The sequence below is a fragment of the Poecilia latipinna genome, unplaced genomic scaffold, assembly GCF_001443285.1.
Source record: "Poecilia latipinna isolate Pla-1442-1.1 unplaced genomic scaffold, P_latipinna-1.0 Scaffold3208, whole genome shotgun sequence".
Lineage (NCBI taxonomy): Eukaryota > Metazoa > Chordata > Actinopteri > Cyprinodontiformes > Poeciliidae > Poecilia > Poecilia latipinna.
In genome coordinates this window covers 1-55767 of record NW_015115824.1, presented here as the reverse complement: position 1 = coordinate 55767, position 55767 = coordinate 1, and the positions used below count along the sequence as shown (strand labels likewise).

At 36.7% G+C, this 55767-nt stretch overlaps 3 protein-coding genes and 1 long non-coding RNA gene across 6 annotated transcripts; 2 read left to right on the top strand and 2 right to left on the bottom strand.

The window, feature by feature from the left end:
- Nucleotides 1-3564: 3564 nt before the first annotated feature.
- On the bottom strand, nucleotides 3565-18327 carry elapor2b (endosome-lysosome associated apoptosis and autophagy regulator family member 2b). Its single transcript, XM_015023123.1, has 22 exons — nucleotides 18046-18327; nucleotides 15096-15216; nucleotides 14836-15025; nucleotides 13985-14132; nucleotides 13814-13903; nucleotides 12896-13001; nucleotides 12665-12814; nucleotides 11954-12042; nucleotides 11671-11851; nucleotides 10925-11053; nucleotides 10317-10407; nucleotides 9136-9238; nucleotides 8645-8782; nucleotides 8295-8567; nucleotides 7941-8114; nucleotides 6964-7153; nucleotides 6803-6899; nucleotides 6635-6736; nucleotides 6071-6197; nucleotides 5824-6002; nucleotides 4548-4710; nucleotides 3565-3975 (listed from the first exon to the last, which is right to left on the bottom strand). Exons 1-22 carry the CDS (start codon nucleotides 18178-18180, stop codon nucleotides 3904-3906), a joined length of 3048 nt encoding a protein of 1015 aa, XP_014878609.1. The 5' UTR covers nucleotides 18181-18327; the 3' UTR covers nucleotides 3565-3903.
- Nucleotides 18328-19716: 1389 nt separating this feature from the next.
- On the top strand, nucleotides 19717-23560 carry klhl42 (kelch-like family, member 42). Of its 3 annotated transcripts, XM_015023128.1 has the most exons (4): nucleotides 19722-20259; nucleotides 20467-20972; nucleotides 21077-21270; nucleotides 22035-23560. In XM_015023128.1, the coding sequence occupies exons 1-4, from the start codon at nucleotides 20209-20211 to the stop codon at nucleotides 22487-22489; spliced, it is 1206 nt and encodes a 401-aa protein (XP_014878614.1). In that variant the 5' UTR covers nucleotides 19722-20208; the 3' UTR covers nucleotides 22490-23560. The 3 variants fall into 3 exon arrangements, with proteins under 3 accessions (XP_014878613.1, XP_014878614.1, XP_014878612.1); XM_015023127.1 differs by having other exon boundaries at nucleotides 19717-20972; nucleotides 22010-23560; XM_015023126.1 differs by having other exon boundaries at nucleotides 19722-20972.
- Nucleotides 23561-23627: 67 nt separating this feature from the next.
- Nucleotides 23628-55268, bottom strand: LOC106940391 (uncharacterized). Its single transcript, XR_001423080.1, has 3 exons — nucleotides 55184-55268; nucleotides 29111-29163; nucleotides 23628-23677 (listed from the first exon to the last, which is right to left on the bottom strand). It is a non-coding gene; the product is annotated as an uncharacterized LOC106940391 (long non-coding RNA).
- LOC106940390 (nuclear receptor-interacting protein 2-like) lies at nucleotides 24409-55761 on the top strand. Its single transcript, XM_015023124.1, has 6 exons — nucleotides 24409-25326; nucleotides 45471-45785; nucleotides 50808-50890; nucleotides 52107-52213; nucleotides 53472-53524; nucleotides 55203-55761. Exons 1-6 carry the CDS (start codon nucleotides 25171-25173, stop codon nucleotides 55317-55319), a joined length of 831 nt encoding a protein of 276 aa, XP_014878610.1. The 5' UTR covers nucleotides 24409-25170; the 3' UTR covers nucleotides 55320-55761.
- Nucleotides 55762-55767: the final 6 nt, after the last annotated feature.

Genomic DNA, 55767 nt, shown 5'->3' with positions numbered 1-55767 from the left:
TACTAAACTATGATGTCAAAAAATGACACATACTAAACTATGATGTCAAAAAACGACTAAAATGAGACATAATAAACTATGATGTCAAATATGAGATAAAATCACACATACTAACCTATGATGTCAAAAAACAACCAAAATGACACATACTAATCTATGATGTAAAAATGAAATAAAATGACATTTTAATTTCAAAAACGACCATCATAGGTCGTTTTCTGACCTATGATGTCAAAAAACAACCAAAATGACACATACTAAACTATAATGTCAAAAAACGACCAAAATGACACATACTAACCTATGATGTCAAAAAATGACACATACTAAACTATGATGTCAAAAAACGACCAAAATGACACATACTAACCTATGATGTCAAAAAATGACACATACTAAACTATGATGTCAAAAAACAACCAAAATGACACATACTAAACTATGTCAAAAAACGACGAAAATGACATAGTATAGTAGAGTATAGAATAAAATCTCACATTGATGACTAGAATAAAATATAAAATAATAATAAAAACAGCTGGATGCAGCGGTACTCACACTCAGCAGCAGACACTTGTTCTCCTTGATCGCCCCCAGGCAGCCCAGGAAACCTGTCACCATGACAACGGTGCCCAGTGTGATGATGAGGTTGGAGGCGGAGAGCGTGGGGAAGGAAGGAGACAGGGTGGCCAAGCTGCCCTGGGAAACCGAAAGCCAAACTCCGACTCCCAACAACCCGCATCCGCCCAGCTGGAACGAACAAAAAATACCAGAAAATAAAAATCCTAATCAAAAATATTTTGATTGCTTTGATTGTATCACTGTTAACAGTTGTCAGAACTTACCCAGAAGAAGAGGTTGAAGAGGAAGAGCATGTATTTCACACAACAAATGCAACCCCGAGCCATGACTGAAGACAAAGGGATCTGCTAAAATTAAACACACAGAACAAAACAACATAAAAAACATAAATGCTACAATTTATCATTCAAATCTAATTTTAATCCTTCCAAGTTCCAGAACTGCTGGAAAACTTCTCATGTTTGATGACTCACGTTTTTTTTTTTTTTAACTTTAGACCACACAATAAGTTCACATAGCACTTTGATTCACTTTATTTTGGCACCGAAACCACATTAAAGGAAAGAAGCTATAAACTCACCACTTTAAGAAGGAAGACAACTTTGCAGCTTGAAGGTTTCTGTAAAACACAAATATATAATTATAGTATGGAAATTATATGACAAATGGAAAATAAGAGTAAAAACATTTGGATATAAATGATTTTGTGACACAAATATTGTTGAGAAGGAGGTAAGAAAAAGCAAATTGTCTGAAAATTTGATTCAAAATGTCTCAATTGATTTAGATTAACACATTGTTTCATATTTTTTTATCAACTATTATTATTGTCCTCACACCAACATTTATTCACTTTGGTGAATTCAATTTATGTCGCAAGAAAATTCGTATTTTCTCATGATCAGAAACATACTTTTTGTGGACTGGTTTAGATAATTATTATACATTACAGCTTAGGAAAGCAAATTATGCACTATTTTTTTATTGTCCTTTTCATTGGTCCTACAACAAATACCACAAACTATTGTGGCATTTTAAGATCATATCGTCCAGCCCTAATATTTATATTTCATAGAGTTAATTTATTTATCATTTTAGCAAACATTACTAATTGTTATTGTAAATGTAAAAAACACGCTTAAACCTAACCTTGAAAACGAAAGTGTCAAAAAACAGAATTAAAAAAGAGTAAGATAATCCAATTTAAACGTTTTTTTCCCTGACTTTTGTATTATCAAAGAAAAAAATAATTAAATTACGTTAACTTTCGAAACTCGTTAAAGCTAACAATTTTATCAAAAGAAAAACACGTGTTTTTATAAAATAAAATGAATTTTTAAAAAGAAGAGAAAAAAAGAGAAAATACCAAGAAAATGTTTCTAATAGTTTTAGAGTTGAGATTTTTGGACTTTAATAAAGTAAATTAGTCGAAACATCAACTATCCATTTCTTATTTTATGCTAAAATATGTCGACTAATTAAAAACAGTCGACATATTTTAGGGATTCTACGCGTTGACGTAAACGATACGTCACGGCGTCCCCCTCAGATTTCGCCGTTCTTAAAAGTTTAGGCATTAAAAACTGGACGAAAACGGACAAAAGCAGTTTTAAGACACTTCTACTTGTTTATATTCAGATATAGATACATGTAATGCTTTGTGATAAGCAAATGAACCGCTTATCTTCGCCTCGTGCCGTGTTTGCTTTCATGTCCATGCAGCCAAAAAAAAGTGACGAAGAGGAGGAAAAACGGGGATAAAATCTCACCGTTAGCTACGAACTGGCGTCCATCTTCTCACAAAAAGTCTGGCGTCTTTTGCCGCAGAAACCTTCGCATTCTGCTTCCGCGAACAGCTGGAGTGGGTTTTAAAACACAAATCCAGTAGCTGGAAACCGCGACAGCAGCTTTGGAAATCCGTCGACGGGTGGAAGTGAAGAGGATGTTTCCCCTGCGGATGGAGGGCGGAGCTGGACAGGAGGCCAGGAACGGGTCCGCTCCTCATTGACCAGCCGGCGCTCGACCCGGCTACCACCGCGTTATTCCAACGGGTGGAGCTTCTCTCTTAAATCAGGGACACGCTGTAAGAGGGGTTTAAATGAACTCTACTACGCAAAATTTAGAACATTTAGTAATTTAGAATAATTAGCAATTAACAACTTCCCTTCTTGTGTTACTTCTTCACTTAATCAATAGGTTCTTCTTTTTGGTTTAAATAAGGGAAATTATCACACAATATGACTTTAAATTTTAATTCTTCTGGTCCAGATGCTAATAAAATATGTCTAACATTAATCACTGAGTAAAAATGTTCGTATTTCAAAAATCTTAGTTTTGTTGGGGGTTTTTTACTATCCAGAACTTGGTTTTACTTTCTGGAGATTACAGGCTACTAAACAAGATTAATCTTTTAAACTTTTTTAGTTAGTCCTCTGCAATAGTCAAAGTACAACATATGTAATGTTTAAAAGTGCAAACATTGAGTCTATAAGTTTTCTAGACTTGAGGATTTTTACTTCTCTGAAATTAGCTTCTATAAAACAAAAGGCTTTTTCCAAAACTTATACTTTAATACTATAATTTTTCTGGAACTAGATTCAAGTTCATTAGAGCTCTAATAGTTTTTACAAACAGCTATGATACTGGAAGGGACCTGGAAAACAAAACAATACCAAAGTAAAAACAATGATTATTTATCTTTTCCCAGGACAAAATGTGTCCTAATTTATGAGTGTGTACCAAAAGAATTTGAAAAGCAGATTCTTTGGTTATTCATCTACAATCATTTTGTCTTATTTTAAACATTGGAAGAGTGAAAACAGGGATTTTAAAGTCCCAGTACAGTCAAATCCAGCATCATTAATAAACACACATGAAAAGCAGGTTTTTGCTCTGGTTAAAGGGGCAGCTAAATTAATAAATATTTTCTGAACCCATTTCAAAAACTAATCTGAGATGTTACAGAAAAGAGAACAAACAAAATGCATTAAAATTAAGTTTTATAAACAGTTTTTGTACAAAGTTCGCCTCCATTCATTGGATATTAACTTGAGAGACCTTCTAATAAAGTCAAGCAGGACTTTAATAAACATTCTTTATCATAACAATATAAATACATAAACCTGAACAGAAAATAAATAAAATACAAAACGTACAAAAAACATTAAAAGGAACGTTTTTGTTTTTTGGTGCAGTTTTTGCATCCATGGAGTTAAACTGTGGGGGAAAATTACAATGTATTATCCAGGCTGTCTGCAGGTCAGTAGAAAAAAAGACACACAGGACTCTGGACAGCGAACGCATCACCGTCCATCAGGAAACTTATCCCAGGACCCATCGATCGGCGTGGGAGGAGTTCAGCTGCACCGACTCGCTGCTCTCTCCGCCTTCATGCTGACAAACAAAAAAAATCAGATGAATAAAAACCTTCCAACTGGTGTCATTTTCCCCACTTAAAACATTCACAGCAGCAACACAAATTATTTTTAGTGCAAATATATTACTAGACTTGAAATAAGTCGAAACTAGCTTATAAGTAACATTTCAGTAAGATATAAGAGCTTGTTTAAGTAAATTATTGCTTAATATTAATGAAAAGTAAAATAATCTGCCAGTTAGACAAGACGGGGAAAATATCTTGTTCCACTAACAGATTATTTCACTAATAACTGCAACTTTTTCATCAATATTAAGGAATTATTGACTTAAAGCAAGCTTCTATATATTAGAATAGCACAGCATCGCATCGCATAGCATAAAGTAAAGTAAAGTTTGTCCAAAGAACAAACATCATAAGACATGAGTTGACAGGTGCCTGAGTCAGAGAGGTGCTGCTCTTTCATTAAATGAGAAAAATTATAATTTTCTTGCTGAAAAGTTACTTTTAAGTTACTTTTGTCTCATTGCATGTTAGCAGTGGAAGCTAGGCCAAAAAGCTTGCTGAGATTTTATGTTTTTCTGCCCACCTTGCTGGCGATGGCCCTGAGTTTCCCCAGCAGGGAGGGTTTCTGGGTGTAAACCACGTCGTCCTCGGCCTCCTCTCCTTCCGCCAGCGCACAGCTGTCTGCAGCTGGAAGCTCACACTCCTTGTTGGCCGACATCACCAGGCGAGAGTATTTATACTCCAACCTGGACGCAAACATCACTGGGACTTTCAGCACTGGACGAATTTAAAAAAACATGAATTTATCTGATAAAATAATTTAAAAAAACTAATATTTTTACATCCACATTGTTTCTAGAAATTGAATATGTTTCCAGTCCTTTTAAAATATTTATGTCATAAATATTTATTTTAAAATAATTTTTTTCTCTATAGATTTGCAATTATAAATGTAACATTTTATCGCAATATTTTTAGGTACTATCATGATAAAGATATAAATGTCCATGATAAATGATTGATTATTGATTTTGAAAAGCATTCCCATTTGAAATCGGCTTCTTAAAGAATTCTGATTTAAAAAGTTTAACTGCAAACATTAATTGCATTTAACCCTGTTTTCAAACTTATATATAAGTTTGAATTTATAAGTTTGAAATCTCCACTGTTTGTTCTACAAACAGTGGAGAAAATAGTAAAAATGACATTTCTGATGTCAGTTTTTAAAAATAATTTAAATATCGTTAATTCAAATTTATTGAGATGATTAATCAAATTTTTATGTGCAATTTTAATAATAAAATTAATACATAAAAGTGTAATAATTAAAATAAATAATTATTAAATAAAATACATTAACAGTAAATGACTAAAACTACATGCAATAAATGTATAAAATTTAAACATAGTTTAGAATAAAACAATATTTTTTTTATTTGTCTCAATTTAAAATAAAAAAAAATGTGTTTTTTGTCCCTGATCAACACATCAGCGAAGTTTATTTATTTGTTTTTATTTATGTTTTTATGTATTTCTGGGTTAACCCTAACCCTTTCTGCAGCAGCTCTCCTCTGTTCTGTCTGGAATAAAACACCTTCTACTGAAGAAACAGGGAAAAATTAAAGTAAATAAATAAATGTTTCATCTTATTTATTGTCCCAGTATGCAGTTTATCTGAACGGCTTCAACTCTGTTTAGTCTAAATAAAAAGTTTCCGTTGTTTTTGTTTTCAGCTCAGAGTGTTTCAGGTAAAATCAGACAGTCAGAGTGAATCAGCTGCAGTTCGTCTCCACTCTGTCATCACATCAAGTTCCCCTCTAAATAACGTCTGACTCAGTTAATGGGCCTGCTGCTCCCACCTCTTGTTTTTCTTCCAGAAATAGAAGGTGAGGGAGACGAGCAGCACGGCGACGAAGGCTCCGACGCCGAGCCCGACCTTCAGCCACAGAGCGATGACCTCGCAGGGGGCGGAGCTTCGGGAAGGCAGCGCCGCGCCTTTGGTGCACAGCTTCGGTTCGTTCCACACGTACAGCGTTTCCTGAAAGAAAGTTGGGATTAACTCCTGGGAGACGTTAATCTGCCAGACTGAAGTGTTTCCTCTGCTACCTGGATTCCCCCCCTGCAGGCTCCCTCTATCAGGTGGTAGTCGGCCTCGGTGCAGCGCGGGCAGGCGCTGGCGCTCTGCCACAGGAAGTGAAACGTGCATCCGTCACACGTCCCTGCAGGACAGGAGCTGCACAAACCCACAGTCAGGTGAAACGGTGCCTTTCCCTTTTTTGACATAAATCTCTAATGTTCAACTGTTTAGTTTGGGAAATTCAACCAAATGTTGGTGGTGTTTCTGTAGAACGTAGCTAAGTCAATGCTGAAAATCAGATGAAAAGTATTTAACAGTTTGAGACAAATTCCCTAATATTATTGTAATTATTTATTCTTATTTGGGATTTTCTTGAAGCTGTTAAGCTTTTTAAGTCCAACTGAAAACTTTTGTTTTAACATGATTTAACATTATTTTCAACTGTTGATCCTTAAAGTTTCCAGTTTTTATTGCTAATAAATAAAAATATTTTATGAGAAGAAATGTCAAAGAATCTATGGAAGCTATTCTGCAGTGGATGGATGGATGGACAGATGGATGGACAGCACGGGTCAGGACTGGGTCAGCTGTACCTGGGCACAGAAAGTTCTCCTCTGTCTGACGCTTCCGGGTCGCAGCGGACCGTGATGACCGAACTCCGACCCTGATCACAGGAAGCCGTCGCCTGCGTTGACCTGGAGGAAAAGCTCGTTAAACCCAGAACCAACCAGGACCGATAAAAATCGCCTTTCTGTCTCCACCTGTAGAAGAAGTTGATGTCCGGAACGTCGTTTGGATTTTCTGGGAACAGGTCCGGTTTGGCGTTCACTCCGCTGAGAACCGTGTCCACTGTTGCTCCTGAAGAGAAGGATGGGTCAGATCGGCTTTTACCAGCAGGGGGCGACACACAGCAGACTTCTACCTATGAAGGTGTCGGCCAGGCTGATGGACTGGGAGGAGATGGCCATCCTGTAGCCCCGCCCATCTCCTGGGATGATGGTCGACTGGCACAGGAAGCTGTCCACCGTGTTGACGAACTGAGACAGGTCACTCTGGTCGTCTTTGCTGGACACGTCGGTGACGTTATCGGTGCAGACGGCAGCTCGTTTCCCCTGAGAAGGAAACGGAAACAACACCGTTTCTCTATTTTTCGCTTTTTATTGGTGCTCCCAGAAAATGTTCATAGATGAGGCCAGTAAAAATTCAAGGGGGAATAAATAAATAAAAAATAGTAATAATTGTTAAAAAAAAAATAAAAAAATCACTTAATTACAATTTTTGTATTGTGTTTATTTATTTATAAGGTTTTTACATGTTTGTCTTCATTGAAGAAGATGACTTTAGGGCTGGGCACCACTTTTTAAGAACTAGGGAAAAAGATTAGGGGCACTGAAAAAAGGGATCCTGACTTTAAAGTCCGAATTCTAAAGAAAAAAAAAAGAATTCTGAAGGGAAAAAAAAGAATTCTGGGAAAAAATCCAAATTCTGGGGGGAAAAAGTCAGAATGTTGAGAATAAAAGACATAAAAAAAGTCAGATTTTTTTTATGGTCCTAATCCTCTTCCTTACTAATATCCCCAATGAGGGCGCCACTGTTTTAAAATGCTTGAAATAGTGAAGTGTTTTTATTTTTTTAAGTTTGTTTGAAATAATTCATAGAAAATGTGGATTTGAACAGCCTTTATGTTTCAAGTGTTCCAGACGTTATTTTAATAGTTTTTAAATGTTTTTTCCTAAGCCTCTTTATTTCTGTAACCACACAGTCAAAAGATCACAGGAAGTTTTACTGTTTTTTTGGTAAACTATAATGTTTGTAAAATCGTAAATAAAAACTGTGTTTCTAAATGCTTCGTATTTTAGGAATGAAATAACTTCGGGCTGGTCTCCAGAGGCCAGTTACCTCGTGGCCACAGAGGCTGACGTTGAACAGGTGCAGGTACTTTGTGCCTTTAGAGGTGAAACTTGGCCCCAATATCAGCGAAGCCACATTACTCATGGGGCTGAGGTCAAAGGTCAGCGTTCTGTTGTTCTCAGTGTGGGTGAAAAAGCAGTCGCTGAAGCAGCGGGAATGTTCCTGAAAGAATCAACAGTTTTGATAAGAATCCAGCTGATCGTTTTGTAAGTGTATCTGTTGGTTTCACTGTAAAAGTCAAATTTACATATGAAATCACATATTTATGATGCGAACACTGTAAAACACAAGCAAGAACAACCAGGTCCAGTAGTCCAGACTGGGACTACTGGACCTCTGTACCTTGTTGCTGATGCTTCCAGGTCCACATGCGATGCAGGCGTCCTGGCCGTAGGTGTGCCGCCCAGCCAGGTGCGTGTTGGCCGGACACTCCTGGCACCTGTTGGTCTCCCGGTCGATGAAGAACCCGGCGGGGCAGGGGACGCAGGAGGAGCCGGCCCGCTGCGAGTTCTGCGGGACGAGAGCGCAGGCCCGGCACGCCGACGCCACCCCGTCCAGGACGTTGGTCACCTTGATGGAGTAGATCTTCACCGTGTCGCAGACGTAACGGCGCACCTGCAGTTTTAACCCGTCGGTTTTAAAGAAGCGGTGGAACGGGTCGGAGAGGTTTTGCTGCTGGAGGTTTTACTCACGTCCAGAGCGTGGCTCGTCCTCTGGAAGGCCCAGGTGTACGTCACAGAGGCGTTTCTGGTCATGCTGTGGGAAAACGCCTGCTTCCCCTTGCTGCCCTCCCAGGACTCCACCACTGTGGTGCTCTTCCTGTTCACATCCTGCAGGGGGCGCCCAAGACAAAACAGAGAAAAACTCAAAGTGCTCACTTCTTCTTCTGGGTAACATGTTTTTTCTTTTGTGATTCCTCTCAGTAATGCACTTGTGAGTTCTTGTGGCATCTTGAATACTGAACGTCTTCCTGCTACAATTAAAGGTTTTTGTAAAGTTTTTCCATTTATGCTAATATTTTGCTAGCAAAGGTACCCAAATATTTTACTACAGTGAGAGTAGATTAACTTCACATATTTTAACTCAAGAAAGAGAAAGCAGTATTTGGTAACTAGCCTACTGAAGTACTGAGTAACTTTCTGTACTTTAAGTACTTTCTGCCGACACACACTGAGACACACACCATCATGAAGTAGAGCTCACAGTCAGCAGAACAGATCGTCTCAAACACAAACGTGATTTTTCCGATCTCTCCGCCGGTCATCCCTGACAGCGACGCCGGCATCCTGAAACCAAAAACAAGCAAAACTCTAAACATTTTTGCAATTAAGATTAAAAAAAAAACTTTTGTTGGTAAATATGTTTTACCCAAAACTCCTCAAGTGGCAGTTTTAGCTTCAACCAGTTCAAATTCTGTTACAAACAATCTATCCAATTATTAATTAATAATAATAATAAAACAGATCAACTATAAACTTTATTGATGTTAATTAAAGCAGAAAGATGTTGGAAATATTGTTTTAGCTGCAAACGATCGAGTGTTCCCTAAAGGAAAGCTTTGTTACTGCATTTTAGGCAAAAAAAAGTTTATTTTTTTATTTAAAAAAGGAACTGAATGTTTAATATATCTCTAATACTGTGTAAAAAAGGTTTAAGTGGTTGAATTAAATATCTGCAAATTTATTTTCTCCGATTAATCATCAATTAACAACTGTTAGTTGTAGCCATAAAACCGTTAATGTGTCGCCACACAGCCAGTTAAATATATAAAATAAAGCAAAAGTCTTAAGTTGCCTTTAATTTATTTTTCTTTCAGGAACTCAAATAGACGACTTAAAGTAGATTTTATCAAAAAAATTTTCACGTTTCTAAGTAAAAGTAGAAAATAGCCGCCTATGAAATTATTCTATTCTATTAAATTAAATTATTAAATTATTTTAAATACTAAAAAAGTATTTGGTAAAAAGTCTGATCAAAATATCAATCATTTAATATTTAAAAATGTCAAAATTAAAATAATTAATATAAATAAAATCAGGCAAAAGAAACTTTTTTGTTGTTAAAACTTATGAAGCTTTAAAGAAAACTGAAGGTGTGTGTCTTTTTTGAATTTTTGGTTAAAACAAATTTCTTCATTCAGTGAAGAACAAGTGGAGTGAGGATTCAGAAAGTAAGCGAAGCAACACTTTATGTTAAAAGAAACTTTTTTTTCCAAAATGTTACTCAAGTGTAACTAGTTACTTCCCAACTGCGTACCAAACTGAAGTAGAAAGGGGAAAAGTGACGATGTTGGACTATGAAATGGGGCAAGAACTGGAAAAGAGGTGAATTAACCCAAAGTTATAAAATAAAACGATAACTTACTTAAATCCAGGAACAGTGAGGCTGAGGATGAGGTAATCATTGTCCGAACTTCCTGCCCCGCTGCGGATGTGATCTCCAGCGACCTCCCATCCTGACAAACAACATGCTTACCTTTACTGAACGTAGTGTAATAAAAGAATGAATAAATAATGCTTAAGACTGACATTGTTGAGTAAAAGCCCAGAGTTTCTTCCAGTGTATTTTAAGCCTGGCGGGCCTCCAGGCTTTACTTGTGCCCCCACCAGGCAGAGCATTGCTTATTTATTTAAGTCTTTTTAAAATGTTTGCATTTTTTAAAGACTTTATAGTTGGTGTTCAGGTATTAATGTTCCAATCTGTTAATATCATAATTATCAAGTGATATTTTTCAACTTAAAACATTTTTTAACTCAGTGAATGACTGCCCTAGCGCCCTTGAAGTCACAAGATGTCCTGTTTTAAGTTTGTCAGAAACCAGAACAGAAATAAAGATAAATGTTGGAAGAAAACCTAGTGGAGGCTGTAAGAGCTTGGAAACTGAGAAGAAGGACAACAACCCTGAGTTTGAACCATTTTGCAAAGAAATGGAAAAAATGTTGGTAGAGAAAACCGGGTGTTGACTTTCTCACCGTTCATATCGTCACATTTGGAGTTCCCCACGTTGAAGCAAGACGTCTTCATGTTGGACGGCAGCACGTTCCACCATTTGTACTCGTAACCCAACACGGGTTCGGTGCCTGCAGGACACTCGACGCACGCTGAAAGCCAAATATGACATCCAGAAATCAATTCAGGCACACAATGATAACAAGCTGCAGAGCTGTTTGAACAGAAACGCTGTTCAGAGGAGGATTAACCAGCTGTGTCAAAATCAAGGGATGGACAGAGAGGCTTTTAGTTACGCATACTGAGGTCGGTGCAGAACCCGAAACTGTACTGAAGTAAGAGCAGAACTACTTCAATATGCAGCTCTGGAAAAAATAAGAGCCCACTGCACTGAAAACCTCCTGGTTTTTCCACCAAATATTGATTTGAGTTGAAACATTAATATTGTTGTTTCTAAATGAATATTAACTTTTCTTTGCTTTATTTGAGGTCTGAACATTTTAAAAACTTATAAAAGTTTAATAAAAACTGCAGCTGTGTCTGGTGAATTTTTTTGGTTAGAAAATTCAGAAATTTTACTGAAGAGTAGAAATACTTCATAAAAAATGTAAAAGTAAAGTAAAAGTAAAAAGTACAGCGAAGTAAAAATACTCCTAAAGGTACATTTTTTCAAAAAAGCTACTTGAGTAAATGTAACTAGTTATTTTCCAGCTCTGATTACACGTCAGTGCAGAGATAATAATTGTGCCCGACATGTTTTTATTTGTACCGTAGATGCCGTCAGAGTGTGTTCCAGGTGGGCAGGGCAGGCAGGTGGAGTCGTTGCTGTTGTAGTAGCCGGGGTTACAGGGGGGGCACGGCTCTCTCTGTCCGGTCGCAGGCAGCTTCACGGCCCCCGTCACGTTCTCCACGCAGATCTTTGGCTCCACCCACCGATGCAGCACCTGCGTCTGGAGCAGGAACAGACGGAGGGCACGAATGATAAAACCCAGAACCTGTTTGTTGGGTCTTTGCTCCTGTTTGGTGTGTGGATGAAATGTGAAACCTCTGACCTTTCCCTCGCTGTCGCAGGCTGTGTGAATCTGGAAGTAATCCTTCTCTGAGCACGGCGGTCTCACCTTACATTCAGCCCAGCCCTCATCTGAACAAAACACACTCACAAATGAATCACTGCTAGAGACGAAACACAAAAACTAAACAAAAAAACAGCAGCTTGAACAAACTTTAGTTGTTTCTTTTTTTATAACATACAATCTTTCCCACCTCTACCTGTTAAAATTACACTACAATAAATAATTTACACCTTTAATGTGAGATCTATTCCCTGAAAAGTAAATGATTCGTATTGAAATGCAATCAAGTCTTAATAACCTGGTTGAAAAAGTAGGCACACACCAAAAGTGAAATTACCATGAAACACATTTTGGTGTTTGTAAATAGGTTTTAGCCACAGAAAGAAAAAACTATTTAAAGACAAATGTATTTTCATCTTTATTTATATATATATATATATATATATATATATATATATATATATATATATATATATATATATTAATTGACTACTAAAACAGTTAACGGATATTTCTATAATTGATTAATCACAATTAATCAGGATTATTCGCGATTAACCCGATTAATCGTTCCAGCCGTAGATCAAAGTGGACTCCCAACTCTAATCAGAATGTGAATATTCTTAAATTGGATGGATTAGATGTGGATCCGTCTATGTTTTTGTGCTCTTTCGTTCACGGTGTGCGTACGTGAGTAGTAGTGTTCAGGGCAGGACGAACAGGCGGACGCTCCCTTTCCAGAGTAAGTGTTGCTAGGACACGCTTGGCAGGACGAGGAACCGGGCATCGGGCTGAACCAGCCGGGCCGACATGGAAAACACTCAGACGTGTAGGCGACACCTGCAGCAGCACATTCGACTGAGCTCCTCGAGATTCTGGTATTTTAATTTAATTTGTCACAAGAGCACAACTTAGCTTTACCCTCTATCTGGATGTTCTTCAGCAGAACCGGTTTCACCATCTTCCCTCCCACCAGTATCCCCGTTGTTCTCCAGTACAGGATGTTTGTGCCCGACTTCAGGCTCACCTGGACAAGAGACGCTCAGTGAGGAAACAGAATCCTACCAAGTTCAGTTTAGTTCACTTGAAATAAGACAAAACTAACTTACAAGTGACTTTTCAACAAAATATGGGAGCTTGTCTTAAGTTAATAATTCCTTAATACTGATGAAAAAATACTAGTTAAACAGGCAGATTATTTTACTTATAACAGGACGTTACGAGTGATCAACATGCTACCTATAGCCCTAATGCTAATGTTAGCGTCTTAGCTAATTTTGATGTAAAACTGAAACTTAAACTGAAATAGAGTAAATTAACATGCGAGTGATAATCCATATTTTTAGGTTTAGTTAACAGTTAAGTAATTTGCCAGTGGAACTAGTATTTTTTAATCAACGTAAAGGAATTCTTTACTTAAATTAAGCTTGTATATCTCGCTGAAAAGCTATCTGTACCTTAGCTTTGTCTTATTTCAAATATACTAGAAGCTAGACCATAAATTATTGACTTAAAACAAGCTCCTATTTCTTGGAATAGAATATGTTTGTTAGTATCCCAGGGGGTAAATTTCAGTCCAGCCCATCCAAAGAACAAAAACCAAATGTGAGACATGGGTAGACAGGTGCCTGAGGCTGCAGCTGTGGGAGATGCTGCCCTTTCATTAGTTGAGAAAAATAATAATTTTCTTGCTAAAAAGTTACTTGTCACTAAGTTTTCTTATTTCAAATATACTAAGATGTTTGCACGAGAAACTAGATCAACTATACTTGTTAAGATTTTGTGTTTTTACAGTGTAAAGCATTCCACTGACACAAACCATCAGAACCACGGACTTACTGTATGTGTTCCCCATTCTCCACTGCTGGTGACTTTAATCCACTTCTGGTCGTCAGTCTGGGACATTTCCTGGCATTGCTCGTTCTGGACCTGGACACACATTCAGAATCTGAGCCCTGCATGCTTAGAATCAGAGAACATCGCCTTCTAGATGTTGGTAGCATTGCTTACGTAAAACTCAAAGAAAATGTTGTTGTCTGGATACTGATAGGTGAACGAGACGGATCCCTGTTTTTCCAGGCGGACGGCGTAAACGAGGGACACTGTGCACTCGTCACGGTTGGACTCCAGGTACACACCCTGCGGCGTCCATGATGAGCTGCAACAACAACACAGTAATCATCAACTTCATTTTTCTATGTTTAAATCAGACCCATTGTGCTTTCTTGAGCAGGTTAGGTCTATGAGCGTTATAAAACATGCTTATTGCATTTTTGCATAATATCATTCTTGAATAATGAGATGGTCTTTGGAGCTATTTTAGGGCGTCTTGTCACTTTAAATCCAAATAATCCGCAGCTGACCACCAACTCAACATTTACACTCGCACGTAAAAATGGCTGCAAATGGATGCGCAATTATACAACTGTCCATCTTTGAAAAGCAAAAGCGGAGCCTCATGCAAAACCAACAATAATGCAGCAAGTCGATCTGAATAAATTAGTAACAAAACACCTGTCTTTTCCAGCAGCCATTGTACACCGGTAAAACCAGCTGACCAAACATGACAGAGCTCAGTTGCTAGGTAACAGGGCTGGGCTAAATGGGGGTTGCAAGGTAACAGTGTCATTTCCATCAGATATGCCTCAACAATCAGGAGGTTTTTGAAGTGGCTCATTTTTTCACACACCAAAAAAATTCATATTTTTGCCAAAAAAATTTTTTTTTAAATTAGGTGGGATATTTTAAGTGCTTAGGATGTTTTTAAAAGCAGTTGAGACCCAAATGGATGTACAAAAATGTGTAAAAAGTGAATTTTGCATAATAGGTCACATTGAAAACACCTTTTAATGTTTGGTTACCTGTTACAGGCCTGAATGTCCTCTCCATTTGGTCCAGGATCCAAAAAGCTGACCAGGCTCGTGAAGCCTGCAGGAATGGCGTCCCATTGGTCGAACCTCAGTCCGCTGCCCAGAGAGTAAGAACCGGCTGCACACGGCGTGCACAACTGGGACGACATCTCCAGAAACTTCCCAGCCGGACAGGAGAAGGCTGAAGAGAAGACAAAGGTTATCTTTATGTGAATACAAAACAAGTTTGAAGAGTAAAAACTGAAGCTCACAGCAGTCTGTTCCTCTGGTTGGAGAGGGGAGGTCCGAACAGGAGCCTGGACTGAGCGGGATGGCGACCCGCCATCTTGACCCAGTGCTGTCACACTCTGTGTACTGGTAGTAGTAATCTCCCTGTGGAAACCACACATAAAAACACAAAACGATCAATAATCCGTCTAATTTCAGCCGAGTTAGCAGAGCAGGTGGATATAAATCATCACAACTGGCTCCCAAAAACAAATCTGATCTGAAAGGGGAAGCTTAGCTGCTGTTGGTTTTGTTACGCTTTCCAAGCAATATGGGTTTATTACAGTAATTTCACTCCCGCCATTCATGTTTTACGTCAAAAATATCCAGGCAGAGACTTGAAATTTAGGTTTAAAGGGCACCAACTTCAGAAAGAAGAAGAAAAGATCATGCTAATCTAAGACTTTATAGTCCCAGTTTCTAGAAAATCTTTGTTTGCACTTCAAATTAAAACTCTGCTTTAATTCTAGAGAGAAATGTAACCTTTATTTATTTATTTCTTTTAGAAAAGCATTAATTATGAACCCTACCTTTTGGTTGTTTACATATTCAGTAACAGACTGAAAGAGATTTGGAGAACAACGCTGGAAACATGTAGGAAGATAATAGTATGCATGACCAAATGTTTAGAAAAGCTGATCATACAAAAAAAATAAAATAAATCATGAATGGCCTTTGGTGACTGACCCTGATCGCCATGGCGACCAGCAGTTGCAGCTCTAATGGGTCCATCAAGAGCATGACTGCAGGTCAATCGGGTTCTTGTCAAGGACAGCTATTTGTCGCTCGACATGCAAACTCAATGAACATTTACTGAAATACTCTCTGACCCAACTCTAATTGGTTGTAGCACAACAAGTTTTCAAAACTGGTTCCCCAGAGTATTGTGCTTTTTATAGTTTTGGTCTCATTTGTCCCAAAAAAACAAAAACAAAAACAACTTGTTCCCGAAGTTTTGTATCTGCAAACCTTAGTGCTACTGTCATTTTATTTTTGGAGAAAAGAGCATTTCTACAAGCAACTCTTTCAAAACATTGCATTTTTTCAGTTTTTTACCAATTCTACAGTCATCTAACATTTAACATGCTAACATTTAACATGCTAACATTTAACATGCTAACATTTAACATGCTAACGGAGGTCTGCAGTATTTATTTATGTAAGAGCCATAATTTTAAGAAAATAATTTCAAAGACTGATATGTTTTTATGCTCTCTTGTATTTTACTCCTGTTGTGAGAAGTTTTCACTGAAATGTCCTGTAGATTTTCTTTAGTTATTAATCCATCTGACGAGACAAGTGATTAACAATATGTCATATTTTTCACTTTGATTCAACAAATATTAATCCTGAACATATTGAAGAAATCTCTTTCATCTGAACTCTAATAGACTTTAAAATATTTTATATCCGCTCCCTACAGAAAGCTCAGAATCTGAACTACCATTTTAGGTAGAACAAATGTATTCTGATTGCAGGATCTGTGGAAACTTTGCAACAAATCTTTGAAAATATTGAACTACATTCCAAACAAATCAAGGAAATAAAAATAATAGTAATAAAAAAAACACAGCTGATTTAGAGTCGTCCAATGAAACCCAAACAAACGCTTGGTTTTCTATGTGTCCGACTTCCCAGACTGCAGCAGAGCAGTGCTGGATATTTACTTTTCTGCTAATTAATCTGAACGAATAAATGGCAAAACGTCTGCAGGGAAATTAATCAGCAACATGGAGGCTGTTCAGAAGCAGGTCAGGTGTGAAAGCGTTGCCAAACGACTAAAGATCCTCGTTATTCATGGTGAACATCTGTTTCTCATCTCCAAACACAAATAATAAGAACGTCGGTTTGCTTTGAGTGTGGAAGAAGTCGAGTAAACATGTAGAGAAGGCAACCTGCGCTGCCTTTATGTTTATAGAGGACTGAGAAAAAGGACACAGACTAATCTGTTTCACTGGTCTCCAGGGTGATTCGCTCTGGCTGTCATGGAGACTGGAGGCAGGAAGCAAAAGGGTAAAATTTAGCTCTTCAACACACCAGTCAGGAGGTTTCAGGATTTAACAAAAATATAAAAATTCAGCTGAGGATTTATTTCCTCCTGTTGGGTTCAGTCAACAGCTGCAATGTTTACACACACATAACATTAGAAGGTTTTTTTTTTTAGAGCTGGATAATAAATCAATAATATTTTCAGCATTCTGCTGGGGTCTGCTTTGACTAGAAACCATGAGCTCTCAGCCAGTAGTCCCACCAGTTGCCACTTTTACCTCTCTATGGGTAGAAAGTCACGTAAAATTGCTGGTTTATGGTTAAGGATGCCATAAAATATGGATAAAATATAATCAAGATGACGCTTTTTGCACTGCTGTAAGACTACCTTCTGAACTGCTTAAATCTGGACACTAATAAGCTGATAGTGTTTCGTGAGGCAACAAGAACAGATGCTGTAATTTTTTTTGCAACATTATTACACCATATTAGATTATGTTTTCTAAAATTATGCAAGGCTCTGCCCATACTTTTCTTATTTTAGTGTGCAGACCACACTAATTCATCACAAATCAGCTGTGTTGAAAAGATTTTTTTTTTTGGCCGATTTTATATATTCTGCAGAAAAGTGATTTATGGCAATTTTGGTCTTCCATATCCTGACGCCAGCAGACCGCGTCTTCTCAGAGTGCGGCGAGTTTATGGTGAATTAAACGCCTTTTATTCCTATCACTGAAAAGACATGAGATTTAATGAAAGGGAAACTTAATTAAGCTAATTAATTAAGCTGAATTCAACTTAAGCAAATTAAAATGCAGTTGTTCTTGTTACATAAGCGCATACAGGTGAATTTTAAAATAAAATGTTAATTATAGGAACATGAGCTTCCCAGTCGTGCTTGTTAAAGTCAAATCAACGTTAGCAGATGATACTAGACAGACCCACCTTGTCGCACGGCTGCAAGTCTCCATCGGCTGACGCTGCTGATCTGTGAGCGCTGATGATGAGGAGAAGGAGGAGGAGGAGGTGGATGGAAAGGAGGCAGCGGGAGAAGCAGGAGGTGCGGACCGGTCCCGGCATCCTCAGCTCGGATCACAAACAGCTGGCAGCTCGATGCCTGGAGCCGCGGACGTGAAACAGGCCGAGGGGTGAAGATTTGACTGCTGTCCCCGTCATTGATGCGCCTGCCGTCCTCCTCCTGTAGCAAAACCAGCAGAACATGAGGACAACAGCAGCACTTCCGGCTTGGGGTTTCAAAATAAAAGCACAGATTTAAACTAAAATATTTAATATCTACATATTTTCTGAATATGTAATAATAATAATAATAACTATAATTATATAATATATAATTATATAATACAAGTATACTACAATAATTATATTATATAATATATTATTGTATTATACTTGTATTTTTATTATACACTTATAATAATTATATAATAATTACCATTATTATATAATAAAAATATATAACATACTATTACTATACTGTTATTATTACTTATAATAATGTATTATAATTATTATGTATTATTTTTATTATGTACTTAATTTATTTTATTTTCAATTAGAGCACATGTTTTGATTATTTTCCCCTTTTATTTTTTTAAATCTGTGCATTAATACAATTCTTAAATTATTATTACTATTATTACTATTTCTATTATGTAAATGTTTTATTATTAATTTAAGGCATTTAGTTTCTTTCAATCTGAGTGTAAATTATGAGAATTTTTTTAATTATTAAGAATTTGTTTTATTTTCCTCAGATTTATTCTTATATTTGTTTTTCTGTTCTATTTTAATCTTATTTTGGTTGAAAGTAGTGTATTTATGTAATTATTTACCTCCTTTATTATTTATATTAATAAATATAATAATTTGTTAAATTAGCAGAATAATTATTACAATTTAATGTTTAAAATCTGAAAACTTTATTTTCTGCTTCGGGGTAGGAGTAGGAAGGAAAATATTTGTACTTTTCTTTCCTAAAATCGTAATAAATAAAGTAGTGGCAACACTCCAAAACCTACTGTGGTGGCAACAGTGCATTTTATTTTAAGTTGTATTTAAAACTCATACAAAGATGAATGAGAATCACCACCATGGTGAATAACTTAGGGTTTTACTTTGAAGCACAACTTCCTGTCACAAGCTGGTTAATTTGTTGGAGCTTTTCCTCATCACGTTGTTAAACCTTTTAAATCCTCAGGCTGACGCCACCATTGTGATAACAAGCATTATCTTGACTGACAGCAGGAGGAGCACAACAGAGCAGCTGAGTTGATTTTAACCCTGAAGGAACTGGGATGGACACACTGAAATATGTCAATTTTCTTCCCAGCTAACAACGCAGCATAGTATGCCACTCAATTAAATCCCATTGTTGTTGTGGAAAATTGAAAAGAAAAGAAATTAAGTAAGATTTATGACGTAATCATGTAAAATGTAGTTCTCTTTTGTCAATTTCAGGTATTCCTTTAAAACAATATTAGCATTATATTTTAGTAACACAAATCGTCTCACGTAGAAGCAAACAAAACTTAAATAATTTGAAAAGTATTGTGTTGCTTTGCCAATTTCCCCCCCTCTATTCCATTATTTTTAGGGTTTATGAAGCAACAAAGCACTTTTTAAATCTCTGCGCGTCAATTTGCAAATGAACTGATATTCAAAAACATATCGGTAGGTGGCAGCAGCGCACATGCACAGCCAGAAATAGCAGTCGATTCACTAACGAGGAAGTTAAGAATCAAAACAGTTAGGGTCTTTGACAGTTTTTCTCCGAGATGGAACTCATGGATTTTAGAAGAAAAATAAATTTAAATGTCTGAAATACTGTATAATACACCGCGAATATTTTACGGTCTGGATACACTTTTTGAGGAATACCGGCGAATGCTAAACTGAGGAAAAGGCAGTTGTTGCTGTTTTACTTCTTAGCCGGTTAGCTTTCCCGTTAGCTGGTTAGCTTTCCAGGCTCGGGAGCAGCTCCATGGGGAACTATGGGATGAACATGACCATATATAGACAGGACACGGAGCTGCCCCACCGGTGAACTGTAATCTCATCCTGGAGGCTGACAAACAGCAGGGGGTAAACATGTCAGCGGACCAGGTTATAGCCATCGTGGTGGACGACAGGACCTACGAGGTGAATAAAAAGAAGCTGATCGAGAAAAGCGACTACTTCCGAGCGCTCTACAGCTCCGGGATGAGGGAGTCCACAGAGGACTCGGTCCAGCTGCAAGGGCTCAGCGTGCCGGGCCTGGAGCTGGTCCTGGAGTTCATCAACACCTCCAAAGTTCAGGTGGTCAATGAGACCCTGGAGGATCTGATCGAGACTGCCTCCTTCCTGCAGGTCACCTCCATCCTGAAGCTGCTCAGCTCAGAGATCCGGCCGGAAAACTGTGTGGAGCTGTACAGCCTCTCTGAAGTGTACGGAATCCACGATCTGAGGACCGCCTGCCTCAAGTACATGAGCTGCCACTACCACCCCATGCTGCGGCGCCCGGAGTTCGGCAGCCTGCCCCCGGCTGTGAGGGACCAGCTCCGGGAGATGCGCATGAAGGGCACCGCCACGCTGGTGGTCATCGGAGACTTCACCTGTCTGTCCCTGGATGTGCCGGATCAGGACGAGCCCTGGTCCATGCTCAGGTACGGGGAGGTGGAGCAGCGCTGGAAGCCGCTGGCCAACAACCTGCCGCAAGACATGATCAACGTCAGAGGCTACGGCTCCGCAGTCCTGGATAACTACCTGTTCATAGCGGGCGGCTACCGGATGACGAGCCAGGAGATTTCTGCAGTGCATTGCTACAACCCCTGCAGGAACGAATGGAACCAGGTGGCTCCTCTCAACCAGAAGAGGTAGGCCTGTCACAGTTAAATGAGCAATAAATCAATTAATCGCATGATAAATAAAAATTAGCTCAATGTTCTCCATTTCCATTGTTTCATGACTTCTGATCCAGGTCTAACTTCAAGCTGCTGGCTGTCCAGGGGAAGCTGTACGCTGTGGGAGGTCAGTGTCTGGGTACAGTGGAGTGTTACGGCCCTGAGCAGGACTGGTGGACCTGTGTGTCCTCCATGCCTGACCCTCTGGCTGAGTTCTCAGCCTGCGAGTGTCAGGGAATGATCTACGTCATGGGTGGATACACCGCAAGAGGTTGGTACCCAAAGAAATACTTAATAATTTGATGCTGATGTGTTAAAATATCTGGTCATGTCATGGACCATGTCAGCTTTTTTCTCATTAAAACTTTTTTCTTTGAGTCTTAAGATGTTTTTCCTGGTTAAATTTGATCTTGTTTTCTGCTAATATTATGACTAAACAAGAAGTCGTGTAATGTTTTGTCATACAATTCAGAGAAGAGATTAAATATTTACTGTCATTTTGTCTTTGCACTGCAAAAACAAAATTTTACTAAGTACTTTTTTGTCTAGTTTCTAGTGCAGATAAATTCGTACACTTGAAATATGACTAAGCTAACTTATAAGTAACTTTTCAGCAAAATATAAGATATAAAATCTTATTTTAAGTCAATAATTCCTTTATATTGATGAAAAAGTGCTAGTTGCACAGGCAGATTATTTAACTTGTAAAAATAAATTTTTCCCACGTTCTAAGTGAAATAATCTGCCAGTGGAACTAGTAATTTTTCATCAGCATTTAAGAATTATTGACTTATATGTTGCTGAAAAGTTACTTCTCATTTAGTTGTGTCATTTCAAGTGAACTAAGACAGTTGCTCTAGAAAATAGACCAGAATTACTTGGTAAAATTTTGTGGTTTTGCAGTGTAGAAAAGAAAGCAAGCAGAAAAAAATAAAAATCAGATCTGGTATGAAAATAATCACTGGTTTTATTTGTAAGTCGTATCTCCCAGCCCTACCTGCTTGCTTCAGATGCGACGTTTTTCCCTCCTGACAGACAGAAACACCAACGTGCTTCGCTACTGCCCCACCTCCGACTCCTGGTCGGTGTTCCAGACGTGTCCGGTCCACATCCGGAAGCAGCAGATGCTCTCGGTGGAGGACACCATCTACCTGGTGGGCGGCTACACCCACCAACTGGAGGCGGGGCGGCGGCAGCGGCGGCCCAGCCAGACGGAGGACGTCCTGTCGGTTCAGTCGTACAACGTGTCGACGGGGGAGTGGATCCAGCTGAAGGAGAACACGTCCAAGTCGGGTTTGAACCTCACCTGCACGCTGCACAACGACGGCGTCTACATCATGAGCCGCGACATCGGGCTCCCCACCAGCCTGGACCACCGCGTCTTCCTCAAATACAACATATTCTCTGACGCCTGGGAGGCCTTCAGGCGCTTCCCAGCTCTGGGTCAGAACATGCTGCTGTGTTCGCTTTACCTCCCCAACTCGCTATGACCAGCGGCCCGCTGGGACCAGAGGAACCTCCAAACGAAGCTCACTGCAGTGGAGAGAACATTTAAGAGAAATCGGACCAAACTCAGAAATCCGAATGCTTCTCCAGTCAGTGAACGCACCATAAGATGTCACTTTCATCAGCCAAACATTCGATTATTCATTTCAGTCCTTTGCTGCTTGGCATCTCTGCAGTTTTGTGAAAAAAAATTTCACCCAAAGTAACATTTTTCCCTCAGTAAATTACCGCAACCTTATAGCGCTTATCCTGATGCCTTTAGGGACTGAAGAAGAGCAGATCTTTGAGTTTCTGACCAGCCTGAAATCCCCTAACCTCTGCAGGTACAAACTTATTATCTCCATAATTCAACAAACCACTAAAACTGAAAATGAGCGTAAATAAAGCTTGTTTACAGATACAAAACAAGGATCTGAATTGAACTGAGGTTTACAGTTATTAACACTAACCACCAGTAAATGTTTAAAATGTAACGGTCTTAAAATATTAAAGTCTGGTTTCACATCAGAGACTCTTAACACACACAGTGTGACGTCACCTCTGACCTTAATGTAAATAATTAGTGAGCACTTGAGGCTAAAAGGAGATATTTTGAATAAAATCCTGATGTTTACACTCCAAATATGGCATTTTGCTACATGTTTTTATTTCCTCCCCCAAACTTTAAAGCTGCATTTCTTATGTTTCTGTTCACACCTAATCAGGGACAGAGCTGCGGTTTATGCCGACACTTTAACAAGAACGGGGGGTCCTTGAACGCGTCGGGAAACAAAGCGCCTTGTTCAGTCTTATTTCTCCTGAGATAAACTAAATAAACGTCCCAGATGTGCCTTCTGCAACCGCAGTGAAACCATTAAGGAAAAAAAACACAAAATGCAAGACTCTGTTACAGCGCCAGCATCTGACCAAAAACTGCTGTTTTTATTTTCTGTTTTTGTTACAGTGGATGTTTGCTGAGCAGTGACATGAACCTCTGATCGTCCTGTGTAATAAGTGCAGTATTTATGGAGATTGGATTTTTGTTTTTTGTTGCAGAATAAAGCTTCTGGGTTTGATCTCTGTTTTCTTCACTTGTTTATAAAACAAAAGCTGCAGATTTTGTAATACTCTTTAGTTTTTCTTACCATTTGGAGAGGATGTTTAAGATTTCCTCTGCAACTGCAGGTTGGTTCCTGTTACCAAAAGAAAAACATGTTAATATTTAATTTGAATTATCCTTAGAAAAGGTTAAGTAAACCAAACAGCTGTTAAGCCTGATTTACAGATATTTCAATTAACTTTAAATAATCCATATGTAAAAATCCCACTTTAATAATTAGTTTCCTAGATTAAATTTTGGGCTTTTATAATTGATTTGCTTCTTTTTTTGAATGCAGTACAAAAACACAAAGTCTTACCAACTATTTTTTTACTAATTTCCAGTGAAAATATCTTAGTACACTTGAAATAAGACAAAACTAACTTAAAACTAACTTTTCAGCAAGAGATAGGAGCTCGTTCAAAGCCAATAATTCCCTAACATTGATGAAAAAGTTCTAGTTTCATTGGCAGATTATTTCACTTATTATAATGTCTTGTTATAAGTTTAATAATCTGCCAATTTAACTGGTATTTTTTAAGTAATCAGTTAAAACAAGCCCCTACTTCTAAATGAAAAGTTACTTCTTAGTTTTGTCTTTTTAAGTGGAGTAAGATATTTGCACGAGAAACTAGATGAAAAATACTTGGTAAGATTTTATGTTTTTGCAGTGTTTGCTCATATTTCCTCACTCATCAAACACTTCAAACCTTGTGAACTTATTTACTGCTCATTTAATTTTGATTCAAACTAAAATTTAAATCTACATTATTCTAAATATGAGGGTTTATGTAATTTAGTAGGAAAAATCAGACTTACACATGCAACCAGCAGGGGGCAGCACTTGCTTTTAAATATCTCCCCACCTTTAAATGCGCGCTGTATTTTCACCTTCACAAGGACTCCGTAAAAAAACAAAAACAAAAAAAACATCTGTATCCTAAAGATGAAACGTTTCACATGCGTGTTTGTGCTGAACAGAGTTATGTTGTTGTTTTTCATTAAATCCGCAGCATCTTCAGCGTGTCATCGTCTAGAGGTCACGGACAAAGATTGGATGGGATATTTATAGAGTGAATGGACGGGAGAAATTGGATTCTGGTTTTAGCTGTGGCACTCAGAGGGAGGGACAGAGGAAATCAATATCTGCCAGATTGATCCTCAATGTGAGGTCAGATCCAGCTGCAAAAGCACCGCAGGAGGCATGATTTTATTTTATTTTTTAATGCATGAAAAGCTGTCTTTTTTTTCAGTAAAGTCAGGGAAGATGTGCTCCGAATGGTGAGCAAACGGAGAAATCCAAGGACGGCAGCGATGAGGGGAGGGTAGAAAAGACGCGCACAGACTTATTAGTCCCACCTTCTTCTTCTTCTCCTTCTCAGTCAGAGGGAGCAGATCTCAGAGGAAGATGCAGCTCTACATCCGAGGAGCGCTCAGGAAAAGTACATGAGAGGAGACAGGAGCAGGATTTGACCAGACAGAGGAATATCTGGTTATTTATTCTACAAAACCAGGGGACGATAAAGCAGACCGGAAACCGTGACATCCAGCCCGTCTGCTGCACAGACAGCTGCCTAGTTTGAGAGCATGAGTGAGGCGAAGAAAGGAGAGCTGGCCATCCGGGACAAAGCCATCCTGCATCAGCAGAGGCGCCTAAAACAGGCCACCCAGTTCACACACAAGGACTCGGCTGACCTGCTGCCCCTGGACGGACTCAAGAGACTCGGAACCTCCAAAGACCTGGTGAGTCCAGCGCCCAGCAGCAGAGAGGATGGAGAGGCGGAGAAGGTTTTCTCCTCAAGTTCACACCACTGGTGCTGATTAAATGCACTTTCGTTCAAATACCACCTCTAGCAGGAGTTTACGACTACGTATTAGGGCCATTATAAATAAAAAAGTAACTAGTGTGTACAATTCTGCCAAAAAAACCCTCAGATTTTCTGAGTTTGAGAAGTCAAATTTGTAAAAAATAAAGAAAAAGTAAAATAAAAAAAATAAATAAATTAAACTCAACAAGGAACTATATATATATATATATATATATATATATATATATATATATATATATATATATATATATATATTACTTTTGAAGCTCAGAAAATTCCCACGTTTTTTTTCTAGAAAATTTTGAGATTAATCTCAAAATTTCTGAGTTTGGAGTACATAGGGAAAAGGAGAAATACATTTATTTCTTCAAAAAAAAAACAAAAAAAAACCCTCAAATTTTGAGCTTGAACATTTCCAAGTTTGCTTAGAAAAAAAAGCTGAAATTTTAGGTTAAATTCAGAGCTTTCTGAAAGAAACTTGGAATTTTTCTGAGCTTCAAAATTTAAAAATAATTCTGGCAAATTTTAGGATTTTTCAAATTCAAATTTCCTGTTTTTTCTATAATATTTCAGAGATTAATCTCAAAATTTCTGAGTTTGTAGAAAACAGGAGGGAAATTCCAGCAAAATAGCCCCATCAGAAATATTCTAGAAAAAAAAAATCTGATTTCGAAAAGTCTAAAACTTAAATTTTGAGATCAATCTCAGAAATCTTTGAGTTTCATAAGACTAAAATATAATAGAAAAAAGGCTTTGAAATTTTTTTTGATTAATCTCAGAAACCCTACCATTTCAAAATTTCTGACTTTTGTTTCCTTGTGTTTTCTAGAAAATCTCAAAATTAGATTAAAGGAAAAAAAAAAAAAGGGAAATTTCTGGCAAAGTACTCTGAAATTTTTAACTTTACCTCAAATTCTCTAGAAAAAATGTTTTTTTGTTGCAGCCCTACTATAATCAGATTTATTGCTATTTTAAACAGAGTAGTGTGAACGTGTATACAGAATCTCCTTGGCGCTGATTGGCCAAGAACGGAGATACGGACGACCATGAATGTTAGCTTGTGCGGCATTGCTAACATAGGTGTTTTTTTGTTTTGTTTTTTGTTTGTTTTTTGCTAACATAGTTCCCACTCTGTGTATCAATGACTATTCACGTATATTTGTTGCTTGAACTACTAATGCAGGCACCTATGACTGCTTTTAGAGGGCTCTCAAGTATTTGCGTGTTCTTTTCTAACACTTGTATCGGTAACTAACTGTCGTGACAGTTGCTAGGGAGTTGTTATGACAACAACAAACAAGCCACATTCTCTGTATCTAAGGGCCGATCCCAAAAGCGGTGATTTTGTTGATATGTATGTCTCTGGCACTTCAGTCAGAAGTGTCATTATACTTTATTTTTGTTGGCCGAGGTTCATTTCTGCTTTCCGCTGCGCTTGCTCACCAAGATGGCGCCGGTCACTTCTGGTTCAGACTTGCAGGCCAGTACAACCTTAAGATGTTCAGAAATCATCAGTAATCTGACGCAATACAGGGGAAAGAGCAAAACAAAACTACTGTGAGGTTTTGATGCTAAATTTGGAGCCGTTTTATTGCATCTCTGCTTTGTTTGTTCATGCTTGTATGCTTATTTTGAGGGTAAGGGGGGTTTGGCAGCATTTCATTAGAAAAGTTGGTAAACTTCATGTTTTGGACGGTTTCCTGTGGTCGTTGGAAGTGAAAATATTTATTTATCTTTTTCTAACGTGAAGGAGTCACTTATTCATTAGCTTTTCTATGCCCGCTGTTTTGCATTTGTGTTTTATTTTAAAATGTAACATTTTCTGAGCAATCTCCGAGTTACCCATCATTTCTTTATCCACCAACGCTTTGAACACTTTAAGAAAAAGATGAAGAATGTTTGCAGAATTGGGATTGTCAGCGCTGGTCACAGTTCACTGCGCGTCTCACACATTTTATAGAATGAAACCCGGCCCTGCATATGAAGTCCTGACTTCCTCTTCCTAAGCCTCTGAAGTCAAGCGGTTCTTAAACTCTGGAGGAAACTTTCTGTAATAATCCCCACAATTTATTGCTCCTCTAACAGAGTTCTGGTTTAATGGCTGCGGCCCAGATTCCCCTGAGCTTTTTCAACAAGTTCCAATATGTTGCTCTGGTGTGGGGAAACTGGAAATGTCGCTCTCATGTCTGCCACATTTCAACAGACATTAACTGCAAAAAAAAAAAAAGCTCAACCGTCATTCTCATCTTCTGTAATCGGGTTTCGTTTCTCAATCAGTCTAATTATAAATATATTTACATTTCTTCCTCTTAATTTGCAGTGTTTTGGTTATAGACTTAGTTCCTGAGCCAGTCTGTGTTTAGCTAATAATATTTTTAGTTAATTCACTCTAATTACTGAATAAAATGACTCAAAAACAACAAATTTAGTGACTCCAAACTATCAAAAGACCCAGACATGACACAACAAAATTACCAAAACTGCACAGCAACAAGACAAAGAGACAACTTAGAATGAGTTTAAAGAAGAAAAAATAAATAGCAAAACGAGATAGAGAAAGAAAGGATCACGTGTAATTCCAACAAGACACAAAATGACTCAGAATTGACTAATCTCGTCAAAAAATAACTACAGACATGCCTGCAAGGACACAAGAACTTGTCAAGGTACAGAAAACACAAAATTATTTAAAAAATGACTTCCTCAAAGCTCCATTTGAGCAGGAACTGATAACAGAGCAAAATGTCTCAAGACTGAAGGCTCCTATTAGTACCAGAACAACAAGAACCCATGAAAAACACTTTAAAATAACCCAAACTAAACAATAAATTAAGCTATCATATAAATATATGTGCATAATATAAAATTTTTCTACATTGCAAAACACAAAAAAGAAAATATTGAACCAGAAACTTAGAGTTTAAGAATATTTTTCTTTTTCTCACTAAGTTGTGAAATTCCAAACTTAACCTTTAGTAACTTTTACAGCACTGTTTGTTTATACATTGATGTTAAAAATGAATTAGTGTGATTTTTGTCAAATGTTTCAGATCAAACTAATTTTAAGTATCAGAAAATAAAACCTGAGTAAATACAAAAATATATATTCTTAAAAGATGATCTAATTTATTTATGAGGAATAAATGAACAAAAACATCTTTGAAGACTTTTAGGAAAATATTCTGTGGACAAATGAGAACTTTTTGTGATTTTACATCTGAAATAAAGCTAACAGCATTTCAGAAAAGCATGGTGATGGCAGTATGATGCTCTGGGCTTACTCTTCTGCTTCAACATGTTGGATTATGCAGCAGTAGAAGTATTTTCACTTCTGAGTGGCACCAAACAGCAAAAGTTTTTTTTTTCTAGAAAATATCTGAGATTAATTTCAAATTTTCAGATTTTTTTCCTTTTTTTTTGCAAAATTTGGACTTTTGGAGCTCAGAAATTTCCATGTTCTAGAAATTTCTTAGATTTTTTTTCTCTCAAACAGAAATGTATTGTTTTTTCTAGAATTTCTGAGATTAATCTTACAATATGAGTTTTTTGGCAGGAATGTACTCCTGTTTCTTTTCTGTCTAAAATGCGCCGTCATAGATTGCTGTCAGAATAAAATGTGAGAAACGTGTTTCTCGGATCCCAGGTGATGGTAAACATTTGAAACTTCCTCCACAGCCTGATAAACTCTCTCCTCTCACCTGCAGATGATCATAATCAGTCGTTCTTGTTTCCACACCTGATCCAGGTGTTGCTGCAGAAAGGGGCGCAGAAGATTCATATCGGGACAAATGGCATGCAGCTGTCTCTGTGTTCACAAACAAATGAATAAGAGCGTTTTCAAAAATGTTTTTTTTTTTTCATTTTCACAGAACCTCCAGCTGCAAATAAAAGCCGTTTACTTTGCTCTGCACTGGGAGATAAAAAAAACAAAAAAACAAAGACTGCAAAATGCAAATCCAGGAGCTCATTATCGTTTTATGAAGCTAAGACAATTTACCTTTTTGCTTTCTTATCTCTCTATGCTCACAAAGTGCCATCTAGTACAGCTGCAGGCTCATTTAAATACAAGGCAAAAACGGCAATCAGATTTAGTCTAAACTCTGTTAAATCCAAAGAGTTTACTGTAAAAGTCGTCATTGTGGAGGAAACATAAAATTTTATTATTATAAAAACTCAAAACAAATTTCTCAGTGGATTAGGGCCAACAATCCCTGAATGATGCAAATGGAGTCGACGCAGATGGACACTTCCTGTAATTTTTTTAACAACAAAATTTCCACGGCAAGCTTAAATGTAAAATGTACAACAATTTCTTTCCTTTTTGCTTTTATTTTTATTTCATAGAAAGTCACGCCACAAACATCCAGCAACATTTTAAGCAGGGAAAGTTTGAAAATGTTTTATTTTTGTTGCTGGAAATGAACTAAAACATTTTATAGAACCAACAAAGTAGATAATAATTGGCCAAACATTAAGACAAATGTTGGTTTCATTCAAATTTAACTTACTTAATGTATAGTTGTGAAGCCAAAGGAGAAAGAATGAATTCACAATAATCACTTTTTCTCTTTGCAAAAATAATAATTTTGGCCCCTGAGAACTTTCAACTTTGGGTTTTTGACCCCCAAAAATTTACTCCACAGCAATATAGAAAATAAAATCCTGCAGATATTTCAAAATAGTGGAAGAAATGTGTTTCCAGAGGATGATGGATCAGATTATTCAGGTTTTGCTTCTTTGCCTGGTTTTCTAGATGGATCAGCAAAAGCAAATGAGGTGGATCAGCTTAACAACTGATCATCCAGAACATGTTAGTGTAGAACATTGTCTTTATTGAGGGAAAATCAAGCCATTAGCACGTCCAGACAGTCAAACAGTAGCTGTCTTAAGTTAGAGGCCTCCTCAGCCTTGCTGCAATACTGACTGCTACCAGAGATCAGCAGATTTTTGAATGACATGAAGTATTGAGCCTTGGCTTTGTGGTGAAACATGATCTAAAACGTATTCTTAGTTCACAGTAAAGAGAAATGAGAGGAAGAGTTAAATGATAAATAAATCCCATTTTTCTCTCGACTGTAATTCTGCCTGTAAAAATCACTGAAAAGCATCGCTTCCATCTGCGCTGGAGCGGCTTTCGTTCGTCTCATCTGTACAGCATAAAACATGGAGGTTACACAATAATCTGGGTCGTTCTGGGCTCAGGTGTTGAACAGATTTTTCAACCCAGCAGACAAACTCATACCCTCAGAAATCCTTGCAGCGTGTTGCATGAACAAGGCCGAATACTCTGCTCCTCCTCCCTGAATCCTTTTCTTTTCTTCCCCTCCACTGCGCTCGGGTTACAGAATTGGGTTTTGCCCTTTCAGAGCTGCTGCTGCCCCGACTTTGCAGCAGAGCATGGCTGTGGTGATGCTGAGAATGAGAGCACCTCAGGCGAAAGAGCAGCAAAACAAACCCAGCCTTACATAAGAGCTGAGCTGCAAGCAGGAACAAAATCCAGGCGACAGTAAAAATATCTAATGTATGAATTAAAGCAGTAGACATTTTCAAAGTCTAATATTGTCTTTCCTTTGAGTTAATGTTTATTTTTTTATTGTCTCATATTGCAGAAATTGTTTTAATTCAAACAGTAAGTAACAGTAAGTAACAGTTGAATTACATATTTGATGAAACCATCGCCAACCAATCAGAGCCAGGAGGCGGGACTTACTGCTGTCAATCAATCTCATGTGGCACCTCTTGCTCTCTGCTACACTACAGCTAGCATAGCCTGTTGTGACGCTAAGGCTAGTTAGCATAGCCACTGTAGATGGCAGATAAACAGTATAGATGAGTTCACCATTATCACATCGAGCAAAAATTCAGAAATTTCTGAGATTAATCTCAGAAATTTTCTTAACCCCCCCCAAAATTTCTGAGTTTCAAAAATTGAATTTTTTTTCTTTTGAATCTCAGCTTTTTTTTTTTTTTTTTTTTCAACAAATGGTCAACTTTTCAAACTTAGAATTTTCCAAGTTTTTTCTATAAAATTTCTAAGATTAATCCCTTATTTTTATTTATTTTATTATTTTATTTTTTACATCACAAAAATCACTAAATGTCAATTAAAAGAGCTATCTACAGTGGCCCTAATACGCTGCTGTTCAGACCTACAAAAAATAAAAATAACATTCTCACAATTATATTAAATACATATAAGAAGTACACAAAACACCACAACCCAGCAAACAAATGATGTCAAAATATTTTCTTGCAGACCTACACAAATATCAGCTCTAATAAAACTAGGTTTCACACTTAAAATGTGTCTAAAAAGCAGCAGATCATCAAACCTGCATGGAATAAATCAAATTATTAGTCAGAAGGAACATCCTTAAATTAAAGATTTAAAAATGTGTGAAAATTTTGTCTGTGTATTAAAAACAGACATCAGGCGACATCAAACAGCAGCTGCTTTCCATTTCAGTAAAACAGCCAAGAAATAACTAAAATAATACCAACACGCTTCACTCACTGTAGCCAAGAGTTCATATATCAGGTCATTGTCATTTCGAGGAAGAGCATCAGAAAAAAGCAAAAACAAAACCAAAAGTAATAAAATCTGCACTGATGTAAAGACATTAAGCGTCTTGCTGCTGCTGCTGTATCCATGGTTTTGCCCTACTTACTAGCTGTCCGTTTCTTCGAGTGTAACTCGGACAGATGAGTGAAACTGAAAAGTGTGTGTGTCTGCAGGTACCTGAGGCTAATTAAAAGCTACAGGTCTGGATAGATGGGAACTGGCAGCGTTTACAAACAGGAAACCACAGTGGAGACGAGTCGTTCTGCATAGAACATATACAACTAAACCAGGGATGCTACAAACGATTATTTTAGTAATCGATTAATTGATTATTCTGGCGATTAATCATATAAACAAAGGTTCACTCTACAGATTTTTCATTTTGCCACAATATTAGAAATGCATTAAAATAAACGAATAAATATTTTTAAGTAAGAAAATTTAATTTTATTGCCTAAAATGGAGTAACAACATTCCTTTGATAAGTCTGAACCAGGTGACTTAATTATAATCTGATTTACAAATCTAGACCTTTGCATGTTATTGTTTACCTAAGGAAATTTCGCGCATGCGTACAATGCTGGAGGGCAAAAAGACTATTCTTTAACATGTGATGCTTAGCCGCGCCGCATAATAATCCCGTTATCTCAATCAAACTTAGACATGTAGATATTTTTAATTTTGTGCTGTGCTTAACAGCAAAGGGAGAAACCGTTAAAGTACAACTCAAAACCACGTCTTTCTCGTTCTCTGTATCAGCGCAGCTACTGTATAGCTAGCTCGTTGTTACCGTCTCTTACTCTGCAGTTGTGGAGTCACAATGTCTGGGTTCATGAGCGCCCCCAGCGATGAGGCAAGAGAACTGCCTGCCTCACTTTGAATCTGTTCTCTGCCGTTTCTGATCCTCAGCACATGAAACACGTTACACACAGTTGGTGACAATAAAAACACAGTACATTAAATACATAAGCTAAATTATTGAAAATCAGTTAATACATTAAATGTTTTTAACCATTTTATTGGCGGCGTACAGACAGGACGAACTTGCTCTCATAGAGTGGCAGCCAGTGCAGTTAGCTAGAGGCTGCGCAATCCCAGGTGAGGCTCAGCTCACTGCTGCCTCACCGGCTTCGCTTCTGAGCATTTGAATGGGAAAATGCGAAAATTCAGCGATTTTGAAGGAAAAAAACATCAGATTTGGTTAAATTAAATGAAAAAATAGGTACATTATAGTACAAACCACAGGGTGAAAATATCTTTATAAATGATTTTACTATTATATATTATTTTTCCATATTTTCCCCTGACTGCATGTCACTGATATATATATTTATATAGTTTTTAACTTTTCTGAATGAGATTTTTTTTCCAGAAAATTGCCTTTTTTGTGTCTGTATATTCCAGTTAACAAATAACTAAATTAATTGAAAACATCAATAATCGAATAATCATGATTAATCTAAAATACAAAATGTATAATATTTGTACAGATTTGGTATAATTGCTGGTCTGAATATGTTGAGTTTTTCCAGCAAATGGCTTCCAGTCAACGATGATTAATCGTTGACTGGATCGTGATTAATCCCTTCAGCCCTAAACCAAACTAGTAAAATTTCCTCTTTGGTGCATAAATAATGAATCCAGGTAATTTGGAGATCAGAAATGAGAGCCACCACAGCAGAATTTTGCGAACTGCTTCTTTTAAAAGTAAATGTGCCCTCCAGAAGGAAACTCTGCTAACCTCCAGTGGTTCGCCTGTTCCTGCACCTAAACATGCTGCGTGAAATCGGTTCAGATGCGAGTTTTATTATTAGCTCCAGGACAATTAGGAGGCTTGGACCTGTTTCACTCCCTGTCATCTGGAGCGGTGGATGGGCGGTGACACTCCCTCAGCTGCTCCCCTCGGTACGCAGCAGGAAGACAGGAGGCTAAAAATACTCAGCAAAACAAAAACAACGCGCAAACAAACAGACGACGGCCATGTTTGTTCCCTAAGGCATACATTAACACAGCTCTGATGCAAGTTTTAATTATATTTGGTAGGAACTAAATATATTTCTCATTAAGAAGCATTTATTTGGGTTTTTGAAATATTTAACTTCAATTTCATGGATTTCTTGCAGTATCTCGAGATCTGTATAATAAAAGGTTTTTATTTCAAAATGTTAGGTAATTTAAGCATAAATGTTATTTTTACCCCCAAACTCATTTCCATGAAACTTCATATGGTACTCATTTGAGAATAATGGTGCACACACAAACTCGCTCACAAAGAGAAATCATAGAAAAGAAATAAATATTTTAAAAGAACAGAAGCTGAATTCAGGCGTCACTTTGAAAGAAAAAGAAACCCACTTGGTTTGTTGCAGTTTTGTTTCTGCGTTGTTGCTGTATAGTGGCTTTTGTTGCTGCATTGCGGCTTTTGTTGCATTTTTGTTGTTGCATTGTGGTTTTTGTTGATGTATGTTGTTGTGTTGTGGCTTTTTTATGTTTCTGTTGCTGCATTGTTGGTTTCTGTTGCGTTTTTGATTATACATTGTGGCTTTTGTTGCTGCCTTTTTGTTGGGGCATTTTCATGTGTTTTTGTTGCTGCATTGTTGGTTTTTGTTGCTGCGTTGTGGGTTATGCATTTTCTTGACAAAATGCTGCCATCACAACCGCAGCAGAAGCTTAAAATGACAATACGGGACATTCAGTGCGTCCAGCAAAGCAATTAGCATGAAGTAACCCTGCTTGTGCTCACAATCCGTTTCTAGAGTCTAATTAGATATACACAGGTTGATCTCCTGAATTAGTCATTTGTAAGTACGGACAGAGGTTTGTTCTCCTCAAACGTCCTGCATGTATTTTATTTATTTATTTTTTAACAAAGCAGCAGCAGCAGCAGCAATGGTCTCAGCTTTTCACCTTGAATCAGACTCAAAGTTTGACGTTTCCAGCTGCAGACATCTTTTTATACGCCTCACGCCAACCACAGGAAGTGGTCATGAATTATACAAATCTTATGTAAATATAATCTCAACCCAGCAGCTGGACGATGGAGTGCTTAGGAAAAATATTACTTTAGAAACTCAGAAGCGAAGGCGGGCAATTTTAATTTCATTTTCCAGGGGGCAATTTTTACAGCGAAATCACAGGAGGGACCCTGCATTTAAAACAAGACAGCATGCAGCTGTGCATAAAATGAAATAATCTTTACAAAGTGATGTTAAACACAAGCTGAACATAATTTACAAATGTTGCAGCTACGGTGTCAACCGTCACAAATCCCATAAATGTAAACAGACAGGACGCTATCTGGCCTCTTATTAGGCCCCCAACAAACTGGTTTGTTGTTTGTGCTCTAAATATCTCCATTTAAATGAAAAAAGAAGCAAGAAACTACTAGATTATAGAGAGAACAACCCCAACACAGGGTAAGTTCACACAAGGTTTGTTTCTGGAAATGGAGAGTGAAACTCTGTTCTTAGAAAATGTTAACATGTCACACCAGGACTAAAATTACCTTCAAATAGATTAAGATTCTGTTTAAATAAAAGAAACTGTTCTTTGGTTAAAGTAAAAGTCAGATTCAGGGTTCAATACAACACACTCCCCTACTGCCCCCAGGGTTGCTAGGGTAACAGGCTGGGATTAGCTGGGGTTGCTACGTAACGAGTGGAACTCTGCTGGGGTTGCTAGGTGATATGACAAATCAGGAAAATTTTTGAAATGGCTCATTTTCCAGACACCAGAAAACAAACTTATTGCCAAGAAACAAACCAGGTTTGTTTGTTTTTTCCAGGCAACTGGGTTGTTTTAAAAATGTCAATTAAAAATATATTAAACTCACTCAAATTAAGTAGTTCTGTTTGTATTTGTCCTCACTGAGCGACTGAACTGCCTTTGTGGGTTTTAAATGCATTTTTTCAAGCTTCTGTTTAAAAAGGCTTTAACAAAACAACCTTGACATTTCAACTGCTTAAAAGAAAATTAAACAAAAATCTAAAAACTGTGCAAAACGTGTTGCTTTCTCATCTTAAACAAATATCCCCCAAACTAAGTTATACTTTCTCAATCTGTCTGCACAGGGTTTTCATTACAGTTTAGTTTTATTTTGTTGCGACTTTTTGTCTACTTTATGTAGTTTTAATTTGCTTTGAGTGTTAGCTAGTTTTTATTAGATATTCGTTAAATAATGGTTTTAGCCTTTTCATACTTTGGTTATTTTTTTAGGTGCAGAATTCAAAAAGATTAAAGTATTTTGATTATTTATACATTTATCTTCAACAGAAGTTAGTATTTAAATATATATTAAATTATTGTGGAGCATCCAGTTAGCTGGTGTTTTCTCTCAAATTGCGGACGAGCCTAAATGCCACCAGGGGGGGGTTGAACTGATGTATTTTGATGGAAACTGGTGTGGAGTTAAAAAAAAAATAAAGAAATGTCACAGTTCAAAAGTCTAATAAATAGACTCAAACATGAAAACGAAGGATATTGTAATTTGAACATGTTTTAGTTTTATAAACGCACTTTAGCTTTCCATAATAATAATATCACACATCTCACAATAGCAACTAAAAATTAAAGGAAGCACAATAAATATCAAGGAAAAATAGCTGGTACAATCATCAAATACCGTTTTTATTTATGCGAGTTAAAAATGTTTTCTCAGTTTAAGTTTGTTAGTTTTATTTAACTATGATAATCTGAACCAGCGGTCGCCAAAACTGAGAAGCATTAGGTCACCACAGCGCCAAACGCAACGCTCATTAAAACGTTTGCAGTTTGGGAATCATTGACCCAAAGTATGAGCAAAAAAAATGACAGCAAATACTTCCAGGAAGCGGATCAAATAAACCCCGAAGAGCGCCGCTGGAAACCACATGAGCAGTTTATTCTGTCACCAGAGATTTAGTCGTCACAGATACGGCGGAGTGGGATGTCGGCACGTGATGAAGACACATTACGGGTTTATTATGATGAAGAAAGAGCAGGAAATGGAGGGGAAAGGAGGCGTCCTGATCGCTGCGGCGGGACGTCAGCTGCTGGAGACGTCCATCAGAATGAGAAAGAGGGCATTAGGAAGCTGATGGAGGAGAGAAATGAGTCTGCTGCTGTCAGATAATTAGTCCACATGGCAATCAGCCTCTAATCTGACTCACAGAGGGAGAGACACAGAACCAAATAGACAGAGATGAAGAGGAGGAGCAGCAGCCCTGGTGCTGAGCTGACCTGCTGGGGAGACTGGTTTGAACTGGCTGGAGCGCAGAGGTCGCCACTGGACGCACATGAGTCGAATCAGCAGCGGGACACGCAGGGACAGAAAACACAAGGACCAAAGTCGATCCCTGTTAGGCCGGATTATGATCACGAGAGGCTAGGCCAACAAAAAATGAATAAAACAAGAATAAGACCATAATATTACGAGAAATCGTACGAGAATAAAGTCGTACAAGGAGTAATAAACCCCGAGCGTTCACGATAAATTTTGTTGACAATAAATTCTCCCAGAAGTTATTGCGATAAACGATCATATTGCTGTTTTGAGACCATTTTCAAGCAATGTAATGCAAGAACAGATTTTCAGAGATTAATAAACTTTAAGAAGAGATTTTTAAATATCCAAAATAAATAAACAAAACAACAGAAATAAATAAAATGAATAATGAGTCTCTATAAACAAAACTGTCCTTCAAAAAACAGCCTAGTTGAGATCAAAACACCAGACTGACAACTTTTGTCATCCAGGTTTTGGTGGAAAAAGAGAGAAAAACAATAAATTATTCAAATGGAAATGATTGAGGTTGTTTAAATTTATCATGTGATTAATTGATTTATTGCTTATTGCGACCAACTTACAATAACTTTGCTTTAGGCTTTCCTGCAAAGAGATTTGTGGAAAAATGCCGGGTCAAGTGTAAAAATGTCACAGATCCACAGAAATGTCACCTTGTTGTGAATTAATTTCTGTCTAGCATAAATAATTTGCAGCAAAAAGACAAAAACACACGAATGAAATGTAAAAATCCTGACATAAAATCATGAAAACGTGACGCATCGGGTTTTCAGACTCTCCCTGCTCTGCACAGCCAGGTTTGCTCTGCGCATCAAGCCGCTGTTTGCGTCGCGCTGCTCTGCCATAAACACATCAGGACGGCGCGTTATTGATGCAGCTTTTCATGCTCTCAGTCTGCTAACAAACCGCCGGCTGAGCGAGGCGAGAAAATGTGCCGGAACGTCGAGATGCGTCACCGGGGAGGGAATTTGTCACACTTGACAGTTTGTGAAGAGACTCTCCACAGCTTGCAGAAAATGTGCAGAATAACTCGTTCCAAGTCTGTCACCGTTGGCCCTTTTCAGATGGCAAAATAAAAGCACAGATCTTAACAAAAGGTGATTTTTTTATGTGGATTGAATGACAACTAATGGCAAAAGAAGAGAAAAAGATTGTTTTAATGGATTAATAACTTCTTAGGCTTAGTTACCTGCAGATAATTCAATATGATGCTTTCAAAACCGCCAAAATAAGGAGCAAATTAATGAGCCATCTGCTCACTACTATCATGCTAATAATCTTCCAGCTGTTGATCATAACTCTCCATCAAGAGACATTAAATTATCTCAGAGGTAAACAACAAAACTGACGTTAGAGTCATGATCTCTGTTCTCACACGTTGCCTTGACCTGATGATATTTAAAGGTAAATAAAAACGGTGGAGAATCATCCTGGGTGGATGTTATGCAAAACTGAAAAGATGCAGAAAATTAGACCAGCTGCTTTCAGACCGACAGGAAAGCTGGGAGGCGTCACATTTCTCTGCACCTGTGATGGAGAAGAAACTGGCTTGACTGAAGAGACGGAAGGTTTTATTTTAACCTCGGATGTATTTTGGATCATGTCGAGTTGTTTAGGTCGGAAAAAGGCTGATTTTCTTTTTGGAGAAACGTTTGTGGTGATTTGAGTAAATCAGAGGCGTCAAACTCATTTTCATTCTCATTAACAAAATGCTGATACATCACTAAATCGGTATTTATTAAAATTAAAGAACATCTTTTCACATCGGTCACATTGCGATTGTCTGAAGTTCTGCAATGAAGATCACAGATTTTGTGGTGCTTATTTAGAAATATTTACAACAGATTTTTCATTAAGTAATTTGTTTGTCAAAACCAACCAATTGTAAATCAACTGACCACAAAACTTTAAGACAGTGTATTCTTTTTTTATTGGCCCAAAATGTGAAACACTAATGTTTGGAGCTACTTATAACCAAAAAATATAAATAAAAATAAGCTTTTCTGGCTTGTTTGGCTTTCTGGCAAAATAAAGTTAAAAGTACCAAGAGTTGAGTAGTAACTAGTGAGTTACTGTTAGAACAAAATACTTCTAGGAGTATTTTTTATTATGCTTTACTTGAGTAATCTTATTTATCGTACTTGAGCAAAATTTCAGAACATTCTACCTAATTAAATGAAAAAATTAACCAAAAATGTACCTGCAGTTTTTGTTTAAGTCTCACAAGTTTAAGAAAATCATATGTAAAACATTATCTTTTGGCTGATCTTGTCATTTTGTAATTATGTTAATTTTATAACATTACCACATATATTTCGTCTGCCTGATATTTTTAAGTATTAATGATTGATGTTTCGATCAGTTACTCAGTACTTCAGTAAATTCTTGGACGTCTGCTTTTTACTTTTACGATAGTAAATATTGTGCTTCAACAGTTTTCTAGTTAACTTGGGTCAGCTACAGTTTCTTTTCGTCTCCTCTTGATTACGTTTCATCAGTTTCTCTCCAGACATTTCCACCAGTTCCCTTTTCAACTCTGTAATCAAACCGAACAGAACAAGTCAATCTTGCGTCCGATAATTCGGAGCAAACGGTAACGTTATGATTAACCGCTGTGTGGAAAAGCACTGCTGCTGCTAAGCTAATTTGCTCCATAGCAGTCAGGACTAACCACCAGAAAACATGGAAAAACACTAATAGCTGACATTACGCTCAATCATATTAGCTTTCTTCCGTGGAGGATAATAGAAGCACTTTAGCAGACCTAGTAGGCCGTTTTCATTTATATTAGAGTCTGAACCGCCGCTAAGCCTCAGCAACAATCATGACTGAAATTTAATCGCATTAAAACTGTTTGGTTTTCTTCCACTGGTAATTTTAAAAACCCCTGACTGTGTAATTTTGGTAATTGCCATTTAAGAAGCTCAGTTTCGGCCTGTTTTTCAATTCCAGAACCAGCGGTGGTGTGTGTTTTAGATAATTTTCCTATTTAAGGCCCAGCTGGGTTTAAATCGCAACAATCTGACGGAAACCGAAGGGAAACTGGTTAGGATGCTAGCCAAACGTCTGATGAGCCATTTTATAAACATGAGACAAAGACTGGGCCATCGAGCTGTTCAGCACGATGGTGGCAGCAGTATGCTGTGGAGAGTTTTTACTGACTGATACAGTAAAGCGACTGCCTTTAACTTCACCTCAAAATAAAAGCTAGATTGTTAAACTTGGACACAGTTGGGTGTTGCAACTACACAATGATTGTTACACAAATCAAAAAAATGTTTTGAAAAGATAAATGAGGTTTAAAAAAGGCGCATAGATCAACCTCAACTTTTGAAAATTTTGGACTAATCCCAAAAAATTAGGCGATTCTCTAAAGAGTTGACGAATATTCTGCAACTTAGTTTGGTTTTACAATTCTGACCCAGTATAGATTACAAGAAAACAAAAGCATTTAAATACATTTTGATCATCACAAATTAAAATCACAGTTTTGTGTGTAATTCTTATGCTAGAAATAATAAATATATATCGCAATAGACGTGTGATAAATATCAATAGATGATACAAAATATTTAATATTCACTGAACTCTGATCTAGAACCACACAGCATTCTGGGAGATGTAGGCAGAGGGACCCCTTTAGTTGCTCAATCTAAGCAAAGTTGGTGGAATTAATTTTACTCACTCTTTGGTTACCTAGCAACTCACTCATTCTTTGGTTACCTAGCAACAACCTGTTGAGTAACTTGCGCAGCAGCACTTTAAAGTTTTGTCACTGTGCCTCATAACTGCTTAAAAATAAACAGCAGCAACAGTTTGGTGGTATTTTAGACATTTAAAACAAAAAACTAATCAATAATTATCAATTAATTAATTTGAAACGCTTATAATCGTGTTAGATTTTTCAGGCATTTTGTTCGGTCTTAAGAATTAACTGAAGATGTAGGTCAATCAATCCACGTTAATAAAAAGTAGCTCAAAAAAAAAATTAAATATTTTCATGATAAAAATTCACTTAGTAATGTCATAAAAAAATCAATAAAAATCAAAGAACAGAAGATGTAGCCAGAGTTTTAAAACTTTCAAGTTGCTTTCAAACATGAACAGCTGCTAATATGTCAGCAGCTACTGGGTGTGTCCACTTTAACCCCCCTAAACCCAGAATTACATAAAGAACAGTGAGATTTATATTGATTTTATAAAAATGCCCAAAACGTGCAGAAAGTGAAAATTTTAGCCTCTTTTTTTAAGACGAGATCAAATTTCAGTATCTTGTATCTGTGAGTTTCTGGCAAAACAAAGGAAAACCAAAGCTATGCTGATGGGACGGCAAACAGAAGGTTTAAAGGTGTGTGTGTTTATATTAGTGAGTCCATAAGAAGTGGGAGTGTCATGTTCAGCTGATAATGGTTAAATTTAATGTTTGTTAGCTTATGGCTAATTTCAATCATCAGACGTTTAACAAATTTCTCCAATTAGAGCTTTCTGGGCGTCAATCCTTAAAGAAGAGAGAATTCTGTTTAAAAGGTGACAAAATGTGTTTTGAGAAACTACGGTATACTTTCTTAGTCAAGTATAAAAATCTATTCCAAATAAAACTTGTAAATGAGTCTAAGAGACTTCTTAATGGATGCTGGAAAACTCCAGAGGGGCAAAGAGTTGAACTGAAATGCAAATTAATAAAGAGGAACCTGGCAGCCGGAAGAAAAGGTGAAAACACTCAGAGGAGCTCCTTTCATTAGATCGACATTTTTATCTGATCTTTTCAGCCTTTTCTCCATGTTATGATTCATATTCTGCATCTCCACACACAACTGGAACCAGAAATTTATATTCATTGAATAAAAATATATTTTATTCTTCACTGTCTGGCCAAACTTTACTTGTTTAAACTTTGTTGGACTAATTACCAAAAGTATTTCTGTTTACTAAATGTATTTACTAAACTTATTGAGAACATTTATTTGAAAAGTTTTGTAACTTTTTCATATTCAATAGTTTATACATTTGGTCGGTTTCCAGGATAACCGTCTTTTAAACTTCGTGACCTGGGTCAAATCTTTTGGTTTACTTTTACGTTTCCTTGTAATCTTCTAAATTTCTGAGTTTCAAAGGTCAAAAATGTTTGACTTTTGAAACTCAGAAATTTAGATTTTTCTTGAAAATTTCTAGTAAATTAAAATTTTTATTTTTTCTTGAAAATTTCTAGTAAATTCGAAATTTCATTTTTTTTCTTGAAAATTTCTATTGAACTCAAAATTTTTGTTTTTCCCCCCCAAAATTTCTCTTAAATTCAAAATTTTATTTTTTCTCAAAAAATTCTATTGAACTCAAAAAAAATTTATTTTTATTTTTGATATTAATCTCAAAATTTCTAATGTTTTTTAGCAAAACTTTACTCTCGTATTTTACTGTTTGTTAAAAATCTGTCATTTAGAAATATTTTTTGTAAGGGATTGAAAGAATAAAATAAGTTAGAGCAGTAAATTGAAAAGGAGCTACAAATTAATTAAATGAATAATCACTTTATTTTCCTTTTGTTTAGCATGACAACTTAATTTGATTACTTAATTAATTAACCCAATTATATTTAACATTGGATCACCTGTTTTCTTTTTTCAGTGAACAAAAAAAAGGCAAAAAATGATAAAGCATTCTAATATCAGGACTAAATGAGGAAAAAATAAGTGGAACAAGTTGAGAATCAGAGATAAAAATGGGTAAAGTGTCAAGTTGGTTCAGTAATGACGTGGGACAAGAGGAGAGGTGTAAAGACGAGACGAGGGCATCAGCAGCAGCTGCTCAGAACCAGCTGGAGAGCCGACAAAAGGCCAAATCGAACTCTGTGACCTTGGAGGTGATTACCTGCTGGAGTGTTGCTGAAAAACAACAAGCTAACGCAGAAACCTCATTTTATTCACCCAATTTTATTGTTTATAAATGCCAACAAGGTAAATTGATGTCTGCCAAAACATGGCCATGTTAATTTGGTTTCCATGAAATGCTCTGGGTCTAATTCAAATTCCAGTCAGGAATATTTTAACAGCAAACCAGATCATATCAGCATGCTTGTTAATCAGAGCAAAAAAAACTAAAATAATCACTGGTGTTAAAGAAAAACAACAGGTTCAGTGTTTATAATTCTTCCTACGTTTGCACATATCCTGAGACTTAATGGGTTTAAAAGCTGGACAACAACAAATTGCTCAACTGATTGCACAATTATGCAGATAATTAATCAAAAGTCCAATCAGACGTGTTGGAGCTGATTCTCAAAAACACCTTGTGCTGATAGCTGGAGCTCCCATGAGATGAAGGGCAGGAATGGCTGTTTTTATGTTTGGGAACAGGCTGCGGACAAACAGAGCACTTCCTCTAAAGGTGTAATAGCTGCAGGCTGGTTACTGCAATAAAAAGAGGTGGAGGACAAAAGGACGACATAGAGACATTTCAAACCACTGATTGGATTACGGCAATATTTAGTGAAGGATCATTCAGTTTATTGCTCAAACTAATCCATGTTTACTCCCGTTTCTGTCTAATAATTACATATTTTTTTTGTCTGTTTAATTTTTTTTAATGAGATGCTGCTTGTAGTTTTCTGTCCTGGTGACAAACACTTTTACCTCTAACTCTGCAGAATTAAACTGGTTCAGGTCTGTTTTTAACTGTTGATTCAAATAATGATCCCAACATTCAGAGTTGTTCATGTAAACGGTCCACATTGTTCCTGATTCAACTTTCAATGGATGGAAAGAAAAACTAATGTAGAGAGAGAGGACAACCAGAAGGAGGGAGAGATGGAGAAAGAAGGACGAATGGATGGAGAGATGAATGGCTGAATGGATGGATTAATAAACGGATGGATGAACAGATGGATGGTTGGACGGACGGACAGGTGAATGGAAGAATGAAAATGATCTTCTAATTTCACTTTAAAACTATGTTCTAATTAAAATCAGAGATGATACAAGTTTAGATTTCTGAACCTTTACGTTGATCTATTTTGAATTGTTTGACGAAAGTTTTAAATGATTATTTAAAGGTTTAGTGAGTAAAAAAGACAAAAACAATCCAGTGTTCTGGTGGTTTGAATGTTCAGGGAACCCTTGAAAAAGACGGAAAGCTTTCAGCTAATAACTCTGCAGGTCTGGAAAAGCAATGAGATTACGGAGCAACAGGCTGCCTAAATAAAATTTTCTGCTAATATGATGGTGAACAGAGAGCCATGTTGGTTTGAATCTGACACAAAACACCAAACATGTGCTGAAAAAGTAAATGTTACTCCAGACAGGTGGATTAAGGGATAAAAAGAGCTTTGTCACAACACCTTGAAGCCTTTATAGTTCAAGGTTTGTCTGAATAAATGCCTCCCAGATATCTTTTCACAGTAGAGAGCTTTTATATGCATATTTAGCTTATTTTCATGACTTATTTCAGCTGTAAATTGGTCTTATATTAACATATGCTACAACAAAATGGCCGACTATGCCAAATCAACACTTCCTTCTTCAGAGGTCAAATGTCAGTTTATTGAAAGGCTACAGTTGCAAATTGAGAGTTTATGGAAAAGTAAAAAAAAAAAAAAAAGACATTCTACTAGTTAAAGGCAACCCATTGTGCTTTTTTGAACAGCTTAGGCTAGATCTATGATCTACACAAAACATGTTGAACTTTTCTTTTTGCAGAAAATCATTCTTAGACAATTAGATTTTAGTCTGATCATTTCTACCAACTTTGAGCTGCTTTAGGGCGTCTTGTCACTTTAAATTCAAATAAGCTGCTGTTGGCCACGCCCCCCAACTCAACGTTTACGCTCGCAGGTGAAAATGGCTGCACACAGATCTGCAATTATGCTACGGTACATCTTTGAAAAGCATTAGTAGAGCCTCCTGCACAACCAACAAGAAAGTGGTTTCTGGATGATAAATCGTCAACAAAACACTAGATTTGTCTTTTCCAGCATGGGCTGGAGTTCTGTTTGGGTTGCTAGGAGACGGGCTTGGCTGGGGTTGCTAGGTAACAAGCTGGGCTTGGCTGTGGTTACTAAGCGATTTGTGACGTCATATTCCGAAGGTGACACCCAAAAAAACTTTAAGTTAATGCTAAAAAAAAACGGCTAGATGGGTTTTTCAAGTGCTTGAGTTGTTTTTAGAATCAGTAGAGACTTTTTCATTTACCATCTCAACATTTACATCTCTGTTTGTCTTTTTAGCAACCTCACAGCATCGTCCAGCGGCGCCTGCTGGAGGGAAACATCACGCGGCTCCGAGGCGAGGCCCGGGACGCCACCGCCAGGGTTCGCTCGCCGTTGGCCGACACCAAGGACGGACCTACGGACACCGAGGAGAGGAGCGAGAGCACAGCAGACGACTCCACCGAGGAGAGGGAGTCTCTGGAGGAGAGCGAGAGGAGCCTCCGATCAGACGAGGAGGACGATAACAGCGAGGCCGGAGCCAGACACTCAGCCGAGAAGCCGGAGAGCACGGACAGCTCGACCCGACTCACAGCTTTAATTATTCAATGCAAGGTACCACGCACTGTAAAACAGTCCGCCTGCAGTTTTTCATTTTATTCACCCACGTATATCTGCAAGCAAACTGAAAACAAAAGGAGACGAGCTCCATTGTGCTCCTGTGACTCATAACTTGGAGCTCATTTTCACCTGAGAACGAATGAAAAGCTCTGCAGGACCAGCAGCTTTCAGACTGGATCAGAACCACAGATAAGTGAGTCACACAGACTGAAAGTCCAAACAGGTCTACCGTGGGTGAAAGTATAACATTTACTGCAGCAGAGCTTAAACACAAACAGACTGTGGTTTAAAGCAAAACTAATGGGGCTTCAGGGCAAAATAAAAGGTCAGTACATTTGTTACCAACAAATTTTGTTCACTGAACTCAAGTTTAGATCCAAGGCAGGATATTAGAGCCACTGCTTATAGACAAAATGAGGAAATTTCCACCAAAAAATCTAAAATTTTCAAGAAAAAACAAAAAGTCAAAGATTTTCAAGAAACAAAACTTGGATGTTTCTGAGTTTCTGACATTTAAAACGAAGAAATGTCTGAGATTAAACTCACTTTCTGAATTTTATTGTAGTAAATTTTTGACTTTTCAACCTCAAAAATGTATGAGATCATTCTCAAAATTTTGGGACTTTTCAAACTCAAATTTTCCAGTTTTTACAGAACTTTTTAAAGTAGTCTCAAACGTTTTGACTTCTTATGTGGAAATGTACTCTTTTTTTCTATCTACCATAATCATTGCTTAATGTCTCAGATTGGGATTAAATTCCCCAGATTATCTGTTAAATCTAAGATAAATTGAACAGAACTAAAAGCAGACATCATCTGTTTTCTCACAAATATTTCCCCTATATTGGAAGAGATCAAGGTAATTTAATTAGAAATAAACACATATAGAAGTATGACATTTTTATAGTTTAAATCTTTATGAAAACAAAGAGTGCAGTGAGACTTTAGTCCAAAAGTATCTCATTTAAAATTTAACCAGCGGCAAAAACAGCTAATATTTGCCTATTTTGATCTTTGAAAGAAATCAATGCTAAGATCAAACATCTCCTGTTCTCAGTGGTGTTTAAATAATGAATCACTGAATGCTGTTAATATTTAAAATAATCCTATTTTCCAGCACATTCAGCATTCTGGGTTTTATCATCAACTCATTAACAGCTCAGGCTTCTTGTGTTACTCATTCAGGGGCTATTTTTAAAGCATCAGGGATTTCAGAGGCAGCAGGACTCAGAACAAAGAGCAGGTTTCTGTGTCTGCTGATAAGAACAGGGCGGCCATCTTGGTCCGTGCAGAGCGAGCAGAACCACAAGAAACTCACTGTGCTCATTTCCACCAGGGTGGCAGATTGTCTTTGGTGAAGTGGATAAAGTATCGATTTATGACCGGCAGAGAAGGGTCAATAAATATGACAGAAGATGACTTTTTGAAGATCTTTGCATAAAACAACAAAACTGAGATTTATAACATAAAAAAAGAGAGAGAAAGTCAAATTTTAACAGTAAATAGATGAGTGGGTAATAAGGATTTAGAGTTTTATTGCAATATTTTGTGGTACTATTGTGATTATGATTTTTTTTTAAAAAGCAACTTATTTCTTAGGTAATTGTTCGACTGACTACATTCGTAGCTCCACAAATTTGAAATGGGATTCTTTAAAAAAAATAAAATTAAAAACTGTGATTTAAATCACTAAGTGGCACACTGTAACTGCATTTAATCATATTTTGAAGTATTGATATTTATCGATGCTTTTGTGGGACAAAGTGAAGAAAATGGTAAAATACACATAATTCTGACTGAAATGTATCATGATGATAAATGAAAATACATAAAATAAAATTCACAATAAATGCATCAAAATAAGGAATGAATCAGTAGATTAACTGATCTACTGATCAGTTAATCAGTGGATTAACTGATCTACTGATTCAGATAATAAATTAAAAATGAGCTCAATAATTGAGACCGTTTTAAGTAATGTTTTCAAAATGCCAGTTCGCCCTTTCAAAGATTAAGCGTTCTTTAATATTTATAAAGAACAGCAGCTCTACAGTTTCCTAAAATATTGAACAGCTAACAGTATTAAACTGATGCTAGAGTTGTAGTTTATATGAGACTTTATAAAAGATAAAAATAGTCCATACAGCTGAGAGCCATTTGTAGATTATCCTGGAAAATATCTAAATTATGCACTGTGTGGGGGTGGCGTCACCCCACTGCTTATCTCACAAGCCTGCAGAGCCGCCATATGCTGCGTTTACATCCCAAACTCTTCCTTTAATGTCCCTCTACTGACACCAACTTAAAGGTTTCTGAGGAAGGACCTCAGACAAAACACTTAGCATAAACCATTCCAGTCTGCTGCACTACAGAAAGAAGCACATTGAAATGTCTTGCAGGCAGCAGAGGAACTGTGAAAAGAAAGAACAAAATAAAAGTCAGTGAAAATAGGCAAGGCTGCCTGTTGAAGCTGCTACTCCAACACCTCACCTTGAGAAAATCTATGAGAACGACAAAAGCTATGTGATCAATGAATTTTTTTCTTGGTGTTGTATGAAGATACTTGATTTAAAAAAAGAAGCGAAAGGCAAAAAATACAATGAGATTTCAGAACGATGAGGTGGAGAACATATTGATTTTGAAAAAAAGCTATAATTTGAGAAAAATTATTACTACTCTAGGGTTTAAATTTGGACATAGGATGTTACAGTGATTCAGAGTGGTCAAACTTTGCCCCAGAAAAGCTAAACTAGCTCAGTTAAGCTAGTTGAAGAAAGCTAGTTCAGTTAAGCTAGGCTAGAAAGCTAGCACACAAATCTTTTAGCTTTTCTAAAACCAGAATTCATCATTTTAAATTTGTTTTTGCCATTTATTGAATAACAAAACATGAATAGATCAGATTTAGTTTCAATTTGCGTTTTCTTTGACCAAAAACGTCTTAATATTTTTTGTTTTTACTTTACTACTGTAGCATAATGCAGCTGTTCACCTTATGACTTTACCAGGTTGTTGGTGCCCCAGTTTAAAACATTTTAATGAAAATATTTTTGCAGTTTAGTGAAATTAATTTAAAATGATCTAAACAAAACTGCACAGACTCTTTGAATGGGTTTCTGTTAGGAGGTTGTGATTAATTTTATTCTGTTTTTTAAAAAGAAAAGGCTAAAGAACCATTTATTTAGTTTGGTAGTTGCCTATTGTTTGGGACTCAAGTGTTTTTATATCCATCATCGTATGTGTTTGTATTTTATTTTATTATCTACATATCAATGTTTTTTATGTCCCATTATGTTTATGATATCTATATTTTACTGGATGCAGTCCTTTGTGAGAATGTAAAAAACACTATCTAAATAAATTATTCAGTCATAACTACAAAATGTAAGCCTTGAGAAAGCAATAATTGTAATAATATGCAGCAATATTTGAACATAACTCAAAAAGAAAGCCATTTAGAAATAGAGATCAGCACATCATAATCTTATAAATTTTCAATGTGAAAAACTAATGCCTTTCCTAGCGAGGTTCAGCCAGGACACATTATGTTTTCAGAGTGGATTCTGATGAAAGCTGAGAGATTAAATCAAAGATGAAACTCATTAAATAGCTCTAGAACTAATAGAGAATACAGGACTGGCTGATAATTATCTATTATTACCACATTTCACAGTAATTTCATCTAATTGTATGAGAGAAATGGTTGTAATAGACGCAAGAGAATTGGTCGTGGGACGAGAATTTAATGTTATTCTTATTCAAAGACATGATTAAGATTTGTGGCATGGCATACACAAAAAATCAACACTAGGTTTTCACTTCACTGTACTGTGGTTTGCAATTTATTAAATGTGCACATATGACTCACTTGGTTAATATTTCATGGTTGGTGGTGTATAAACAGGAAAATTCAAAGTGCATTCAGCAGACTTATGAATCAGCATCTCCTGTTAGCAATATGAGACTTAATATTTAAGCTAAACATCCCAAAACATCCTTAAAATAGAACACAGAAGCAGAGTGACTTCATAGCTGCTAGCTAACGATGACTACCATTGGTTTTAGCTGTTAAACTGTCAATACCGCATGTAAATCTTAAATGCACGCCTGCTGTATAAAAGAAAAGGGGACTCAGTGCTTGACAACTACATAACAAGGTGAGGAAAAAGTTTAAGAAAAAATAGCGAGGGACGTAGTTGACAAACAGATGTAATAACAGAACACCTGTTAAAAGCAAGCATTTAAATTAGCTAATCTGTCACCGCAGTGTTAGCTTAGCTAATAACAGCGGTAGCTAATCTACCACAGCGTTCACTTAATAATCGCAAAACAAACACCAAGTCTTAAAACATAATACTATAACAGATGGTAACGGACTGAATGTGTTGTTCTTTGTGTGAGAAATGTTTGAATGTTTTTTGGTGTCGAATCATGAAACATAAAGTGACGTTGTCAGTTGCTATGGCAACGAGTCTCCGTGTAGCGTAACAGACAGAGTACGAGAGAGAAAAAAAAAAGTGGTTTTGAGTTGCGTTATTTTCCAATTTCCTGTGGCGCATAACACTAAATCAATAGTGCCGACATCCCCAGGTTTTATTTAGTTAACGGAATTTTTCTACAGCTATGGCACGTAAAAGAATTTTCATTTTCCAGCATTGTGCGCATGCGCGGCATTTCCGGATCTATAACATACAGGAGGTTAGTTTTATTTTAACTTGACCTGCTTAACAGCTGCACAGAATCGATGCAAACCAAGTCGCAGCAACATTAAACCCTGGACAGGGAATTCTCCACCAACAGTGTTTGTTTTGTTTCTGGATTTTATTTTTCAGCTTGGCAGTTTTATAGGCACATTGCAGCCAGACAGATTTGTGTAAAAGAGAGAAGATCAGCCTTTAAAAACTCCCTAAAGCTATACTTATGTGCCGCTGTGACAAACTTTTTCCTTGCGTGCAGAATCATTGCAAATTGGAAAATCTCACTATGACACCAAAATCCCCTCCTCTCGTCTCTTCTCAGTGCTGCGAAACTGAAGTGAAGGCATCCATCAACACTGGCAGCCTACACAACCACATCTCCACCTCCTGCTGCCAGAGGCTGGGGTAAGAAACATCCAGCTCAACACAACAAAAACGCACCGCTCTCAATGTATTCCTGACTGTTTCTATAACCAGACAAACTAACTGCCAACAAAGATAAAGTTCTAATAAAAGAGACTTTAAAGCATTAAAAGGAATTGTATTTAAATGGACTGCATCAATTTTAATCAGTTCTTATCTTCAGTAATGATTTAATTTTATGATGGCTTATTTAATATACATTTACAAAATTGAGAAATATATAAAACATATTAATTTTAAATTGCTAAGGGGAATATTTCATTAAATATTGTCCAACAGGCAGGAAACTGGAGACTTATTAAACAGGCACTCAAACTAGCAATCACTATAGTCTGGCTGTAATTAACCATAATGCATAGTGGTAGTCTTCAAGTGTTCTGCAAAAACACTAAGTCTTTGTGTAATTTTTGTGTAGTTTCTAGTGCAAATATGTTAATCACATTTCAAATGTACTAGCTTTCAAATAACGTTTCAGCAAGATATCAGCTTGTTTAAAATCAATAAATTCTTATTAGTGATGAAAAACTTCTGTTCCACTGACAGATTATTCAATTTATCACAAGACATTTCTCCCATGTTATAAGTGAAATAATCTGTCAGTGGAAATACTTTTTAAAATCAAAATTAAGGAATTATTGACTTAAAACAAGTCCCATTTTTGCATGGAGAGTTACTTTTAAGTTAGTTTTGTAATATTTCAAGTGTACTAAGATATTTGCACTACAAACCAGACCAAAAATACTTGGTGAAATTTTGTGTTTTTGTAGTGTATGAACATATTTTATACAAAGAGTATAAAATTTGTTAAAAGTAAGTAATTTCTTACCTGAGAAACTTTATGCTGTGTAAACTCTTGTCCTGGTTGTAGCCTCTGACAGCCTTGGGGTTTGTCCTCAGTTAAAGCCACATCTCCAAGTTGGCCATTATCTTAAACCAAAACATGTTTGTAAAAGTGACCACTTATTTTCAATAATATCACCATGTTGTCAAGTTATGAAGAAAAAACAGTTCCATTTTTAAAATCTTAAGATTCTACTGGAATAGACAGCTAAAACAATGTGAAATTTTTCTTTCTCCTTTAGACAAATGAGCTAAATTAAAAATGAAAGCTGCATTTGGAAGGTAGCAACATCAACCAGGTAAACATGTTAATTATTGAAGGTACTGTGAGGATCACAGAGTGTGTCTGTCTTCTCAGACTGGTTCCCATTAAGGACAGTTCACCATGCGGTGCTACCAGTTCAGTGACTGGTCTGCAGCTACAGCTGGGCAGACAGACTATCCAGTGTTCAGCATATGTGAAAGGTAAGGACATTGTTATAAAACCGATGTAAAGCAACTTGGGAACATTTTAAGGATTTGAATGTGATTTTTTATTTTTGAACTTATTTGTTTAGATTTTTTTTTTAAATTAAAACATATTTTCTCTGAGAAAGTATTTGTGCCTTTACACATGTAATCCATTTCTGCCATTTTAAAACAGTCAAACGTTTCAGATCAATCAAATTTTAATAACAAAAAGAGCTAAAGTAAATACAAAGAGCAAACATAACATAAAAACCGACCAGGACGTACAACTAGGCCTCTCTGACCCATAATTTCTGAATAATTTAATTTCCCTTTGGGATTAATAAAGTATTTTTGAATTTTCATTGAAGCCATACTATCAATAAATGAATAATATATAATCACAATAAACATGTGATCAATATCAGTAGATAATACATCTGATAGAATATCCAATAATATTGTTTTACTCCAATCCAGAACCGTACAGCTTTAGCCACTCTGACTCACTCTTTGGTTACCTAGCAACAACTCCCTCACTCACTCTTTGGTTACCTAGCAACAACTCCCTCACTCATTCTTTGGTTACCTAGCAACAACCTATTAGTATCGTGTGCAGCAGCAGTTTAAGGTTTCGCCTCATAACTGCTTAAACATAAAAAACTGTGTGGATTGAAAATTGTGGATAAAACAGGAAAAGCTACAGCCTTCGGTTTGGCAATATTTCAGATATTGAAAACACAAAACTAATCAATAATTATCAACATCGACTGATATGAAACGCTTATATAATGATACGTTTTTAAGCCTAAAATAAGTCAACCATTTGGATCCAAGGCGTTATTAATTTTATGATTGTCAGCGCAAAATAATCAGAAATCCAACTTTATTGTAGTAAAATGTCTGTATAATTCTTTTTATTTAAATTCTTATATGCCTAACTCAGTGGATACAAGACAGATCCTAAATGGTCTAAATGAAGCTAAATGAAGCCACGCTGTATGGACTTAAATCATTCTAACCAGTGAAAAACGGATAATTCAAGCAAAAAATTCAACCCCATACCCACAGATATTAAGTTTTTATGATACAACACCAACACCCAACCTCACAAGTACAAGCTTAACAGCTCTCATTATCACACAAAGGAATATTTTTGTAGAGCTTCAGTCTAATTTATGCATGTTCAGATAAGGTGGTTAAATTGCTTCCATAAAGCATTTCTATAATACGTTTTATTTTCTCTGCTCTTATCTTTTCTTCTCTCCACTTTTAGAGGATGAGGCGTCTGAACTGTGCCTGGGTCTGCAGACGCTGCTGGAACTGAAAGTAAGGTTCACTTTTTATTTTAATACTTGGTGGATAATGGTCCAAAAAAGTAGTCCAGTTTGAAGCTAAATTGCTAAATGGGAAAAACAGAAAAATGTTAAAAATGGCGGTAGGACGGAAAAGCAGATAAAGTAAGTTCATGGTGTGAAAATAATGTGAACTTGGATTCAGTTGGAGCGTTTCATGGACGGTGATTTTACCCTCTGGCTTTTTTTTAATGAAAATCTAATTAACTATGATTAGAGGCCTGAAGTATAAGAAGTCTAATTAGAATGTTGTTTAAGTGTGTAGCTGTAAAAATATCGCTGCTTCTCTCATAGATCATAATGTCAAGTCACTGGAAAATAATTACATTTCAAAGTGAAAGTTATATCACATCCTCACAGGCCTGGTGAAAGAAAGCAAATCCTGCATCAGTGCAACTGGTGACTGAATAAAACCCAAAAAGTAATTGATTTCATTTGACTTTAATCAGTCTGTTGCTGAAGGATCATCATCTACTTTACAACAGAATCCTGACAAAGAGCTTTAACCTCTGGGTGTAAACTAACAGGGAATGTTAAGGAATATCAACTTTTACAGTGTTTTTCTTTCACTATTCAATAATTATTACATTCATTTAACATAAATGCTGCTTCATAGATTTGGATTTTAGACGGCCATAAGTTCTGTGGCAGAAACTTTTATTTATTACCAGATAATACAATTTTTTATCACAATCCCCTTCTTTGATAAGAAAATATGTCATATATCATATATAATATGTATTTTTATTTTTTTTTTTTTGCAGTAGTATCCTCCACAGTCGGGAACTTTTGTCTGTGTTTTGTAAAAACTTTCATATTTATAGCTAAAAAAAACAATCAGCTGAAAAACAGAAATAGCATTTAAAGCAATTATTTTAACATATTTTATTTGGAAAAAACATGACTGAATAACAGATTAATTTGTACTTTCTCATCTTCGCTTTCTGAGGCCCTCACAGCGCCCCCTGGCGGACCTTTGAAAAATACGCCTAGTACACTTGAAATGAAACAAAACTAACTTACAAGTAACTTTTTACCAAGATAGAAGTTTGTTTTAAGTCAATAATTCTATAATATTGATGAAAAATACTGTAATCTGCCGGTGGAGCTCGAACGTTTTCATCAGTTATTGATTGTAAACGAGCTCCCAAATCTTCCTTTAAGTAATAATTAATGCACTTGAAATATGGCAAAACTAAGACTTGCACTAGAAACTAGATTATAATACTTGGTAAAATTTTGTGTTTTTGAAATTTATAACTCAAAAAATAGAAGTTACAATACAAAAACGCAAAATCTCAAGTATTTTTTTCATCTAGTTTCTAACACAAATGTCTTAGTTTTGTCTTACATCAAGTTTACTGACTTACAAGTAATTTTTCAGTGAGTTACAGGAGCTTATTGTAAGTAAATAATTAATATTGATGAAATAGTACTTATTTCACTTTTGAAACATATAAGTGAAATAATCCATCAATTTAACTAATACTTTTTCATCAATATTAGTGGAAAATTTGCTTAAAAACAGCTCCTGGATGATTTATAACGACCCCTTTCAACAGGCCTTGGATTAGCCTCCTGAAGTCAAGCTGGCAGCCTGTTTAAATTATTTAGAGCAGTAATTATGTCTCACCATGTGGATCCTCCCTCAGTGCTGCTTGGATCTGAACAGTCGGGTTCTGAAGCTTCAAGGCTGTGGCGATGAGCTGCCCTTCCTGAACACTGTAACCGACGGCCGGTGCCAACACGACACCAACGAAAACCTGTGAGCCGACTCCACGTCAGCTGCCAAGTCTGTCATCGCTAACGGGCTGCAGCTGCGAGAAACGAAGCCCTTTGTTTTTATCTGGACTGTCCAATCACAGTGTCACTGCCAGAACATGGATGAGCGTTCACCTCTGTTCTCAAGTTTACATCTTCATGTCTGCTGAGTTTTGACTTGATTTTCTCTTATAATTGTCTAGTTAAGCGGATCTAAACCTGATCTCTCCAGGTTTTGGGATAATGCTGTATTTCCTCTGTTCTGCTGCTTACTAAAAGAAAAATATAACAATTTGAAGTGAGTTTATATTGAATCTGCTATGATTTGAGGAATCATGTTGAATTACACCTCAATCACATACTGAGATTTTTTTCCACTTAGTTTTTTTTCTGTTACAAAAAATGTCTACAGTATTGTTAAACCACAATGACAAATTAGGGCCATTGTAGATAGAA

Coding starts and splice junctions, on each gene's coding strand:
- klhl42 (XM_015023126.1), top strand. CDS start 20,209: ATGTCAGCGGACCAGGTTATAGCCATCGTGGTGGACGACAGGACCTAC. Junction 20,973..21,076: donor GCTCCTCTCAACCAGAAGAG/GTAGGCCTGTCA, acceptor CTTCTGATCCAG/GTCTAACTTCAAGCTGCTGG. Junction 21,271..22,034: donor GGGTGGATACACCGCAAGAG/GTTGGTACCCAA, acceptor CCCTCCTGACAG/ACAGAAACACCAACGTGCTT.
- elapor2b (XM_015023123.1), bottom strand. CDS start 18,180: ATGCCGGGACCGGTCCGCACCTCCTGCTTCTCCCGCTGCCTCCTTTCC. Junction 15,026..15,095: donor AACCAGAGGAACAGACTGCT/GTGAGCTTCAGT, acceptor TCTTCTCTTCAG/CCTTCTCCTGTCCGGCTGGG. Junction 6,198..6,634: donor GGAGAACTTTCTGTGCCCAG/GTACAGCTGACC, acceptor GGGTTTGTGCAG/CTCCTGTCCTGCAGGGACGT.
- LOC106940390 (XM_015023124.1), top strand. CDS start 25,171: ATGAGTGAGGCGAAGAAAGGAGAGCTGGCCATCCGGGACAAAGCCATC. Junction 50,891..52,106: donor TCCTGCTGCCAGAGGCTGGG/GTAAGAAACATC, acceptor CTGTCTTCTCAG/ACTGGTTCCCATTAAGGACA. Junction 53,525..55,202: donor AGACGCTGCTGGAACTGAAA/GTAAGGTTCACT, acceptor ATCCTCCCTCAG/TGCTGCTTGGATCTGAACAG.